This window comes from Rhea pennata, chromosome 1 (genome assembly GCF_028389875.1).
Source record: "Rhea pennata isolate bPtePen1 chromosome 1, bPtePen1.pri, whole genome shotgun sequence".
NCBI classification, from domain to species: domain Eukaryota; kingdom Metazoa; phylum Chordata; class Aves; order Rheiformes; family Rheidae; genus Rhea; species Rhea pennata.
The window spans coordinates 82,890,963-82,963,051 of NC_084663.1; the positions used below are offsets into that span (position 1 = coordinate 82,890,963).

A 72,089-nucleotide genomic window follows, 5' to 3' on the forward strand; every position below is an offset into this window, starting at 1 on the left:
AAGCAGATTATTTGCATGCAGTTTCAAGCAGAGAGTTTAGATAGAAACTGAAAGAAAGGTTTCCTCTTCAATTCTTCAGGAGAGTAAATGAGTTTGTGGGCTATGAACAGATGTCTGCCAAAAAGAAACTGGGAACTGCAACTGAACAGGCAGAGTGCTAGTCTGGTCATAGAGATCGTTTCTTTACAGAATAAGCAATAGCTGGGTAACAATAGCTGTGCCAATGCAGTCTATTAAGGATGGGTCTAGACCTACCTTCAATGCTGAGACATCTGCATAATCTAGCCAGAGACTATAAAATCGCAGAGCATTGTAGATGAAGAGAAGCCACAGAAGTTTCCACACACGCTTCAAACTGTATCTCTGATATACACCAGCTACACTACGAGCACATGAATAGTACAGCAAAAGAGGACTGGCCCTATGTAGTGATATTGCAAATCCATCTTTAAGACTTCTAGTGCTAGATCAAAAATGCCTTGGCCACATAACACAAAGCATATAAACTCACAATGCCCTTTCAAATGAACCCTGAAATGTAACAGATTGATTTGATCCAGCAAGCCTTATGTCAGTGTAGCCTGGTCCTGTAACCACCATAAGGAGTTGCGTGTGCTGTGAGTAGTTCAACAAAAACATGAATACTCATACTTGTTCTAGACGCAGCTGATCCCACTGAATGATCCATTACTGCACCAGTCTGGTAGCAGTGATCCTTAATTGTGCAACCACAGCCTGGGGGGAAAAAAGGCAAACAGAGGCGCTATATGAGTCATATCACTTAAAAGATATGTTCATCAAATGTCACAGTGATAAGAACAGATCTTCAGCAAGGTACATTTCATTATCTAAATCTTTTCTGCTTCCCATTGGGCAGATAACACTGATGTGTCCTCCAAGTCTGAGAAAATAAATTTAACTTGAAGAAAATCTAGTGGCTTAAAATCATCCTGAGCCAGTTTGATTTGGGGACCAATAGTGCAAGCTGTCAAGTAATTACTGAAAGCATACATCACCTCCCTTTCTTTTATCTAGATAACTTACTACTACCACCCCTACTTCTCTTATCTACTCCTTCTTTATGCTTATTGAACTCCAGCAGTTTTACCCCTAAATACATCAGCATGCAAATAGACCAGCATGACTCAGAGGTGGTGCCATAGTTTTTGTGTTCTTTTAGGTTTTTGCTTTGTTTATTTTTTCGTATAGCAAGAATGTTTAAAGATAAAAATTAATGCAGATACTCCAAGATAAAGAAAGAAGCCAAGAATCTGTCAGCTCACATCCCATTACCTGCTGGTATCTTTGCTGATTCATCACTGGCTCTGATACAGGATCCTTCACCTCTGTTCCAGGACCTTGTGGAGATGCTTAGCTGTTACAAAAAGATGCTTTACAGGAAACTTTGAAAATTTTTATGTTGCTTTTTGCTCAGCCATCTTCATTGCAACATCAGTTTCTAATATAATATTGTTTCTCAGGAAAATAGAAGAATAATTATTCTTATTTATCCTCCTCCAACCCTTTGATTTCCATCAGACTTTGAGCCTCCCACAATCCACTACTTCAGAAAGCACTATAAATTCCTGATTCCTAGTTTGCAGTGCAAGTCCAGCTGGGATCTAGGACTGCTGGATGGATACAGGTCATGAAAGATATCTGAAAGTATGTCCAAGGTGAAAGCTCGGCACTGTTTCAACTCTGTTCTATTACGAATGGAGCAGGTTCACCCGTTCATCAAAGACCTCCACTGCTCAGTAGCACAGATGGAGCCTGCTGAGCTGGTACTGACTCTGGGGTAAAGCAGCACAGAAGAGTAGATGTGTGACAGACAGGCTGTTTCCTTCACTCCTCAGTGACCATGTATCACTAAGACCATGTAACACAGAACACTAAGATGTTACTGTGCAGATGTGGGTAGGTGTGTCAGTGTGCTGTCGATTCCAATTTTCTTCAGAGAAAAGACAGCCTGGTTTACGCATAGCTCTGAATGAATTTCTTGTTAACCTCATAGCCATCTGGTATGGCAGCTGTACCTTCAAATCTAGCCAGCCAACTCAGCGGCCAAGAGGATTTGCCAGGATCAGTGGCTTCTATGAGAATTTGGTGGAGGGTGTGGAAGGCTGGAGCTGAAATAATTCAAAGGAGAGCACAACCACAGATTTACATAACATGTTAGGCAGCACTGCTGGATGGCTTTCAAATAATTATTCCTTTTCCAGTGGAATTATAAAAAGAATTCTGTAAAGCATCTTTAATGAAATCCAAACCTAAGCAAAACTCATCTGGTTTAGTTACAGGTCTAAGTCTCATGTTAAGTTCACAAAAGTTCACAAGTTTCCTGGTAAACTTGAGATGGGCATTTCATGAACGAAGAATTTAAAGCCTTCAAGCAATCCAGAGAAGTCAAGTTATGAGGGAGGAGATTAAACAACAAATAAAACAGCAGATTCAAACAAGAAGAGGTAATTCTTCACACAGGGATGGCTGAGCCATGGAACACCTTGCTGCAGGATGTTGTGGATGGCAATAATTTACAAGGGTTCAGTAGGCAGCTGGACAAATTAATGGAAGAGGAAATCCACTGGAAGTTAAAAACTAAAATGAATACTAACAGTTCATGATGCTCCTTAACGGCTGGTGTTTTGGGAACAGGCCACAGAACTACACAGATTATGCAACTAGTAGAGCCATTCTTAGATAGCATACATTCTTTCTTTGTCCTGCATCCATAGTAAATACCAAGGCTCAGATGTGTAAGAGTATTTATGACCTCAAATGTTATTAAAGCAAGAAAAAATGGCCTTCTAAAAGCCCTTGTGATTCTGGAAAAGGCTGGCTCATTACTTCCTTCAGAGACATTCCCTTGGACTTCCTATGTCATTCACATAAGAAATTGACGCAGGAGATACTCTGTATTTCAAATTCATCCAATCAAGCCTGTAAACTGAGGGCTCAAATGCACAGCTGAGGGATTACAGCTCAAGAAAAAAAAAAACAACATGAAGTGGAGAGCAGCAAATGTCCACTTGGGCAGTATTAGTCTGTGGCAGGTAATATAGAAGATGTATTGGCTTAAGCATTCATGAAAGAGATTTAACATAGACATTGCCTCACTCATTTGTTAAGAGTTTAGAGAGTGACATGGGAAGATATTGTATTCAGCTGGTAAGTAGTCGCTTATGTAGCCATGAAAACTCACTTGTAAATCTGCGCCCAGCTTCCCTTGCAGACAAATGCTCCCTCATGTCAGCTAATTTGACTGACATCAGTGGAGCAGTGCTGACTTATACCAGCAGTACATCCTGTGATACTCCCACATCTTTATGTAACTGTTCCTGAATTTTTCCTTTTTTCTCACAGGGAAAAAAGTCATTTTGATTATCCTGGATCTAGCTGAGAGTAACACAAAAATGATATCATGAAGACTATTACTAATGTTTACCACTCCATATATTTTATCTCCTTTGACTTCTTCCTTACAGAGCTTTCAGAGACAGGCTTTTTAACCATTACTGATTATAAAAGACAAGAACAAGAGTTTTATAAAAATATTAAACATGCTGCAACACTTCGACCAAATCTGATTTACAGTCATTCTAGATGATCTAATAACGTGCAGATCAGGTTCATGCAGCTGTGAGCAATCTGAGGGTCAAACCAATGTTTGTTTCACAAAAGGGGAAAGTCACGAGACAATCAAAAGGATGCTTTGTGGAAATAAAGTACTTCACCTTGGAGTTGTATTTTCAAAAGCATCTTTCACATTTAGTAATGTTTTGCTACTTTAAAGCAATACCCATTTCAAATGCTGGACATGTTTAATACAGGCACCATGTTGATCAGCCCTAGAGAAAGCAACAATGGTTTGGCAGCCTGTAAAGTCTTTTCAAAAATAGACTGTGGAGCCCCTGAGAAAACAGCAAGCTCTAAAAATAGGACTAGAGCTGAGGAAAAAAAAGAAATGCCTTCCTTATGGTACTGCTCTGGGTCAGCTACAAAACCTGGGGTTCATTCAAGGACACACAAGGAACTGTAGTGTTCTACAATGAATAACAGCTTGAGTTCTGTTTTTCTCCTGTGCTGCAACAGTCCCTCAATGAGAAGAAAGAAAATGAGATGGTCCTTCAATGAGAAGAGAGAAAATAGCAGAATCTTGACATGGAAAGGTTGATGCAATTTGAAAGTTACTTCCCTTCCTACCCACCTCCCATGCCTTGATGAGAGCATCTCTCAGAAGTGATGTGGTTTTACCTTTGCTTCTCCCATTGTTCTCACCTTCCCACCCACAAACACACCTCTGTTCTCCAGTGCCAAAATTCCTTCACACAAAAAGGGATTTTATGAGCACATCCATGTAATATTAGCATAGATACAGCTCTCAGGGGGCTGATAAATCATAGAAATGCCCCAGATTCTTGATTGTTTGTGATGCAACAAGCTGGACATTAAGCCCACTCTCATCTTGGGTGTCCAAGCTTTAGGAAAAGGCACGAGGCTTTCTCAGGATTGTCAATCCCTTTTGACCAACTACAATTCTAATTTCTTTGTATCATTCTGTCAAATTTGTGAAATAATACCGGAGCCCTCTGGTGGCCAAACCATACCAGTAACTTTGTTCTTGAGTTAGCTGACCTGCTTTCTTTGGCAGCAGCCAAAGAACAGTGTGGAAAGGGCTCAAAAACTGAAGCCTGTGGAATATACTTTGGGTAGGGAGCAGTCAGTACAGACATACATGTGGTGCATAGATTGTGAGAGGGTAACATTCAGCCAGTCATTGCTATTTGCCCATAGATTTCCCCTGGCCCAGGTTTTACCATCATCACTACATAAGAAAACCAGTAGAAAACACCAACATAAAAGAGGGAACATTTTCAAATGGCCATGGTCACTTATTAGAAATAACCTGATCCACCTCCCACTTAGAGAGTCACAGCAGAGGAACAATCTAGTCTGACGTCTTGGCAGGAGTGCAATAGAAGGGCAACTGCCTGTACAAATGAAGTCTGACATCGCCAGAAATGCCATCCCATCACCTCAGAGGATAATTATGAGCCTTCTGGGAATTATCTTCCTTTAAGATAGTCACAAAATTCAACTAAAAGAGGTTGGGCCTCCTTTTTGGCAGCTGCTTTACAAACAGCTCTTCAGCACAGACATGTTTCCTTGTTCCCAAGAAATGGCAGGCAGGGTGGTCGCTCTCCAGTAGGTCCACATTCATTTGCAGTTCACCATATATTTCTTTCCCACCTTTTTCCTGATCATCAGTATGTGCCAGTCTCGAAAGAGTACTCCATTTGGAGTACTCCATGACTGGTAGAGCTTCCAGTCATGAGGATGATATTTCCAGAAAGCACAGTGGACTGGCACTTTTGAATTCCAAGGAGAGGATAAACTATGTTGAAGCCTTTCAAATCAGACTGAATGCATAAATACAAGAACCAAACATAAAATTTGTGAGCTAAATTATTTCTCAAGAACCTCATTATAATTAAAAATTACACATAACCAAGAAGAAAACAATGGTTCAAGACATGGAGAGAAGTCAGAAGATATCTTAATTCTGCAAGTTGAAGAGGAACTGTTTTCCTAATGTTGCAAAAAAAAGAGTGAAAGGACTACTCTTTTTAATGTTAAGTGATCTATAAAAGCCTGCAGCTCCAAGAACTTTAGAAACTCTATGCATTGAGCAGAACAAAGTTATTTCCTTGTGTTTGTTTTTGTTTTTGTTTTCCCCAAACAACCATAGCCATGAATAGGTTTACAATTATTCCTGTCATTCAGGGAGGGTCAACATTCCCTCAAGGAATGTTGGACAAGAGAAAAACATTCTTTCACTCTATTCAGAGCAAAAAAGAAGAATGAAAGTGGAATCTGCATTTGGCGGAACTCAAGGAAGCGTTCGGCACAGTTTGTAAGAACAAAGGAAACGATCAAGTTGTTCATAGAATCATAGAATCACTAAGGTTGGAAGGGACCTCTGGAGATCATCTAGTCCAACACCCCTGCTCAGCAGGGTCACCTAGAGCATGTTAGACAGGGTTGCGTCCAGGCAGGCCTTGAAGATCTCCTGAGAAGTAGACTCCACAACCTCTCTGGGCAACCTGTACCAGTTCTCCATCACTCTCACAAGGAAGAAATTCCCCGTCACATTCAGGCAGAACTTCCTGTGGTTCAGTTTGTGTTCATTGCCTCTTGTCCTGTCACACGGGACAACTCAAAAGAGTTTGTCCCCATGCTCTTGACACCCTCCCTTCACACACTTGTACACATTGATAAGATCCCCCCTCAGTCTTCTCTTCCCCAGACTAAACAGGCCTAGCTCTTGCAGCCGTTAATCATAGGACAGATGCTCCAGCCCTCTGATCATCTTTGTAGCCCTATGCTGGACTCTCTCCAGGAACTCCATGTCTCTCTTGGACTGGGGAGCCCAGAACTGGATACAGTACTCCAGATGAGGCCTCAGCAGGGCTGAGTAGAGGGGCAGGATCACCTCCCTCGACCTGCTGGCAAAATTCTTCCCAATGCACCCCATGAGACCATTGGCCTTCCTGGCCACAACGGCACATTGCTGGCTCATGATCAACTTGTCATCCACCAGCACTCCCAGGTCTTTCTCTGCAGAGCTGCTCTCCAGATGGTGAGCCCCCAGCTTGTACTGGTGCTGGTTATTTTTCCCTAGGTGCAGGACTCCACACTTGCCCTTGTTGAACCTCAGGAGGTTCCTCTCCGCCCAACTCTCCAGCCTGTCCAGGTCTCTCTGAATGGCAGCACAGCCCTCAGGTGTGTCAGCCACTCCTCCCAGATTGGTATCATTCGCAAACTTGCTGAGGAGGCACTCTGTCCCCTCATCCACATCACTGATGAAAAAGTTGAACAGGGTGGGACCCAGTACTGAGCCCTGGGGGGCGCCGCCACAGGCCTCTAGCTAGACTCCACGCCACTGCTGACGACCCTCTGAGCTCTGCTTTCAGCTAGTTCTCAGTCCACCTCACTGTCTACTCATCTAACCCACAGCTATGTAGCTTATGTAGGAGGATGTTATGGGAGACAGTGTCAAAAGCCTTGCTCAAGTCAAGGTACACAACGTCCACTGCTCTCCCCTCATCTGCCCAGCCAGTCATTCCATCACAGAAGGCTATCAGGTTGGTTAAGCAGGATTTCTCCTTGCTGAATCCACGCTGACTACTCCTGATCACCTTCTTTTCCTCCACATGCCTGGATATGACATCCAGGAGGAGCTGTTCCAGCACCTTTCCAGGGATGGAGGTGAGGCTGACTAGTCTGGAGTTGCCTGGGTCCTCCTTCTTGTCCTTTTTGAAGACTGGAGTGACACTGACTTTCTTCCAGTCATCAGGCACCTCTCCTGTTCTCCAGGACCTCTCAAAGATGATGGAAAGTGGCTTGGCAGGAATATCCGCCAGCTCCCTCAGTACCCACAGGTGCATCCCATCCAGGCCCATGGATTTTTGGATGTCTAGACTGCCCAGAAGATCTCTAATCCTATCCTCCTCAGCCAAAGGAAAGTCTCCCCTTCTCCAGACTTTCTCCCTCACGTCCAGGCTACAGGATTCATTAGGGCTGCCCTTAGCAGTGAAGACTGAAGCAAAGAACGCATTCAGTAATTCTGCCTGCCTTCTCTGTATCCCTTGTCACCAGGGCTCCTGCCCCATTTAGTAGCAGGCCCATATTTTCCCTAGTCCTCCTCTTGCTGCTGATGTATTTGAAGAAGCCCTTCCTATTGTCCTTATCATCCCTTTCAAGACCCAATTCCAGCTGGGCCTTAGCCTTCCTCACAGCATCTCTACATACTCTGACTGCATTCCTATAATTCTCCAAAGTAGCCTGTGCCCTCTTCCATATTCTGTGTATTTTTTTCTTCTGTCTGAATTTGGCCAAGAGGTCCTTGCTCACCCATGCAGGTCTCCTGCCCCCTTTGCTTTTTTGCATTATCCTGTAACTTTTAACAAAACAGTACCCCTGCTATTGAATTTGACAGGAGGTTTCATATAATTTTAAATAAGACTCGTTGTCTAGAAAATACATCTGTTATCAGTTTTAAAGTCAATATGGATTGCTATGATCATGGAATCTAATTAGATAAAAGGAAGAGAACTATTGAAACTCTATCTGCTGGCAAAGCAGTCCCATAATGCAACTAGATCTTCTCTTACTGTTGTCTTCACATCTCTACTGCCCTCATAGTATCTTACTCTGAAAAGATCATCTCAGCAGGCGGAGATCTTGCTCTTCAATCATCAAAGGCTTGGTACTTGTCCTAGTGAGACAGAGGACCTGTCTTTTAGTACTGAAAATTAGTTAAAAGAGAAGGGAATTCAGCCAAGACCAAAGTCACCAGCACTGCTACTCCAACTTACTTATCCAGCTTGAGAACTTCTACAAAAGCTGTGCACCATAAAGAAAGATGCCTACACAGCTACATAGACACCTCCTAATTCATGAGCCATAGCGAAAAAGCAAACAGCTACTTAGGTTATGCCAAAAAAAATGGGAGAAAGAAAAGTCTGGGGAACATCCTATAGGCAGAATCTGTAGGGAAAAGTATTTATAGATCTGAAATAGTGCTGGGAAACACACACACATTTTCTCAGACATGCAAACTTTCTTTAGTTCATATCTAAACATATCCTACGCCCTCTCCTGGACAACTCCCATTCCAGCCAGGCTAGAGGAGCTGAGAAGGGGTGGTGTGAAATGAAAAAGATTAGAGCTAAGAAAAGGTAGGGGCTATTTAGAGAGGAGAAAGTCTGAGTGACATAATGATGAGAGAAAAATGAAGCACTATGCAGCAGCTGAACTAGTTAAACTCACTACCAACAGGATGCATATAGGGGAAAGACAGGACAAAGGATACTGGGGCTATCTTAGCTTGCCTCAGCAAAATTAAAGAAACAGGCTGCAAAATCAGGATATTATTGTGGAGTAGGAAAGAAGGAGAAGTTCTGAACTGCAAAGGTACTAATAAATTCGAGCAGAAGTCTCAGGCATCAACCAGAATTGTGCCAATCGATTTTCCAAGCACAAGTCAAATCAGCTGTACCACAAAAACCTGTGAAGGGAAAAAACTGCTCAACTGGCTCCTCAGATACACTTCATGCACCTGCAGTGATTTGCTCAGACATATGCAGGAGGAAGCAGCAAGGTAAAAAGGAAGAGACAGAATCCCCTCTCAGTACCTCTTAAAAGGCAAGGCATAAATCTCAGTTGTGCTAGGCTTAAATGTGATCCAGCTGCACAGAGCTCTGCCTGGGAACAGGTAAAGTGTTAGCTAATCCTGGTCAGGATTAGGCGGCAGAGCAACAAGAGTGACATTGTAACGGGTGCTGCTATAGATCACCTGATCAGGAAGAAGCAGACCAAAATTCCTTCAGAGAACTGGAAGAAGCCTCATGTTCACAGGCCCTCGTCCTCATGAGGGACTTGAACCACCCTGAAGGGACAACACAGCAGGGCACAAGCAATCCAGGAGGTTTATGGAGTGCATAGATGACAACTTCCTAACACGCATTATCAAGGACCCAATGAGGAGAGGTGCTCTGCTACATCTCATACTCACAAACAACGAAGAGCTGAACAGAGCTGTGAAAGCTAGGGGCAGATTTGGCTGCAATTATCACAAGAGGATTAGTTCAGGATTCTGCAAGGAAGGAGCAGGGCAAAAAAAGCAGGATCATAGCACTGGACTTCAGGAGAGGTGTCTTTGGCCTGTTCAAGAACCTGCTTGGAACAATTGCGTGGGGTAGGATCCTAGAGGGAAGAGGGGGTCCAAGAGAGCTGGCTGATATTTAAGCTCCTTAAAGCTCAAAAATGATCCAGCCCACTAGCAAGAAATCATGAAAAGACAGAAGGCCGTTATGAAGCAACAAGGAGCTCCTGGACTTGACCTGGTCCAGAGGAACCTGCTTTAGCAGGGGGGTTAGACCAGATGATTTCTAAAGATCCCTTTCTGCTTTAACAATTTCATATTTCTGTATGATTCTGTGATTTCATTCAACCATTTCTACAGTCTCAAAGGAGCTACCCTCACCCAAAGCACTTGGCATGCTGAAGATTAGCTAGTGCACTACATGTGCTTGCACATTTTCTCCTCTCCCCTTCCAAGCTAGACGGGGAATGCAGAACAAGTTCTGTGCCACCACAGTTCTCCTTTGTGTTCAATGAATGCCTGAGTTTACATGTGAGAGCACTTCTGGAGTACCTGAGATGAGAACACATACCCTGACACACAGAGCCCACTTTACCTTTCAGTCTTGGTGCAAACATAAAGAGACAGGGATGTACTGTCATCAGCAGAGAGTCAGGGAATCACACCAGAGAAGAAGAAAGAGTTGACTCTCAGAAATAAACATCAAGAGGAAGATACGGTAGTTTACACCAAAATATATAGACTTAGATTCATCATTTACTCCCTTAATGTAATTCAGGATTGAATTTACTAGGACTCACACCCAAGTGCTGCTGTTCTTTTTTTTCCGCTTAAGAATAAAAGGGACTTTAAGACTCAGATAAAAAAAAAAAATGTTGTGAAGGGAGAGAAGCAGAAGACCTACCCAATTTTGTGAGAATAACCAGAGAGATAGGAGGTGTTAGGTTGTGACTGGTCACAAACATAAAGTTGAAACAAAAAGAAAAGGAGTCTGTGGGCCGACCATCTGCCCAGACACTCAATGGCAGCAGGAAATATTAATTTATTTCAGATGAACAGAGACACATAATGGCAGTGAAATCTTGATGCTCCTGATATCCTCAGTATGGCCTTCTCCCAGACTTTCTCCAGTGTGACGCAAGATGTCACTACAGGCAGCATGTGAGTGTCTAAGCACCACATTCTTTGTTGCAAAACTGACTCATCCATCCTGTCAGTGTTCATTGCTCAGGCTCTGTTCTTATCATCCTTGTTTACCTAACTAGCCCTTTATTTCGGTGAGACTATTCATGTTATCAGAGGAGCAGGAAAAATTCCTCAGATGACAAGTTTTAACCTAGGCTTTCTCCTGCTTACATGAGCGGGCATCTGTTATCAGACTAACCAGAGGTAATTTCCTGAGAAAGAAGCGTTAAACTCCCTTAAAGTCCTTGGGAAAAGAATCAGATCAAGACTTCCTCTTAGTTCTTTATTCTTCCAAAATAATTTACTTTTTGACCATTGACACCGAGTGGACCCATAACAAGTGCCTAGGATCTCTGATTTCATTGCTCCCCAGATTTAAACCCAGAGCAGGTGAACTGAGAGGCTGCTGAAGGAGCTACACAACACCACAACCTCTCCCAGTCATTTTATAAGGCATACGTATCAGCCTAGGTGGTGGTAAGAGGCATGGAGATTTTTCCCAACTAATCACATCTGAGGTTACACTTTTACTTGCTATTCAAGAATGGTAATATAATGCTCCATGTACTCTTTCACAGGGAAGAGTGTATTGTTTCCTCTTCCTTGTTGCTCTCCAGGTGGCAGCAATTTTAATTTATTCAGGGCCAAAAAAATAGCTGGCATTCGTCACCATCCTGATGCCAGCACATCAGCTAGCCTCTGAGGAGCCTGAGAAGTCTCCCCTCACTCCAGAAACTTGCTACTAGGTTCCAAGGACTCCTCCAGTGTCCCAACAGTAGCAAGGTATAACAGGCATGAGGCAAGCTAACCAGTTCCTTTCAGATTTCTACAGGTCATTGACCTCATGAAGGCTCAAAGGAGGAGAATAAAGACAAGATCAGTAACTCAAAATGCACATTCCTGGTGTGTTCCTTCCTACAACTCATTTGTAAGTGTGTAGGGCACTGAGCAGCTGGGGTTGCCTGGGAAATAATAATGCTACACGTGTCACACTAGCCTTTTTCCTTGTAGGCTTGCTGTACATTTCAAATGGCCTTGGAGGACACTTGTGATTAATGTGTACTAAGCATTTGGAAACATGGAATTTCTAATGCTTCCTGTTGCATCACCTACAAGCTAATCATATTTTTAGCCTTTCTTTCGAAGGATGGCAACAGGACAATCTTCCTTGGAAATCATGCTTCTCTCTGAAGGATTCTTCTGAATGAAATTCAAGATAGTAAGTCCCAAAGACATAGGTTTACTGCAAGATGTTCTTACTGAGTTTTATGAAGCCTCAAGTGCCATTACATTTTAGCTGGTTGGTATACATTTACTTCTGAAATATCACAAAAAATAATGTGGTTTATGCTATGAAGGTATGTGTCCTAAAATGTGTCAAAACAAAGCAGCCTGATGCAAACTGACTGATGGGCATCATCACTGCCCAGCCTAACTTCCAAAATTATTAGGGGGAATGCTAGCTATTACTTGCCAAATGCTCATGAGGGACTATGGAGACGAATTAGTTCCAGTGTGCAGGACTAGTTTAACCCAGTAGCACAAACATCACCTAAGAATCTTGTGGAAATGAGCCTCAGAACTCACTTTTAAGAGGTAGCTTATAGACAATGAAGACAATTGGAATGCTGAACAACACACAGAATCACATAATCACAGAATTGGTAAGGTTGGAAGGGACCTCTGGAGATCAGCTAGTCCAAACCCCCTGTTCAAACAGGGTCACCTAGAGCATGTTAGACAGGGTTGATCCAGGTGGGCTTTGAATATCTCCAGAGAAGATATTCCTGGAGATATTCAAACCTCCCTGGACAACCTGTTCCAGTGCTCTGTCGTTCTCACAGTAAAGAAATTCCTCCTCATATTCAGGCAGAACTTCCTGTGGTTCAGTTTGTGCTTGTTGCCTCTTGTCCTCTTGCATGACACTACTGAAAAGAGTTTGTTCCTGTCCCCTTGACACCCTCCCTTCAGGTACTTATACACATTGATCCTCCTTCAGTCTTCTCTTCTCCAAGCTAAACAGGCCCAGCTCTCACAGCCGTTCCTCATAGGACAGATGCTCCAGTCCCCTGATCATCTTTGTAGCCCTATGCTGGACTCTCTCCGGTAGCTTCATGTCTCTCTTGGACTGGGGAGCCCAGAACTGGATGCGGTACTCGAGTACACCGTGAAAGTGTCTCCTCATGTCTCATAAGGAACAATGCAGAGCAGATGAAGCTTTGTCAGAGCCATATATCCAGTCCCAAAGTTGAGCCTTTGCTGTTTTGTGCTTTGAACAGTCATTAATGCTGGTGCAGAGAGGGGGAAGGATTCCTGATGCAGTCATCTCTCCAGAAAAGAGAAATTAAACAGGAATCAAAAGAGCAGAAAATTAAACTGAGCCAGGCCTCAGTAGACACAGCCAAGGAAAGGTAAGAAGGTATCAGCTCATTCCCTTCCCTTTGAAACACTGCTCTTGTCAGTGTGAAAGATTCAAATGAAGTCAGCAGTGTTTCTCCAGCTACACGCACCAGTATAGTCACAAGCAAAACCTGTATGTACGTATTATCTTTCTCCTCCTGACATGTATTGCATTCTGCTGCAGCTTCCCTTCTCCATCCTATCAGTGTTTAAACTAGACTAGACTAGTCAGTCTGGAATCCAATGTATTCTGGAGTACAGTATGTAACAGTACATATAGTACATACTCTCATACCAGCAACCTGACCTCTCACACTGCTATTCTAAAGACTTATCATCATTAGCCTAAAAAGTTCATCAGAACTGGTAGATGATGTGTAGAGCATTTCCCTCATTGTCTGTGACAATAAAATGTTTCTTGGAAGGCTGAGTGCTTACCTAAGCTTCCTTTCCTCATCTGGGCCACAGATCAGTGCTTTGGGCTGAATGACTATCACCACACCTCAGCCGAAGAAAATGTGTTTTAATAGTTTGATGATCTTTCCCTCCTTCAAATGCAGTTGAGATCAATAAAATCCCCCTCCCCTAAATAAATGAGTCACAGTAGAGCTCATGATGAGCAACATCACATCTTAGGTAAGTTTCTCCAGTGATATAAACCAGAGTAAACTACTGCTGTCAGTGAAACCAAATCCATTTACAGCTAGTGAGGATTTGGCCCTCAGGGTCCACTAGGGTAATGTTCTCAAAGGAGAACTGTTTTCATTTTAAGCAGTTACTTACTGCACAAATGTGACCTGAGTCCAGAAATGTTCCCTAGGGAGAAGTCCCTCATAATTTAAGAGATGATGGACCTAGTGCTGTTGAATTACCTAAACTGTGTTGTAGTTTTACAGCAGAGATTTTTCCTTTCATATTCTAGAAACTGACTTAAAAATCCACATTCTCCAATAATCTCTCTAAATCCTCAAGCTATTTCTCTTAAACCATGTTAGTATCAATTCTATTAAGTGTTATTTTCTACAAAAGGATGGTGAGTATCTCTCTATGCATCTCTGCCAGACAGGTACGTGAAGCCCTGTTCAGTCTATGCCGGAAGCACTATATCACTAAAGCCAAACACAAAGACACCCATTATTTTTACCTGCGGCTGGTTTCCAATGAGTTTCTCATTAGAAGCAGCCATCCAAAAGTCCATGGATGGATTATTTATTACGTTTCCTGAGCCTTGTTCCCAAATAGCGAAAAGGCAGAGTTGTTCAACAGTGATAAGTCAGTGAGGTCCTCATCCATGCGGAAAACACAGCTGAAGGATTTATGCTTCCCCATTTATACTCTAAGGTGCTTTGAGATATCTGACTACGTATTTAAAGGTTGTGATGCATCTCGATGTCATCGGTTTGAGCTATGGTCATGGATGATACTGTCTGGATCTGTCACAACACGGATACCAAATAGTTTCATGGCACCACCAAGTTTCAGGAAGAGTGATATGTCTCTCTCTCTCTCATCACCTATCCACTGCTCTGTGCCAGTCTCACTTCAAAGGTAGGGAGGTACCCTGAAGACAGGGAAAAGTCATCCCTAATTTGGGGGCACTCTACGCATAGTGAAAGATGGCTCACTCCATTTATTCCTGCGGCGTATGAGATACAAGTTACTATCACAGAGCATTGTCACAGAGCATTCAGGTGCAACTGTAAAGGCCTGTTTTGCGCTACTGACCACTTAGGCCTGGGTTTGGACTGTCTCGACGGTGCTTCCTATAAACCACTGTGGAATATCTCCTGCTGTTCATAGGACCCTATAGTTGCATGCTAAGGAAGAAAGACCAAATGTTCACAGCAAAGTAAGACTTTCCTGAACAGGTGCTTCTCCCACAGGGCTGGCTGAACTTGCTGACCCTAGGAACACAGTGCTGTGCTAACAGTCCACTCCTGGTGTATTGACTTCATGCATAATGGAGATGGTGTTTATGTGACACATTTTTGACCGTTACAAGGTAGCTGGAAATGGTTCTTTTCTGGTCAGTATCAAAGCTTACTATAAAAGGTGATTTTTTTTTATATTAATAAATAAAAAAATGATTCTCCTGTGAGCATGCAAATCACTACTCAGGAAATGACCTGGGCTATTAAGAGATACTAATGTATGCAAAATGAATTCACAAGTAGACTGCCTGCTCCATTCAGAGGCTAATATTGCAGTCACACTGGCTTACCTGCATCTACGGGATGGAATATGATTTCTTCTCTTTTAAAAGAGCAAGTAAATGCTACACAGACCTTCTGTTAGCTGATGAAGTCACTGGGAACACCGCCATTTCAATTCAGTTATTTGAACTTGATCATTAATGATGACAAATTTGGATAAGTCACAAAGACAATTAGCCACAGAGCTCCAATCTTTCTTTTGGGAGCATTCCTAATCTCCCTTCCTGATATTAATGGTACTGACTCTTGTTCAAGGATCTCTGACTAGTTCTGAGAATTGCACAGTCTGCAGAGTAGTTCTGAGAAGTCCACAAAGTTCACTAAGAAACTGGCCTGTTGTCAATAAGCTGATATTTACTGCGCTGCTATTCTTACCTCCCCAGATAATATTTAGAAGATATGCAAATACAAAAATTTTGAAAAAGAGTTATCAACTATACCCAAATTTGTGAAAGTTCAAATCTAGATCTCTCCAAAGAGTCAAAGCTATAGAATCTCATTTAAATATCATTGACTCTTGAAGGTGATCTGACTTTAGTCTAGATCTGGATTTTGTGATTGTGCCCATCTTTTGCATAAATATTAGCACCTCTGAAGGGTAAGTAGTTTGTATTAAATATTAGAGAGGTGTGACTGATTCTCACTTTATCTGTTCTCAGGTCCACTGCTTGCTGACGCTAGAAACACAGTGCTGTGCTAATAGTCCACTCCTGGTGTTTTGACTTCATGCATAATGGAGATGGTGTGACCAGTAGGTCACATTTTTGACCTACTGGATGCAGTACTCGAGACGAGGTCTCAGCAGGGCTGAGTAGAGGGGCAGGATCACCTCCCTTGACCTCCCTGCAACAGTCTTCCCAATGCACCCCATGAGACCATTAGCCTTCCTGGCCACAACGGCACATTGCTGGCTCATGATCAACTTGTCATCCACCAGCACTCCCAGGTCTTTCTCTGCAGAGCTGCTTTCCAGATGGTGAGCCCCCAGCTTGTACTGGTGCTTAGGGTTATTTTTCCCTAGGTGCAGGACTCCACACTTGCCCTTGTTGAACCTCGGGAGGTTCCTCTCTGCCCAGCTCTCCAGCCTGTCCAGGTCTCTCTGAATGGCAGCACAGCCATCAGGTATATTAACCACTCCTCCCAGCTTGGTGTCATTCGCAGACTTGCTGAGGAGGCACTCTGTCCCCTCATGCATGCCGGATCTTCTTTTAGCTCACAGCTGTATAATTCCCTCTAAAATCTTCTGGAAATTTAACCTCACCTAATCTAATCACTCTTATCACTGTGCTTTTTTATCCCTTCAAAGAAATGGGATTTTTTGAGGCAAATCCTCCCTTAATAGAAACCATGTTGACTTTTACCAAGGAAATTTTTTCACATGCACCAGGTATTATTTGATTCAATTCCTTATTTTACTGTATATTCATTTACCTTATTCAGATGTCAGACTTACCAGACCACAGTTCCTTGGATGCCTTTGTGGAAACTGTTTTAAAGAGAGGCACCACATTTGCTACCCTGCAGACATTAGACACCATGGAAATTTAAGTGAATTACACCAGTCGTAAGTAATTCCACTATTTCTCATGAAACTCGTGAGAATACCTCTCATTTCTGCTTCTTTGTTGGCATTCATTCTTTATGTCTGGAACACAATCTCTGCCACAGTTATTTAACAGCAGAGATGATAGTCTTTCTTTGATTTCATTTCTTCTGGTTCAGTGACTCTCCAAATTGCCATCTGTACTTGGAAAACCTTCTAGAAAAATCATTATAATAGGCCAATTAAAATTGCAAATATAAATGCTGTATTCAAAATTAATAAATTTATACTTCTTATCACTGCTCCTTCTTATGGCAGATGTAGCTCAGAAGATCAGATCCTGAATTAGTATAACTCATCCCTTTAATATATGAAAGACAGATTAAATAATCTTCAAAATTCTATGTATTTTGAAAGCTATTTAGCTACATGCTAATAATATAAATTAAAAAGCAGAGTAAAATAAAAAATTTAATTAGATACTCATTTACTCAAAATATTATCGACTGAATTTAGACTGTCCAGAAGACCTGTCTTTACTGAAGTGTGGATTATAAAAGCCTAGAAACAATAGTTCCTATCTGCAGTTCTGAAGCAAGCAAAATACTCATTGACTTGACTCAGTAAATCTTGTATGCTTCTGCTACATGGACTTAAATAGAAAATTCATACGATTTCTAGGTTTTCAGATTTGATCCTTCTTCCAATATAAACTCTCAAATATACTGTAAACCTAACCTGAATCCAAAGACTCTTTGGTTCTTCAGTCACACAATAGTTACATTCCAGAAAGTCAGACTATGAGGAAGTTTATCAGGCATGTCACACTTACCATTATGTCTGAGAAAACATATAAGGGAAGATTTCTAGACCCAGTCCTGGAGTAATTATGTCTTCTGCCAGAAGTTCTCGAGTCCCAGATTTCAGGATGAAGCCATATAATATTTTTTTTCCTTGATACTGCTGAAAATTAAAATCTGTCTTTCCCTTTTCTTGCTTTTGCACAACTAGTCTGTCAGCTTGCATTTATGGCTCCATTCCTCACCAGAGTAGCCAAAATCATGTTGCATCCATGAGCATGGTTCCATTTCCTTATATCCTGTTAAAAAAAGGCACCTTTCACACACAGATAAGACTATAGAACTAGGCATGGTGTTGTTATGTAGGGGTAAAATAGGTAAGGGTCACATAGGCATGTATGTGAATTGTGCATACCTTTGTGTTTGATGATATTACAGCATCATCACACATCAGTGTATTACGGTTCTGTGTAAAATTGTGTTTCTGTGAGGTGACATTTTTATTCTGTAAGTATATATAGCATGGGAGAAGGTCAGAGCTGAGCTTACCATCTGTTTGGAAATGCTTTTATCTTCATGCTCATCTACAGTTTTCATGAGTGATCATCTATATGCATCCTGAGAATGACTGTCCTCCTTGGTAGTACTTGGATCTCTTCCATTTATAGAATCTCTGATTCTGTAATGGCTCTCTGATGGATAAGATGAACATTTGCATGGAGAAAAGATTTTTTTTTTCTAGGACCATTTTTAATTTTAGTTAGGAAACAAAAATGGAAGAGAAGTGGTATATGAGGGTGGGGGAGATAATGCTTTTGTCATCATCAGACATGATTAGATCCATTATAATCATAAACTGATTAATTTTAATCCAAATTTTTGGCAGAAAGAAAGCTCATTTACTTGCCAGTGTTGCTTATAATCTACCTGGACATTATACACCCCCATGCAAAATGCTTTGACGGTTGGGAGCCATCTTGTTTCTATATGTTGAATCAGGTTTCAATCACTGATGATGCAGAGTTTACAATGACAGTATCCATAATGATGGTAACTAACAGTGATACTCTGGTTCCTCAAAGGCATTTGTGCTGCTCACTTTAAAATGGATATTTTGGCATGGGTAAGTTTGTAATACCCTTGCTTTCCTCCAAAAAAGAAAGTATGTAAGGATCATCTAGACTGTAAGAAGAAGGGAGAGAGAGGAAGCAAGCAGACAAGCATGCTCAGAATAAACCTGTAATTTAAAATAAGAAGCTGAGAGAGCTAAAGCTTTATAAGAAAAACAAAAGACGGGCATGAACCCAAATATGAAAGTGAGAAACAGTGGTCAGAGTTCTATCGACTACAGAGACAGCCAAGGACCTTACATAGTGATATGTGACTCCTAGATTAGAGACACTTAGATCTTTGGATGAGAGATGGGAATGTAGGAGCAGACAAGCACCTGCACTCACTGCCACAGTGTCAAGCCAGAAGAAAACAAATCCTATGTATGCGTTAAATCATTGCCCTTGTTTCATTCAGCAAGATAAAAAATCATTGCATCTGGTGAGAGCAAGAGGGACTTTTTGCTGACTGTTGGCTCATCGCTCTCTTTCAATGAGATTGTAAAGCAGACAGAATATCTCCTCAGTGAAAAAATTCTGCATACAGAGGCTTTCCTTTTCAGCTGCCAAGTCAAGGAGCAAGAGATATGAGGAGCAATTTGGAGCTTAGCATACAGCATCTGCAGCTGCAGCGAGCTTGATGAAGCATGCTAGCTCTCCTAGAGGGCAGTATTACTCAGAGGAGTGTCTAACTCAGCTTCAGGTTTGCCTAGGTTTCCAGTAAGACACAGAATCTCTGAGATGCAAAGACATCTTACAGGTACCTTTAAAAATGTCTTCTCATGAACTTCTTAGGAGAGGACTCGAATGGAGTGAGACACTGAACAGAAAAGGAGAAAATCCCTTAAAATGCATCCATCCTTTGGTATCTGTAGAATCATGAGGTGAGAAGGGTAGGAAAACATGCTATAGCAGAAGGTGTGATCAGACACCTTCCCTTTCTCTTCCCATCACTATACTGATTTCTATTACTGATTTCACTTTGGTTTGGTGTAAGTTTGAGTGGCCTTTGGCTGCTCTGTCACAGAACAAAGTCCCTGTAGACTAGGAGGAGGAAGTGCATAGTTACCTTCACCTCTTCTTCGTGGCAGGCGTTCAGTGCAGTATTGCAGCAATGACCTCGGAAGAAGAAAAAATGCTCTCCTGCAGGTGGCTGTGAACTGTCTTAAGAAAGCTGTAGAGTTGCATTAATTTCATGTCAGATATTACATATAGACATAATTAAGTCCAGGAGTGCAACCAGCCTTTTGACAAAGGAAAAAATAAACACATCACACTTTAAAAAATGTTGGTTTTATTCATATGTCTGGCCTACTTAAAAGTGGACCACGGTAGTACAAACAACCACAAATATCAAGTTGCATGGGTTCTTCAGAGTCTGGCCTGTGCAAAGTTCCATTTGAGCAAAGTTTGAGTCAAGCGTGTATTATGGCATCACCAATAAGGACAATTACCGCTGTTCAAAGCTCAGCTGAGTCCCATCTCCTTGGTTAACTAGTCTAAAATGCTCTTCTCCCATTACATGTGGGACTTTCTACAAAAACTCACATTCCTAAAGTTTTAATCCAGAATACAGCCTGAAGTTGTGCATTTTCAATGGTCTATGTACAAATCTGGTTTACCTCACACATTATATTTAAAAGGCTTTTGCTTTTCAAATGCAACAAATAAACAAACAAAAAGCTCTGTCATCCACAATTTCTCAGAAACGTTGGGCCAGACTTGTGGAAATCAACCTATCACTAATGAAGGAGTTGGAATTAGTTATATCATCACGTGATCTGGCCTGGAATTCCCAACTATTTTCCTTGAAATAATACATACAAGCAAAGTTTCACCTCAAGCAAAGCTTCACCTCAAAAACAAAGGGCTCTTGTAACTAACATCCCTGCTGTTTGTACTGGCACAAAGCACAGACTGGCCTGTGTCCTGTGTCTGAAGGGAACCCATAGACTGTTGCAGAATTTTCATGCCTATCTAAAGGCAGCCTGTGCTTAGATTGATTAGCTTTGAATACCATCCACCCTTACAAAAGGGGTCCATGGTAGCTCTGACTGCCCCATGTCAGCCATGGCCTTGCCACACAGATCAGGACACAGAGAGTTAAGAAGAGTCAGATCAAAAGCGCATCAGACCCTCCTCAGCCAGCAGCCGTGGAGAAGTATTACAGCCCTAGACTCTTACAGGTGTCAAGAGTTATCACATTAAAGTAAGCTATCTTCTGCCTCTTTTCCCACACATATCAACAATGTTGATTGCTAGAGAGGCTAAAATGTGGAGGGTGTTATTGATAAAGAGTCTTTGCAGAATAAGATGACCAGAATCCATCAGAGCTGGATTGATACCAGAGCTGAAGATACCAGTCATAATGCCCAGAATCCCCTTTACTCAGCTATTCCCCCTAGTCTCTTCCCTCCCACAATCAATATTCCCTTATCCATTCCCACTCAGCTATGTGAAGAGCTGATAACATACTCAGTGTAGATCCACCTTTGGTCAATAATCTTTGCATGCACAGATGACTTTTGCCATTGCCAAGGAAGGGGATTCCAGGCCAGAGGATCAGTTCCTACTCCTCACTGTTCAGTAATAACTGAGTTTGCTATCAGATTCAGCACAGCATAGCACAGACTCATGGAGCTTGAGGAATGATAAAGGTTTTTATCACAATGGGAGAAGACTTTAGAGCATTTCCCATGAATAATGCATAAAATTATATTACACTTTCAGAACTATCTGGGTAACACGCCTTCTAAATCACACAAAAGGCAATGAATGGTGCTATTTCAGTGAAATTCTCTGCAGCTAGTGAAACTAGATTGTTATAGCCTTTAAAATAGGCAATGGGTTCACATGTTCAGAACAAGAATTGGCTATATATATATGCTAAAGCAACACACTTCACAGGGAAAAGAGAAATATCTCCAGTTTTGGCTCTTCTCTTAGATATTACAAATATTGAGGATGAATAGAATGTTTATTACTTGTACTCCTACCATTTATCTGAGTTATAAGAACACAGTTTATAAAGCACAGTAATCTAGAGCACAGAGATAGGAAGATAGATGGACAGACTTTGGTCAATTGTTCAGCTCTTTAGAGAAAGTTATTTGCTCTTCTAAGGGCTGATGTTATGCATTTGCCAGGCCTGGATCTTCCACCTGAAAGATGGTTTAAAATAGGTGCCACTAATAACATCTTTTGGAAGCACCTTGTGTTCATTTGCAGCTTCCCATAGTACTCCAGGCTTGTCTGGATCTTTTTCTGAACAGCTCTAAATTGCTGCTGGAAACTATTTAGTTTGATTTTCTCAGACATCATATACATTTAAATCTTGTAAGGGATTCTCCCTCCATCCTCCTGATCCTTGTTCACATCTAGTTTGAGTTTCCTGGAACTAAGAGTGTTAGCCCATTTAAAAACAGCAGTAAAAAAACCACTAAGCAAGGAAAATAGTTTCCTGTCCATAACTGCTGCGTTCTCTGCACAGAGGGTAACTTCAACAACTCTGCAACACAACAATGAAACAATGTCTTTTGCAGCATCCCAACATGACAGCCTTGAAGCATCCAGAGTCCAGCCTAGGGAGAAAAAAACAATGGTTAAAAAAATACCAAGAAAAATGTCTTATTTTGCATGGACCATAGATATGCCAACCTAAGAGTTATTTTTTTAATGAGAATGTTTGAAAGGCATGGATTTGGGATATCTCCTTAATATAACCACAGGTGGATACACTGGAAAGTGCTAGCTTTCTTTTTTCATCTTGACGCCTAATGGGATTAGGTTTGGGAGGATGGGGAAAGATCTTCCTTTATAGCTGCTGAGAATTATGCACACCTCTTCTTGTGAGACATGTATTATATATGTCTGAAAGCTACACAGTACTGTAGGATGCTTTTCAGTGTTGTGCAATTCCAAGGAAGAAGACCCAAATCTGACCACTACCATAACTAGAGGTTTACTATCTATCCATAGCCATTTTCTTGGTGTCTGAATTTAAGTCCTCTTAAGGTAGCTTTATTTTTAGTAAGGTGGCTTATAAGCCTCTTCCCTTGTCAAGATCAGGAAATTCTATCAGAGCACGAGAGATATTTATTTTTTTTTAATCAGAACTGAAACCATTTATTGAGGCAAAGAAAACAAAATGTGTTTGGCCTGCAAGGTCCTTTCTTCATTTACAGATTTTTCCATTGTTATACTTTGATGTAGTTGCTTCTACCTGCACAGACCCAGGTGCCCTGGTGACACAGGAAACCTAAAGGGCTATTCATAAGGTATTAAAAATTTATGCAGTCTTCCATAGTGAGAGAGAGAGAAAGGTAAGATAGAAAAGTTACTAGAATAAACAAGACATTTGAACCTTCCCAAGTTAGTCAAAGTCAATTACAATCTTAGAAGTCACATTAAAGTTTCTCATAAAGCAAAACTCTGTTTGGTTTCTTTCCACATGTCTATAGTGCAAAGCCTCAACATGCTAGTCTAATGTGCATCTAAAAGTCAACTTACTGTGCTTTTCCTGATTCCTTGTTTTGCAAAAATTCAGAGTAACAGTAACTGGATACAAGTGATTTCCTGGGGTTTGACAAGTCAGAGACCTTATCAGACAGTTCAAAGGAAGAGACAGATATCTACATGAGCTGCAGTAAGTGAACCTACAACAAATCACTGTACTTTATTGTGCAGGAAGCAATCACAGTGGAGTTTGTTGGTCTGATTCTTCCCTTAGCTTTATACTGATGTATATTATGTGGTTCTTCTTCAGCAGGGATACTCCACTGGAAAAATGTGGAAAATATGTCTATATATTTGATACCTATATCAAATAGGTACATTAATATCAAATCAAAATATAAAATCAAATAGGTGCAAATTAATAATCAAAAAAATACTTAGAAACTGTAAAATATACTTCATTATAACCCTATAATCTACAAGAAAAAAGTGTGCTCTTCTAGGGATTCTATACTTATTTAGTAAGTCTCAATGGTAAAGGAATTGCACTGACTGTATTGCATGGTTAAAGCATATAACATAACCTGCATATCCAAGTAACGATTATGCAAAATTTAAAATTGATAGCAACAGACATGGTTCCATTAATTAAAAGAAAACTTATCATAAACAGGTTTTTGAATTTATCATGAAACATTTTCCTGAGATATTCTCAAACCAAAAAGCTCAAATGTAACATTTCTGACCCATCTTTTATCAAATGCTCTCTATATAAAGCACTACGGCATTAGCAAATGTGTGAAAATAGCTCATAAAGTATAACTGATTACTGCATAGTCCTTTAACACCGAACATACTGTGAAAACCCCCAAAAGTATGACCACAGAAAATCAAAACAGTCATTTTAAGCCTTTCAAATAAGTAAGAGATTAGCTGGTATAATACAGCAGTGAAGGACTGACATGAAATCAAGGGTCAGATGTAATGGTGTTTAAAAGCAACATCTAAAAAATTATTACTATCACTCCCACAGAGAAAGCAAGAGAAAAAAATTTTGACTGTACAAGGATAATGACAACGGACCTAAGAGTCCTAAGAGTTCAATGTCTCTAAATCTGAAAAAAGGGGAAAAAAAAAAGAAAGAAAGAAATTATCAAAAAGGAGCTGACATATGAGAAGCTAATTCCTGAAACGTAAGACACATGAAATATTAAAGTACTCCTTATCAGATACGGGTTGCTCTTTATTTAGTTATTATTTATTTTTAAATGCTATTTTAATATAAAGTAGAAAACTAGACAAGAATTTCCAAAGTGGTCAGTGACACTGAATGTTCAGATTCACATTCTAAAGGGACTGAACTTCAGAAGGCAGAAAGCAGGTCTTGTAATGGGCATACAGAAACAAGAATTACCATGTCCGTGTCATTTCTGAAAAGGTGGCCTACAATTAAAATAAAAATGGTGATAATTTCTCAATTATGGCTAAACTATGTATCCAAGAGTCTATATCAGGTAAAGAATAATGATGTTCTGGATGTATAACCTTTTCTCATCAAGGAATTAAAAAGCAAGATCATCCCACACCATAACTCTAATGTTAGATGATGTATTTCAAAACTAAATTGCGTAATGTTATAGAGCTATACCTGTATTCAGAGTCGTAATGTTCAGGAAGGAGAAGAAAGAGAAATGTGGCTCCACATCAGAACTGGTCAGAACATGCTCATTGAAGATGAGTGTGGGCTGTTGGAAGAGCACATGTGGGTGTTGTGGAGGGAGGCAAATGGTTAATTTGAGGGAGCTATTTCTCTATCTGTTGTTACCGTTAATTTTAGGAATCTAATACTGACACCTTAGCTCATAATAATTAGCTGCTAACTCCTTAGTTAAATTTTCTGAAAACAGTAACATAAAAAAAAAAATAGATCATGTTCTGGAATTGTATCCAAGCTGTACTGTGCAATTATGTGACCACAGTTCAGATGCTTCCTACATTTAGGTTTTGAAAGGATAAAATATTCCTTGGAGTTTAAAAAAACTGCAGCTTCCTGCCACCATGAAAGACCCCTGAATTCTTCTGACTGATGATGGAGGTCAGTCTCATTCAAACTGTGTGTACAAGTAAGAGGGAGTTCTATACATATGAACAACTACTTGGAAGTTAAGTGGGAAGAATTTAATGCCTTGTGTTGTTCTGTCACAGCTGAAAGCCTTGACAATAGTAAAAACATTGAGAAGCTATTTTGAGTGGATGTAACTTTGCTGAAGAAAATCTTACTGGCTCCTGTTATGCTAAAGAGAGAGAATGTGACAGCCAACCTACTATACCATGCAAAGATAAGGGAAATGTAATTAAAAAAATCAGATTCAATATACTTACATTGCCCATTTCAAAACAGGACTGATCAATGAAACCTTCTAAAGCAAAAAAAGAACAATGGAATTGCAAAGTGATCAACTCTATTTCTAATGAGAGGATGAAGCTACAAAATCCTTCCAGTGTTTTGCTATAACAAAGGAAAACAAAGGCAACAGAAATGTATAATCAGTTGAGGTTACAGTTCAAGTGAAAAGATGCAGTATTGTCTCCAAGAGATTGGTAGCTTTTGCCTGACTGAATAAAAATAATCAGGTAACGTCCTCTTGCTCTATCTTCCTCCCTCCAGTTAAATTCTCAGTTTAACCCCAGGCAGCACTGACAGGATGTAACTCATACTTCTCTCCATGGGAGCCGTGTGGAATTCCCATAAGGAATCTCAACCTTCAAGCAAATGTTCTGCTTAATTCTGACATTAACAGTTACAATAACAGTGTTGGATTCAATGTCCTTTTATGAATTCCAAGATTATATTGATCTGCTCTGGAAAACAGTTCATGTAGCCAAGTCCCACTTCCATTCCCTTTTACATATCAAAATCCAATACAGGTAGCCAAAATGCTTGTCTTTTTGTCCATCAAACCCTGGAGACACTCAAAAGGCAGAATATACCAAATTCCTCTGCAGTTCTGTGGCAAATTATAGTGCCACTCATACTATCTTATGTTTCAGGCCTTCCCAGAACATAATAGTAATCTCTAGCTCACTATGTGTACTGCTTAAAACTTTCAGCAAGAAGCACAGCCCTGAATATGTCTGACAGGCCTATTTCATACCTGACTTGCTGGCCACTGCTATTGTCTTTCAATTCACACTAGAAGAAGAGTTGTGGAGGCCAGCTGCCGCCTTTTATAAAACATCACAGAGGTGAGAGCATTCATCCAGAACATTGGATACCTTGACTCTGTCGTCTTCTATTGCAACTGCCTCCCAAGATAGCTACAAAACTCCAGGCATTAGCAATCTGGGCACAAGGAGCTCTCAGAGCTTACCTTTTCTTTGCAAAATGTTACAATTTCAAGATCCACTGGTAGGATGACTAAAATAAGTCAGATTCTCCAGGTTGGTGGCAGAAAAGCTCATTGTGAAAAGGAAAAAAAAGACTTGCCTGAGGGCTGCAAGAAAATAAATGTTACTCATCTTCAAAAAAGGGCAAGAAGAAAGGCTACAGGCTAGTCAACCTCACCTTGATCCCTGGAAAGATGGTGGAGCAACTCATCCTGGATATCATTTCCAAGCATCTGAAGGACAGAAAAGTGATCAGGAGCAGTAAGCATGGATTCACAAAGGGGAAATTGTGCTTAACCAATGCAATAGCCTTCTATGGTGGAATGACTGGTTGAGTAGATGAGAGCAGAGCAGTGGATGTGGTCAACCTTGACTTCAGGAAGGCTTTTGACACTGTCTCCCGTAATATCCTCATAGGCAAGATGATGCAGTATAGGCTAGATGAGCAGACAGTGAGGCAGACTGAAAACTGCCTGAATGGTAGAGCTCAGAGGGTGGTTATTAGTGGCACAAAGCCGAGTTGGAGGCCTATGGCTAGTGGCGTCCCCCAGCAGTTAATACTGGGTCCAGGACTGTTCAACTTATTCAGCAATGGCCTGGATGAAGGGACAAAGTGCACCCTCAAACCTGGGAATAGTGGCTGATATACCAGAAGGCTGTGCTGTCTTTCAGAGAGACCTTGACATGGCGCTCTGCTTCTATGCGGGATGCCTTTCTGTGCTGGATGGGCAAGACCTCTGGTTGTCCTTGCAGTTTGCTAGAAATACACTGGTTGAAGACTGCTGGATGCCTTTCTGGACAACAGAACAGAGAACTTTTGAGAAAATGATCACATTCCTTTTAAACATGCAGTTGCATGAACATATACCTTTCACTTCTGAGATGAATGGCATGTCAATGGTTAGTATCTAATAACAGTGATAATACTGCTAGATGCTGCAGAAGGTTCAGAGCAATAGACAAAGAAATGACTTAGGTGGCTCAGAGTTCTGTCAGAGAAATACTGTTATTTCAGTAGTAGAGTTTGGAATACAACTTCACATTTCAGATTTACCTTTATTATCTTCTCCCTGAAATAAATCTGGTTTACCTATCAATATGTGTGATATGGATCTATCTATACTTTTTTTCTGCAATGATCCATTAGCCATGCAGTCTTACACACATTAATAACAGCACATTGGTTACAGGTCAGCATTCATTTCAATAATGATACATTAGCTGTTTTGTTGATTTTAGCTGGCTGACAGAATGAGTCTGTTTGTCATTTTTGGCCAGTTCTTATTCTGTGAACAAATATAGAGAAAAAAATTAAAATTCAATTTTTATAGGAAAGAAAATGAGAGAAAATATCTGTCAAATATAGTTAAATAAGTACACATTCTGAATGAATATTGCCCATATGGCAATGCCATAATGTGGTAATGCCACATTATAAATGTGCATAAGTATCTAAAGGGAGGGTATAAAGAAGATGAGGCCAGACTCCTCTCAGTGGTGCCCAGTAATAGGACAAGTAGCAACAGGCACAAACTGAAACACAGGCAGTTCCATCTGAACATAAGGAAAAAACTCTTTACTGTGAGTGTGCCTGAGCACGGGCACAGGTTGCCCAGAGAGGCTGCAGAGTCTCTGTCCTTGGAGATATTCAACAGCTATCTGGACAGGGTCTTGTGCAATGTGTTGTAGGTGACCCTGCCTGAGCAGGAGGATTGGACAAAGTGATTTCCAAAGCTCCCTTCCAACCTCAACCATTCTGTGATTCTATCATCCTGTGACAGAAAAGTGGCAAAGAGTGGGAGGTCACATTCCCTGCTCCAAGGACTGCTCCCGAGTTATATGCTCTTCTGCATTATTAATCATTTTTCCCATGAAACTCCAGCAGGTAACAGAACATCCTTCTGCACTCCTAAACCAACTGGTTCTGTCATGTGGCTTAGAAGTATGGATCCTCTTCTCTGCATGAAAAGAAGCTACCCTCTCTTTCTCATCTTGAATGAGTTTGTCCCTGCTCTGTTTGGAAAAAAGGGCTATGTTTCTGTCATTCTCCTTATCAGTCCTTCATGGAAGACATACTTCTGCACAGCTAGAGTAAAAAGCTTAGCAAAAACTGTGCCTCACATACCTCAGCATTGACTGCTCTAGAAACCTCTCCAACAGCAAAGGAAACTGCTTAAAGAAACATAAATGCCAATGCAGACAGCTGTACTCATGCAAATAGAGCCTACATAACCAAATTCACCTCTGCCACAAGCTCCCTACAACCCTTCTAAATGCGTATCACATATTGAAGAGTTTTCTGCTAAATACTTCCATGGCCCACAGGATGGCACTCTGCCACCCCATAAACTAGTAACAGAGTATTGGTGGAATTTCCCTACTGCAACAGTCAGTATAAGACAAACTTTGTTGTATCACAGATTTTCCTCTGAATTTCCAGGTTTTACAAAATTCAGCTTTATTCTACAAATTCTTCCATAGAGACCCATCTGCCGAGCATTCATATTCAGAAAAGTCACCAGCTGCTCTCTGTGGGCATTTTTGTGTATAAATAATAGTACGCTTTACCCTAAAAGGGTTAATTAGCCTAGCAGCACCTCAGCAGCCTCCAGAATAACTATTTCTTTTTGCTGCTGAGAAATTGTATTTGGGAGGCCTGAAACTACTTTATAGTTATTCCTTCCAACATACTTCGTATGTCCAAAGTAATGTACAAAACCAAATTCAGTTAATAGTCTTGCTAATTACCACATCATTTTCATTCTATTTAAGATCACTACAAAAATTTGGGGTACATATAGCGTACAACTATCAAGCCTGGGTTGAAGAGGGCTCTAGGCTTCACATGAACATGCATAGACACACCAGGCATACCTACTTCAGCTCAGCTAATGCAGCTGACATGCATGTGACACGATCCACTCCCATTTACAGTTCAAAGGTGGAGCTAACACAGAGATATTTAAATCTGGACTGTTTGCTAGATTTCAAAACCTTTTCAAATGTTTGAGGATCCAGGGATGTGGGGCTGAGATTTCTCCCCTAACTCACAAAACACTCCTTAAAGAAAATATTCCCAGAGCATTGCAGAGTCAATGACATTTAAACTAAAATTCAACAAGATACACCTATCTCCACTACAATCTTTAAAAATGATCATTTGAATCAATTCTTGTAGCTTAAAGAAGCAGAGAAGATGAAGTATCTTGAGTTTTACTTGGATTAGCAATTTGAGTCTAATCTTCCTTAAAAGCTTTAACTTCAATTGCTAGCCTCTATTAAAGTTGTATTTGTTTTATCTTCATTGCAGTTTTAAATGTTTTTTTTGCAGTATGACGATGCCCAGGGAACCATCACACAAAAACACAATAAAATAGTAGAACTAGCTTTATGGCAAAGGTAGAGACAAGAGCTGCTAAGGGCAATAGACTACTGGGGACAGCAAAATAGCCATGGTCCTGCTGTCTGCTTTGCTTTTTTTCCTGGGAAGCCAGGCTGTGGCTGCTAATGAGAAAGACGGAAAGGAACATGGAGAAGAGGAAACAGTTGCCATATTAGTGGCAGCAGTGGTACCAGTCTCTGCTCCTTATTTCTCCTCTCTTCCTAAGCAACAGCAAGCAAGGCTCTCCAGGCCAAGGCCCCCTGGCTTGGCTCTCCTTTCTTTCTCACTTTTTCTCCCAAAGGCTTAACTCTGGTCCCATATACGCAGCAATATTTAATTTTCTCTCTACAGGCTGGCACAATAAAACATTAATACACTGAAAACAACCACATTAATTCATAGGAAAGTTGTCATGCCTTGATGAAGTCATGGAATTAAAAGAAAGCACCTGTAACGAAGGCATTGCTGTTACAGACTCCGTCTGTGGAGATGTGGAAATTAGAATGCTATAGGCTCTAAAAGCCATACACTCAAGGGATGTCAGAGCACCATTCACTTGGAGATGAGGAATGTGATCAAAAAGAACAATAAATATTAAGATAAATAGCAAGTTTATTTAGAGCTCACATCCCCAAAGTGGGTGATTTTGGATCAAAGGTACCTTTTCTCCTGTTGCTCTTTCAATGTCAAGTAATAACCCCGCTCAGAGCAAGAGGTGGGATTTCTCAAACATGTTTGATGCTGCTCTGACTCTGTCTCACTAACGTCAGTGGAAATATTCCCATTGAACAGAGTGGCAGTGATAGAGTTAGGCTTTAACTCTTTATTTTTTAACCTCATATTTCACAAATCCACACCAAACTCCTGGGGGTGAGATTTATGGTGAATGTATTTTCATCATGTCTGATTGGTTAACTTATCTATGCTCCCACCATAGCTGCCTCACAACCCTGTAGCCAGATTTATGAATGCTGATGAGAAGCATGGAGAAGGGTATGTTGGTGCAGGGAAATACCAGCTAAGGAAATGAGGAGTAGAGAAGTTGCAAACATGCAAAATCAGAAACAGGCCTATAGAGAGATCAACTGATCACCCCATGGTAACCAGTTGCCAGAGCAGCAAACCTAAGTCCTGCCTCCCAGCCTCACACTTCTCTTCTTGTGATTTACTACAGCAAAAAGGTATTTTGAATTATCTGGAGAAAAATGAACTTACACATCCATTGTTCCTATAGATCCTTTTTAGTGATAAACAACCAAGTGCACGCTGAGGAGAGAAAGAAATTATTTCTATTCTAAAGTTGGGAAAACTGAGGAATAAAAAAAACAAATAGAAATTAGTGGTCAGACCCATAATATCTCACAGAATACACTTGTGATCCTCCATCTACCCACAGACAGGTTGATATTGCAACATTCAAACACATGCTAAAGAGAACTTAAGTTATGCTTCAGAACACAAGATTTCAAGACAGCAAGTCTCATTTCCCTACTGTTTGTAAAACTGATCAGTTGAAAAACTAGAGATTTCAAAAACAGCATTGTACCACCCTGTGGAGCTGGCATCAGAAAAAATACACTGTTGTACAAATACCACCTGAGAATCTGGCTCCACTTGCCTGGAACCAATTGTCTGCTCTCAATGGATCACAATGGGCACAAAAAGATCTGCCACTGGCTCACACCAAAAATACCTTGTGATCATATTTCAATCAAAGAGATTACCAAAAAATAAAAGAAAATAAAAAAAAGAAAAAAGAAAGATATTGCTTAAATTTACTTCTTCTGGACTACCTGTGAAGAGTTAATCTCATTTTCTTGTCTCCATGGTGTCAACTGGCTTTCAATTTACCTTGCAATAAGTCAGCTCTGGTCTTTGCTTGAAATATTTTGCAGGATTTGAATCATACAAGAGCCTCCAAAGGAACAGAAAATCATGAATAAGGACAGCTGGCTTGAATATTTTGTACTGGAGCCTGAAAAACAGAAATCAGATCAGCATGGCCAAAGCACTGGCCCATAGCCAACATCAAGCTTGCTAGCAGCAGCACTGGTTAGCATTTGGATACTCCACGGGTCTCCTGCACAAGGCCAAATGTTTCTCCGTGTTTGTTTGATCTTCTCTGTTCCTATGTTAATTATTACTGTTAAAACAGTAATAAACACAGTACTTTAGGGAGTAGGGGTCTTCAGCTGTGCCTTACATTATAAAGGTATAAGATAAGAGCTGGATGGAGCTTACTTAAAAAGATCTTACTGTCTAGATGGTTTGGGGAAAAGGAGCAACTAAATGTGGTAGTACTGTCCCACTTTATACCTGTGAAACTGAAAAATGTGGGACTTCCAAGAGCCATATGATAGAGCTGGGAACTATATCCATGGCTCAAAGACAAGTATTTAACAACAAGACGTTCATCCTTAAGTGGTCTCTTACCTTAATGAAACACCTTACACTAAATCTACTGATGTAACTTCCTAAAGAGCAAAAATGCCAGGTGTGAGGGTATTTTTCTGCTGCTTGGGGTATATGAGTGGGGGAAGTAGAATAGAGAGAAAAACTGCATTAGTCTCCAAAACCCACCTCATCTACATCACAGCTGCAGCTGGATTGATCAACATAATCAGGCATCTTCCATGGAAATGTTGATTAATGGTTACTATGCAAAGAAAGTTCACTATTCATCTTCTCTGAAATCCACTTATCTAAGTGTCATTGAGAGTGCAGAAACCTGTCCAGATTTTTTTCTAAAGAATCAAAGAAAAAACTTAAAGGGTAAATAATAAGGCAAGTATAAGCACTCTGCAGACAGCAGCTTCTGCTAATGTCATTCTTCCTCCCACTGCAGCCAAAAGAATTACCAGGATTGTATTCTGTTTTTCTGGACTTTGTTTGCTTGTTTGTTTGTTTATGTTTTTCTTTTTTCCTATGGCATAACATGCCTAAAAAAATTCTAAAAGATTACTTGCTGAGTGGAAGCAGGGAGAGCTCAGAACTCATAAGAATGATATGTTCCACTAAGTCATACTGTGATGCAAAAACAGTCTGGGCCCATTAAACACCTGTGCTTTTAACTGTGCTTTTCTTATAGTTGCAGAAAGGAACAGTTGGCTTGTCTCAGCAACAGCCACAGCACTGGAACATCCCTTTTGTCACTATGAATACACATTCCAGTATACATGTCATTTTGGCCTGTCATTTTGTTTGGTTTGGAGCATCTGCATATCATCTAATTGAATGGAAAGAAGTACTGGAGCTAACACTGGAGCCACACTGCTCCAATGACTGCCACTATACCTGTTGGAAAAAAAGATTTTTAAAAAAAGAAGTCCTAAATCAAGGATAATTTCAATAAAAGCCCAACAAATAAAAACTCATTATATCTTTCATTATAGGTCAAAGTAAAAACATCATAAATTCAAAATTTTCCATTTTATCTTGTTTTACACATATTTCCTTAAAAATCATTTTTAAAAAATAAAAAATCAAAACATTACAAAAACAATGATATATGTTAAAGACTTTTCCAAATATTAGTTCTAAAAAGAATACCAAAATGAATCAAACTAAGTTGTCTCTGCAAACATTGCTGATTTTGAAGAAGATACATACTTTGATGGAAATATGTACTACAGAAATGTTGCCAGTCCACTGTAGAAAACTCTAATAGATGATGAGATAACAGATTAATGGCAGAGCAGTAGTGAATAACCTCCACAGTGTGATTGAAAGTCACTGTGCCATCTCCAAGGTCAGACTACAAAAATCTATTCCTTTGTGTTATCATCCATAAGCATGAAAATCCATAGTTCCTCTTAGGAAGAATATACTTGACAATACTATCTCTGATGCATTAAAATTGCAGCATAACTCATACCTTGAGAAACATACGTGAGATTTAGCTAAAGAAGAAGACTGATAAAGTAGCTTTGGTCATCCATAACCACACCCAAAAAGGATCCGGTAGGTAAATATGTACTGACAATAAAGTGGGAATTAAATGCAGATTATCCTGCCATCACTGATAGGGAAGCTTTTTCATGGAACTCCTTAAACATATAACCCTGTTGATGAGAATACAGCTGTCGACTGAGGAATGTTTACAACAGAAGTCATGATGGAAAGGGCAAATGAGCAAGACATTAGTCCCAAATTCAGAGCACGCCAAAGAAGAGTATGGGTAAATACTCTTTACCAGGACGCATAAATAAATCAGGCTTGCATAAAGAATTACCATAAATGCATCACCCATGCCTCCTACATATCCTCATGAATCAACATCATATCTCCGTAGTATTTGCTCCTGTGCTCTCTACCTGTACGCCCTTGCAAATTCAACACCTGCTTGCTAGAAGACATGGCTGCAAGGGTCAAGCAGACAAAGATTTCTTCTATAGCACCAAACTGAGAGTCATGGGTTTTGCTCATTTTAACTTCTGCTTTTCCACCACTCTCCATAGCTCTTCGAGCTTCATTCTTTCCCTACTGTAAAATTGGAACATAAAAATGCTCCCTCACCATTGAAAAGTTACTTGAGCTCCGAAAAGCTGCATACAATGTCAGCCATACAAGCAGTTTGACCAGCTTTTTGCTCTCTTTTTGCATAGTACTGACTGATGTAGGATCTTGACCATCAATATGTTGCTTTCAAAAGACTGGGCCTCCTATGCATCCGCAATGCAACAACAGTAAATTAAGTAGTACATAAATATTTAATGAAGGTGTCTGTTTCCATCAATGTCAAAGTGAGGCTAGCGCAGAAACAGAAACACTCAGTTCATGGTAGAAAAAGCATTTTGTTAGCTGCCTCCATAACAGTTACAGCATAATTCCTTTTTAAGTTTGCTTACTGCCCTGACTCAAGAAATTATGCCTATTTTAGAAAACATTAGGGACAAGATCTTAAGACAACATATATCTGGATTTATGTGCACCATCCTGCTAATGTCATTAGTCAAGTTCAAATGGTGTTCACATTCTCCTGCTTTCATAACATGCAAGGTTATTGGTAAGTTTTTGTTTCGATTTTTCTTTTTTATTTTGATTTCTTATTTTTTTGTTTTTTTTCCTGGTTTTGATATCTTATCGATGTCTGTAAGTATCTGAAGGGAAGGTGTCAAGGAGATGGGGACAAACTCTTTTCAGCTGTCCCATGCGAAAGGACAAGAGGCAACGGGCACAAACTGAACCACAAGAAGTTCTGCCTGAATATGTGGAGGAATTTCTTCACTGTGAGAGTGACAGAGCACTGGAACAGGTTGCGCAGAGAGGTTGTAGAATCTTCTCTGGAGATATCCAAAACCCACCTGGATGCAATCCTGTCTAACACGCTCTAGGTGACCCTGCTTGAGCAGGGGGGTTGGACCAGATGACCTCCAGAGGTCCCTTCCAATCTTACCCATTCTGTGATTCTGTGGTTTTGATTTTTTTCTTTTTTCCCTACGGAAGAAAAAATAAGGATCTATTTGAAAGTTTAAAAAGAGAATACGCTGGCCAAAACATAGAAACAAATCACGAGATGATAATGATTTCATAATGTAAGTGAACAAAAAGCAGCAATAAGCTAGAAGGCTCAAGGACAAAATATAAGGACTAGATTCTTCTTGGTGCTTCTATGGCGCACACAGCTGGTTGGATGGGTGAAGAAGCTTCCACCTTGGTCAATCTCTGAACTAGTTTCTGAGCTCAAAGGGATACTTCGTCACTTGTCTACAGGATGAAATGAAGTTAAAGAGGCGAGAGAAGAAACAGATGGTAACAGCTTTACTCTCTTTCTGCCAGAACAGCACCTAGAATAGGAAATTATTCTCCTAACCTCTTCAGGCCATATTGACCATCATTATCACCTGCTATGATCTTCAGTTCACAAACTGTTGTTGAAGATTATTCACCACTGCTGGTTTCTGCATCCAAACTAGAAATCCTGTTGAGTTGCAGCAGAACTGGCTTAAGGCTTTTCTCAAAAACAAGCAAAATTCACTATTCCAGTGACTTCAAAGAGCTCACTAGCGAAGGGGCAGGTCCTGGGGAAGGAGAGCAGATATTCTAGGTTGAGGGAAAAAGCAATAGACAGAGATAGGTGGGTTTTAGAGGGCAATAGATAAGAAATATTACACAGAATCACAGAATGGTTGAGGTTCGAAGGGACCTCTGGAGATCATTCAGTCCAACACACCTGCTCAAGCAGGGTTACCTAGAACACATTGCACAGGATCACGTCCAGGCAGGTTTTGAAGATCTCCAGAGAAAGAGAATCCATAACCTCTCTGGGCAACCTGGTCCAGTGCTCTATCATTCTCACAGTAAAGAAATTCTTCCTCATATTCAGGGGGAACTTCCTATGGTTCAGTTTGCGTCTGTTGCATGGCTGAAAAGAGTTCGGCCCCATCTTCTAGACATCCTCCCTTCAGGTACTTGAAAAAAATGATAAGATACCCTCTCTCAGTCTTCTCTTCCCCAGGCAAAGCAGGCCCAGCTCTTGCAACTGTTCCTCACAGGGCAGATGCTCCAGCCCTCGGATCATCCTCATAGCCCTATGTTGGACTCTCCCCAGGAACTCCATGTCTCTCTTGTCCTGGGAAGTCCAGAACTGGATGCAGTACTCCAGATGAGGCCTCAGCAGGGCTGAGTAGAGGGGCAGGATCACCTCCCTTGACCTCCCTGCAACAGTCTTCCCAATGCACCCCACGAGACCATTAGCCTTCCTGGCCACAACGGCACATTGCTGGCTCATAGTCAACTTGTCATCCACCAGCACTCCCAGGTCCTTCTCTGCAGAGCTGCTCTCCAGAAGGTCAGCTCCCAGCTTGTACTGGTGCATGGGGTTATTCCTTCCTAAGCACAGGACCCTGCACTTGCCCTTGTTGAACTTCATGAGATTGCTCTCTGCCCAACTCTATAGCCTGTCTAGGACTCTCTGAATGGCAGCACAGCCCTCAGGTGGATCAGCCACTCTTCCCACCTTGGCATTGTCAGCAAACTTGCTGAGGAGGCACTTTGTCCCCTCATCCAGGTCATTGATGAAAAGGTTGAACAAGATTGGACCCGGTACTGATCTCTGGGGGACTCCACTAACCACAGGCCTCTAACTAGATTCCACACCACTTATGATGACCCTCTGAGCTCTGCCATTCAGCCAGTTCTTAATCCACCTCACTGTCCACTCGTCTAACCCACACTTCCTGAGCTTCTCTAGGAGAATGTTATGGGAGACAGTGTCAAAAGCCTTGCTCAAGTCAAGGTACACAACGTCCACTGCTCTCCCCTCATCTACCCAGCCACTCATTCCATCACAGAAGGCTATCAGGTTGGTTAAGCATGATTTCCCCTTGGTGAGTCCATGCTGATTACTCCTGATCACATTCTTTTCCTCCACATGTCTGGAGATGACATCCAGGAGGAGCTGTTCCATCACCTTTCCAGGGATGGAGGTGAGGATGACTGGCCTGGAGTTGCCTGGGTCCTCCTTCTTGTCCTTTTTGAAGACTGGAGTGACACTGGCTTTCTTCCAGTCCTCAGGCACCTCTCCTGTTCTCCGTGACCTTTCCAAGATGATGGAGAGTGGCCTAGCAATAACATTCACCAGCTCCCTTAGCACTTGTGAATGCATCCCATCAGGACCTGTGGATTTGTGGGTGTCAAGTTTGCCCAAAAGATCTCTAACCTGATGCTCCTCAACCAACGGAAATTCTTCTTTTCTCCGGACTTTTTCTCTTGTCTCCAGACTCTGGGATTCCTGAGGGCTGCTCTTAGCAGTAAAGACTGAAGCAAAAAAAGGCATTCAGAAACTCTGCTTTCTCTGGATCCTTTGTACCAGGACCCCCACCCAGTTCAGCTCTGGGCCCACATTTTCCCTAGTCTTCCTCTTGCTAGTGACGTATTTGAAGAAGTCCTTCTTGTTATCCTTGATATCTCTTGCCAGATTTAATTCCAACTGGACCTTAGCCTTCCTCGTCACATCCCTGCATACTCTAACAACATTCTTATATTTCTCCCAAGTGGCCTGTCCCCTCTTCTACATTCTGTGCACTTTCTTCTTTTCTTTGAATTTAAGTTATTTAAGGTATGGATACTCTCTCTGCCTCCACACTAACTACCAGAACAATTGAGATTCATCTGGTAACCCCTGCCCCATCCTACCCCCCTCTTAGGACCCCTTTCTCTTCCCTCAATCACATGGACACTGAAAGTGCTCCTTCTGAGACTTTCAAGGATTGCATCTGCAACTTTTATAGCTGCTTGACTTCAGTGGCTCAGGATGTGACGCTTGCACTCTGGCTGATCTTAGTATTACCAGTCTTTCTTGTTGTCCGTCTTCCCCAAGTGACAAGCTTGCCAAATTTCCTACGATGATCTTAACCTTTTTTAGCTGTTTAATATCATCTCATTTTTTAAGTCCAGTGTTCAAACTCATCCAGTTCTGTGTCTTAATCTACAGCCTTTGATGATGATGCTTGGGTCGCATCATTGGTACGTTTTGTAAGTTCAGCTGTACTAATAATATTTTAAACAAATCCAGAATTAATCCTTAAGGAACACCCTTAAGAATCTCTCTCTAGTTTCACACTGCTTATTTCAACAGCACTTAGTGGTATTGTTCTTTCTTCTGCTCTTTATTGACTCTATATGAATGAATGCTTGTGCTTTAGGAATGCAAAACCCACACTGATCATGATTATGTGTTTCCCAAAGTTTTAAACTACTCTGTAATATTCAATGTGACTTTACAGTTCTTCTGTTAATGCTCATCTGTCCCATTTCAACTAGTATTTTTCCACACAGCATTCTAAAGGCTTTTATATTAAGCTTTTTTGTCTAGTTTCAGGGAAGATGTTATTTAAATTAGCAGAGTCAGAGCAGGAAAGAAGTGGACCAGGATGTATAATCTTGGTATTCCCTGAAAATGGAGACTCTAGAGTCAGGATCTTTAGCCAGCTTTCAGGACTACAAAAATTTTCAAAGATAGCGATAACAACCAAAACTGTAGGTGAGGTAGAGTTTGTCTCCATGGCTATCTCTGCTACCGTTCTATTATTTCAAGACTTCCAATCATATTTCCTTTGCTTAAAAACCTTCTTCTCCTTGGAAATAATACCAAAGCAAGAGAAAGTTTGTGGAAATCAGAATGAGAAAGAGGTCAAGAATCTAGGCCTGGTGTCTGCTCTATTCTACAACAGAAAAGAGCAGGTAATCTGATGACCCCATACACTCCACCCAGCCTGAATTCTGCTCCAGTCAGGTCCATGTCTGTGATGTTAAGGACACAAGACAGCCGAACATGACTCAGCCAACAGGTGCTCACTTTCTCCTTACAGTATAGTGATGGTACACCTTCCTGAGAGCACCATAGCACATAAGCACACAAAAAGATTGTGATCCAATTCTGCTTTCACCAGGGATAAACTTGGAATCACTTCACTGACGTTTGTAGTTATTCCAGAATTACACCAATGTAAAGGAGGGCAGCATCTGCTTCCTGAAAATGGATGCCATCAAGCTAATTGAAAACAACAGATGCATCAACAAGCAAGAGGAGACAGTAATGTTCCAGTTTTCTTGCAAAATGTTCTTTCATTTTGCTCCAGAGAATATAAGAGAATAAACCAATCTGTACTCTAAAAGCTAAATATTTTGTTGGTGTAAAATGGCATACAATCTTTTAAGAGAGGGGACCTGTACACCTCAAGAGATCTATTCTAGGTAACTGCATTTACAGCCCTCTTCACATATACAGTGAGTCTACAGTGACTTTGGGCTTGATTCTTCTTTCACACTAGAAGCAACAACATTCATACCCCTGAGGATACATTTTTCTAACCTCAGGCAAAGATCAGAATCTGGACTCCAGTTTTCTTTAAATACACAATAGCTATAATACCAGTTAAGTACTTTGTGATTTATAGAACTTTTGATTAATGGTCCTCCAAAACTTTATACCCCTGAGTAAATACCTTTCCCCTGAGTAAATACCTTTATACTCATTTAGTGAAAATAAAGCCAAAGAAGGAATTGCTCAGCTTTCACTGATACTTCGTGCTAAGATAAAGATTTCCCATGAGTCTTATCTTCTAATGAGTAAGCAATACAGCATCAGTGTTCAGGGTGACCACGGAAATTATTGAGCAAACACTTTCCTCAAAATTTTCCTCCTGCAAGTCTTTTCCTTTCTTTCACTAAGAAAAAGATGTATACTGAAAAGTTTAATCTATTGCTTCAGCCCCTTTAAATCTATATGAGAGACAACATGGAATTTTCCTGCAATGAATTTTTATCAATGAACGCTTGTACTTCAGGAATGCAAAACCCACACTGATCATGGTTATGTGTTTCCTAAAGCTAAAAAGCACCCTACAATATTCAAGCCCTTGTGCCAGACAACAAGCCTCAGGCAGACTTCCCTAGAACAAGTGAAAACACAGCCAGCCAAGCAAGGTGTACATCATTGACATGCATACTAACAATATAAGTTACCCTATTACTGCAGTCCCTGTCTGCTTTCCCTCACCAGTATTTTTCTGGTTTTATCTCCCTGACCAGGGCTTGCCTTATCTGGGACCTGATCCTTCAAATCACTGATCTCCTTCTTGCAGTTAGCAAGCAATTTCATCAATAACTGTCTTATGCTAAGGACACTCAGAATTCACTGGCAACTCTTCATTTTATAAGAGAATTAAGTCTTTACAACTTGCAAACACCTGCTCCCCTCCTTAACTTTATATAGCAGATGACTGCAAGTCAGATATTTCACTATGTGCCTGCTAGTGAGTAAGGATACAGGCATCTTCAAAACAAAGTTTCTCTGGAGGGCCAGCTCCACAGAGTTCAGATGAGCTCAGACTGTGATCTCAGTCGTAACAGTGTAAAGAGAGATTTCAATACTTACATGGCTGCAGTTGAGGGCAGAATCTCATTTAGTCTTCTCTACAAATTCTCTTTAGTCTCCTCTGTGAATTGGTCTGCCCATTTCCAGGACTGCATAAAGATGCTGATGCTCTTATTCTTGCCAATATAAACCTAAACAGAAACCTAACTCTATTCAGTAGACTTACTTGGATTCAGCTCAGATGATAGCTTTTGGGAAAGCTGTGGTTAACTCTTGCTGTAATCTGCAAATCTTTCCCTGATGTAAACAGGATCTGAAGAGAAGAACAAACAAAAATAAGCATTCTAACAAACAGCACATACGTTTTGACTTGATGCATATGACTGAAGTTGGGCGCCAGTATAAACCAAAGTGGCTTTACTAAACGGAGTTTTGGTAATTTATATCCTCCCCAGCAGATGGGGAGGATCTGGCCCATATTGCATTTCTGTAGTTTATAATTATCTTTCTCTCCTTCTTCACCTAGAACCACATTCTCCCTCCAGGCTGCAAATCTTAATTAGGAAATTCTTTCCTATTAATTGAAAGAAATCATTAGTTGTTAGCTTCACAGATGAAAAAGAAACCTTACCTACTTCTGCTACAACAGCAGATACTGGAGCTGTTTGTTCCTTTGCTTTGAGGAATGATGCTGCTCTTTCCACCACAGTATGGAAGACACTCAAATCCTTATCCTGCCTCTTGCTGCCCTGAATTTCCTTTATACTCACTCTTCTTTATCTCCACAGGGGTATTTGTACACTGAATGGATGGGCCTCGCAGAGAACATTAAGTCCAGTCACCTTCATCTCCACAGCTGACATAACAGTGAATCTTTATTCATGGAAGCTGGAGCAAAAGGAGTAGAGCCAAAACAGAAAATTGCTCAAAAATCCCAAATTTAAAAATTTTCCACACAGGAACAGACTAGAAATTTCATAGGAACCAACAGTAATGTGTATTTTGAAGGACCACAAAAAACCTCTTCATGCCTTTCACACTTACAATCTCCTATGTGGGTGATGAGCTGTGGATAAAAAAGTTGTCCTCAATAAAATTCTTCTCTTCCTTCCTTCCCCACCTCCAGCAAGATGGTTTCTGCCCTGCCCTGATTTGGTGCATAACCTCCTGTGGGGAAATGACTGATTTAGGGAACTGATGGTCACAGAACAACAGCAAAGGGTACAGGAAACAACCCTCTTTCACAGCAAGTCTTTATTTCCTAACAAGATTATTGAAAGAGGAGTTTCTGTGTTTTGTTTGTTGTTGTTTGGTTTTTTTATGAGATGCTTTAGCTCATGTTCCTTGTCACTGGGTACCCAGATGACTCCAAATCTGGAGGCCTGGTGTCCCCCCAACTCCTTGACTGTGAGGGCTCAGAAATCCTTTACACACTCTCCACCTTTCTTTGTGCAAAGATACACAAATAAAAGTCCTTTCCCTTCTTCTCATTTGCATGTCTGTTTTCCAGTGCTGGTAATAGTCTGTCAGTTTTGAGCTGGACAGAGCAGTTGTACATGATATAAGGTGATCGGATCTTCTTCAGTAAGCAAAGAAAACAGCTATAAAGATGGGGTACTCAGATCTGAGCACTGAAAATATTCAGTGAGTGCTTTTGCTTTTAGCCAAAGTCACAAGGTACAGAGAAACAGTCTGGGAGGTTGTTATGGAAACAAGTTCCAAGAGATGCCTGCTTTGCTTCACAAAGATTTGTTCTGCCTTAAGAAGAAAATAACTTGAAAGATAGACAGTTCTGTATTTCAAACATCCAGAAGTGAGTTCTACGGGCTGACAATCTGAGGTGAGATTTTGGAAAGCACCTATGTGATTTGGTGACACCATCTCTATATAAAGTCAATGACATATGTGCTCTTAGATCACCTCAGCCATTAAAAAAAAAAAAAAAAGTCTCCGTAATAAAAATGCCAAATTCTAGAAATGCAGTAGTCCCCAGTATTATTGAAGCCAATGGGACTTCACTCTACTACTTCTCAGGAAATTTTTAGAGAGGGATCTACATGTCTAAATGGAAGCCCCTAGGTTAGGTTAGCATTTCTGGGCTTCTGTTTGTTTTTTGTATTTCTCTTAGCTCTAACACTGAATACCCAAGGAACAAACTTTATTCCCGTTTTATACATTTTCAGTTACATGTTCTTTTCAGTGCTGAAAATGTGAATTGCAAAAACTGCACAAAGTTGCCTGTTTGGTTCCTTCATACTAGCATTGTATGTGGGCACGTGTGTGTCTTTGGAGACTCTTAAAAGCCACAAACACTCCAGCTAGAATCTCAGAGCTGAGAGCAAGAGATCTCTTTACAAGAGCATCTTTGCAAGAGATGCTGTGATTATGCTATCAGTAATTTGTCTCACATCTTTTTTTGTTGTTTGTCATGCTGGTCAGGAGAACAATCTTTTCTTAGAAGGGAAGGAGCCTGCCTGGCAAGGGTAATGGGGTCAGGCCCAAGGGAAAAAACAGGCACAGCAGTTTTCTGACGTAGGTTCAGTGTGCTTCATGCCTTCTCCTGAACTTGTGCTTAACCTCATTTTTTTATATTTTACTTTGAGGAAACTTTTATCAGCTGATATGCTCAAGAATAAAACCACCCAAACATGAGCTTTCTGCTAGGAGATAGCAGGAGTCTTGATATACCCTTAGGAAGGGAGTATCCTAAACAGCAAGTTCTTTTGCTAGAATCACATAAAATTTGAAGAAAACTCATTCTCTTGTGCACAAAAAGATTTCATTATCATGAACTTGAAACACAGCTAAAAACAATAGCTTTTCACTGAAATAATTGAGAGACCATGACAACTTTTTACATAAAATCACCAAATTCACCTTGCAAATCCTTCCTGAGACCCACTGATTTACCAGGATTACTTATCCAGAGGTTGGTTACATGCTTTAAGGGATGCAGAATGAGTCTCAAGGTTCAGATCCTTCTAGACATTTGCCTCAGTCCCAGTGAACCACAGAATAATTAGGTTCTTATCTATCTCTGCGGAGGTGGCCCTAGAAGTTGCATTCTGCTGTGTTTATTCAGGCAAACTCCTGCCACACACAACATCCCACTAATGGGTCTCCCAGACTGTCCTGCAGTAACCAAGACAAGTGGCATTTTGCTACTGACTTCAGCGAGACAGAAAGCAAAGGTTTCAAAATTACAGTTATGCATTGACCCCAAGGGAAATCCCCATGCATCCAAAAGCCTTTGAGAAGACAAGGGGACTCTGGAGAAATGCAGCGCTTCGGATCTGCACAAACAACTTTACCATGTGATCAGGGCCCAGATGAGGAAAGCCACAATAAAAGCACTCTAGGCTTGCAGCCAGATCTCAAGGCAACAAAAATAAGCTGGGTAAGAAATATGCAAATAGATCCCATTTCATAACCCTGCTAGTTCTGACTATATGAAAGGATATGCCTTTAGCATTCTTAGCCTTATGGTTGTAAAGCATAATATATACATATACATAAAATGCATTCTTTATATTTTGCATCTTGACTTTATGTCTATTTTATGTATTATGTTTCACTTGCAATATGTAATGCACTCTAATACACGTATACAGTGCGAAGTCATTAATGGCTGCCTTTGCTTTTATACTCATGCACATATGTGAATGCAGAATATACATTTAGATAAAGGAGACAAAAAGACATTTCCCTCCTGTAAAATTTACCAGTGGAATCAGAAAGCATCCATTTCCCCTTCTCACCCACTGGCAGCATCGGAGACATTTTAAATTCAGGTATAAGGCAGAGTTGATTAAAAAATGAAATGATCTAGAACATCATTTAAGATGCATTTAAGATGCATAACTGTGGCCCCTTGACAAATCCCACATGCGAGGCCAAGGTATGCATTTTGTGTTGCTAGCATAAGTTGCTCTCATAAAGACCTAGTGCATGCAAAAGACTTTGCTGTGCCTTTTGTCTAAGAAATACATAAAACTGGCTAGATCAAACAAAAGCATCTCATCAAGGTTAGCTCTTTTCTCACTTGAAAGATCTGAGATACGCTGTTGGGCTTGTGCAGATGGCTTTGGAAAAATTGTTCATTGCTGATCTATATCTCTAATGCTGACATGCTTATCATGGGGCAATTTATGCCTGCAGCCAGTTAAACCAGTGCAATCTTCAGTTAGCACAGGTGCAACTGTCTGCAGCTGAGGTGTCTCAACAACAGAATTATACCAACATGCAAACTTCCCTCAGCTATACAAAACTTTCAGTAAAAACCCAGTGGAGTCAATTGCTCTCACATGTCTGAATACAGAACTAGATACTTGAAGCACAAAGTACATCTCATTAGACACTATTGTGTGGAGAAAAACTGTGGAGATAACGAATGATTTTTCTCAGATGTGTCTTATATCAGAAGCCACTTACCACTATGAAGATTAAGTTGGTATTATAAATGCCAATTAACTGACATAAATAAGACTGAAATAAGCTTAAAACACAGAGAATCATCATCAAGCCTGTTGATTTTAAAATCTGCTTTCGAAATACGATATCTGGTCACAGGCAACTAAGAGATTTTAGATCTATGCACTTTTTTTCAAAACACAAAACCACAGGATTTTTAGAGTGCTAAGGGTTGCAAAGGAAGAAGGCATCTGCTGACTTTCCCCTACAGCTGCAGAACTCACTGTGATGCTGGCTACAGCATTTCCATTATTCAAAGGCAATGGCATGGCAGGCATGACTGATCCTGCAGCCAAGGTCACTGTGCTGGCACAGAAACTAAGGGCAGAGCTTGAGCCAGATGTTTGTAGACCCTTAAACTGTTTATTCCATGCCTAATCCTTCAGCTGAAGCGGTGGCAAGGGCTACTTTTTTGCCAGTAGACTAGAAAGGTTAACCTTCAGAATTAATATTGGATTAAAGCAGTCTTCAGAAAAACAAAAAGAGAAATCATGAGGAAGTGGAGGATGATAGCTAGCACTCCACAGAATAAAATAAGAACATTTCCGATGGCACAAAGTAATGAGAAACAGCAAATTAGGACAGGAGAGCCCATTATCACAATCATTCTGTTTACAGTATCACAGTCCACAGTGTGGCATGTAAATGCTGAATAGATCCAGCTGCTAGTGGGAAGACGGCTGCGCAGCAGCTTGCAGCTCTATGTCTGGATTCAGGATAACAAAACTGATTAAACCTCTGTCAGCATTTTCTTCTCTTTATAAGCCTGGTTGTTCGGAGAAATGAAATTGGAATATTTCATGGACTCCAGGTCTTCTGCTTCCAGGAATTCAGATTTGCTGAGAGACGGATTACTGTCTCCCTTCTTAGGCTCAGAGAAGGGGGACTGCTGCTGGCCACAGGTGACATGTGTGTACTGGCACTGCTCTTCATGATCAGTCTCTCGGTGGTAGAAGTAGTTGAAGTTGGACACGATGACAGGGACGGGTAGGGCAATAGTGAGCACGCCTGCAATGGCACACAAGGAGCCCACAATCTTACCACCAATTGTCATGGGATACATGTCCCCATAGCCCACAGTGGTCATGGACACCACCGCCCACCAAAAAGCATCAGGTATGCTGGTAAACAGGGAGTCAGGGTCATCAGTCTCCGCAAAGTAGACAGCACTGGAGAAGAGGATCACCCCAATGAAGAGGAAGAAAATGAGCAGGCCCAGCTCTCTCATGCTGGCCTGGAGAGTCTTACCCAAGATCTGCAGCCCCTTGGAGTGCCTGGAGAGCTTGAAGATCCTGAAGACCCTAACCAGGCGAATGACTCGGAGGATGGCCAAGGACATGGCTTGCTGCTGGCCCCCATTGTTGCTGCTGCTTCCGGACTGCTGCTTCTGCTGCTGTTGCTGGGCCAGCTCAGTGCCCAGGGTGATGAAGTACGGGATGATGGCCACAATGTCAATGATGTTCATGATGTTGCGGGAGAACTCGGGCTTGCTGGGGCAAGCAAAGAAGCGGACGAGGAGCTCAAAAGAGAACCAAATGATGCACAGGGTCTCAATGAGGAAGAAGGGGTCAGTGAAGAAGGGGCCAGTGCCAGCAGCAGGGCGCAGGGGCGATGGGGTCCCGCTTGGTGGTGGCAGTGGCAGCAGAAGCAGCATATCATCACTAGGCAGTGCCGCCTCTCCAAAGCTAGGCTGGACCCCCTTGGGTTCCTGGCGAAACTCAGGCAGGGTCTCCAGGCAGAAGATGACAATGGAAATGAGAATCACCAGCACAGAGACAATAGCAATGGCCCGGGCTGGCCCCGAGCTCTCAGGGTACTCAAAGAGCAGCCAGACCTGGCGCTGGAAGTGATGCTGCGGCAAGGGCTTCTCCTCCTCTTGTATGAAGCCCTCATCCTCCCGGAAGGTCTCAATGGCTTCCTGGCCCAGCTGGTAGAAGCGGATCTCCTCCAGGAAGATGTCCAGGGGCACATGGACTGGCCGGCGGAGCCGCCCCCCAGACTGGTAGTAGTAGAGGATGGCATCAAAGCTGGGCCGGTTCCGGTCAAAGAAGTACTCATTGCGGAGTGGGTCAAAGTAGCGCACCCGGCGGTTGGGGTCACCCAGCAACGTGTCAGGGAAGATGGAGAGGGTCCGCAGCTGGGTCTCAAACCGCAGTCCTGAGATGTTGATCACCAGCCGCTCGCTGCTGCAGCAGCTGCCGCTGCTACGCTCCTCTCCCATTGTGTCCGTCTCCCTCTCGCAGCCGTCGCCCACCCGCGGACCCGCCAGCGCCAGAGTCTCCTCTGCCCGCATGCCGCCCCACTGTCCGCCGCCCGCGGGGAAGCCCAGCCCGGCGCGCCTCTACCTCAGGAGGCAGCAAGGCCGTGTGCGGCCATCCGACCGGCAGCCGCCACCGAGCCTCCCCGCGCCCTGCACTCCGCGCCCGGCGCCCTGCGCCCTGCCTGTTGCGTCCGCGCCGGCCCGACGGCTCCTCGCTGCTGCCGGCCCCGGGCGGTTCCCGCTCGGCTCCGGCTTGGCTCTGGCTCCGGCTCGCTCTGCCTCGCGCTAGGGCAGCGCGCTGCTGCTCGGCGCGTCTGGCTCTGCCGTCCCAGCCGCACACACACGCGCACACACAAGAAGGAGGCGGAGGAAGAGAGAGGGAGAGATACAAGCGCGGGCGCGCACACAAGCGCGCACACACAGACACACACACACGGCTACGCAGAGGCAGATGGAGAGGCACACAGACACACACAGACACTCGCACGCGTGAGCACAGACACCCTCAGCTACAGACAGATACACGCACCCACACACACCTGTCGACATGCGCTGAGACTAGTGCTCCTCCCCGCTCCGGCCCCCGGGCGGGCTGCAGCTCGCCGGCCAGAAGCCTTGCAACAGCTCGTCCAGGAGGTGGCCCCCCTCAGGCCCTTCTCCGCTCCCCATTCCTCCCTTTCAGCCAACCCCCGATACAGTGTTTCAAACGGCACCAGCTCCGGTCAGTACTCTCCACTAAAATGTTGGACCCATGATACCTCGCTAATGTTCCTGTCCCTGCTGTGGGCTCTAGTTGACCTTGTGCAAGTCATTCCGTGCCTGAGGCTCACACGCCTCCATTTATAAGTGCTATTGCCATACTCTGAGGTTGTCAGTGGTGTCTGACCATCCAGTTGGAGACAGCTTATCTCACAGTAAATAATGCAGCTGGGGAAAGACACAGGTAAATACCGTTTCTCTCTTCTCATTTCGGTGGATAGAGTTTGCCACTGCTGCTAGGTACCAAACAGGTGAATTTACCCATTTTTTTGTTTACCAGCACACAATCAGCATTCAGTCTTCCTGGAATGCAACACTGCGTTTCACAGACAATCAGACTTCCAGACCTTTTGCCTTGGGAAACCTGTAACTTGCTCCTTCTCCATCATACCAGGCATCTGAAAGCATTCTAAACTCAGTGTAGTTCACTTTCTCCCTCTGCAAATGGGGCTAATAGGTGATGCTGCTTCCCTCCTTCCCAGGAGAAAAATGCATCTTTCTCTTGAAAGTCCTGTGTCAATGCTAATTATTATTGACTAGACTTTTATTATCATAGCGTCTGATGCCTTTGCTAGCTGCAAGCTGTATGCTTTGCCCACACCATCTCTTAGCTGCACAGATCTAGAAGCAAAACATTCTCCTCTCTATCCCTTGTCCTGATTCCTGTCTAACTAAGCTGGCAATATTCTTTTACTTCAGGTTTAGGACATTTTGACCAGCTCATTAGGGCTGTCTTCAGGGAAGACGTGAATATAATTCATATGGTGCTTGGTACTTAGCTCAAAGTCTTCCTCAATCATTAGCATTGAAGGTAGCTGTTGTACAAGGAAATACATTTTTCATTTATGTGAAGATAGCTCTTGCACAGGGAAACATGTTTTTCTTTTCTATTATACATAATTATAGAATGGTAACCACATGAAAAAGACTCTTTATGGAGAATATACCTTTTCATTAAAATAAAAACAGTATTTGTCTTTGTAATAGTAAAACGTTTTTTACCAAGATTCCTTTTTCAGTTATTATGATGAACTATTCATTCTCAAGATTCTTTGAATCATTATTATGTTTTATTCATTCACATGGTTAACTATTGAGAAAATCTTTAAAAAACAGCTTTTGAGAGAGATGGAAAGATTCAGGAGATTTATAAGAGGATACAGGGCTTGTCTACATTGCAATCACTGCTGTGATTCAGCTCATCCTGCACTACGTTTGAATTAGCAAGATCCAAGCGCTGCTAACAGCACGGCAGAGGCAGTGGGGAGCTCTGTAAGGGCTCACAAAATGATTTTGTGGCCCACGCAAAAGTTCCACACTACCACAGCTCTGCTGTTCACAGGACCTGAGCTGGCAGTGTTGAAGCTAGCTTAGCTGCCTTACACAAGCTGCAGCCCCATCCAGCCATGCCTGCCCTTTCTGCTCAGCTGCTATTGCAGGCCATCTCACCGTTGGCACCCAGGCTGCTATATGCTCTCTGCATTTGCTCTTGAAAGACCTTAGTAAGTTTCTGTATTTCCATCTGTGTACTTATGCTGCACCTCAGGCACGGCATCAATCCCACAAGCCTTTGCAACATGTAGCTAAAACCTTTTTTGCACACAGCCTCTTCCCAAATCCATCCACATCATACTCCCCGTGCAGCCACACCCCTCACTTCTATATTAAGAGGCTATGCCAGCTGCCACCATTCAGTCTCCATGCTGATCCGGCTGGGTTAGCATCTTACAATGGTACATAACTAGCAAAATTGGAGAAGAAAGATGAGAAGGATCCAGAGATGCTAGGGAGGGACAAGGAATGAATCCCGAAGCAGTATTCCAGTAAGCAATGCCTCAATATAACAATATTCTCTGCAGAGTGACTTGGTTGCTACATCTGAGACCAAAACCCCGTGACCAGTGCCAGCTAAAGGTGCTGCTTAGCCTGTCTCTGAAGTGGTGGCTTTGTTTACACCTTCAAGCTCAAGTCTGACATATTGCTGTAGTTCAAGAGTTAAGGATGACCCCATTCTCCCCCAGACCGTATTGGTCACTAATTCCAAGATGCATAAAACCACCTTGATAGCTCTATGGCAAAAGTTGTTGCTGGGTCTAACACAGCAGGACACCTGATTCTGGGCTCGTATCCTGGTCCAAAAGCTCAAGGGGTAATACACCTGGTAATAAGCCAGGTCTTACCAATCTGTGGCACAGCAGTTCCCTGGATGTGTTACGTACAATGGAGTACAAGATCTAGTACCTCTGAATGTGTGTGTGCCTTTCAGGTATGCCTCTGGTTTCCCTCTAGCTCTCTTTTGCTGGTTTTGATGTGTTCAGCAGTGCAGTTGCAGCAAAATCACAGATATGCATCATTTTCTCAGAAAATCCAAACTAAGGGTATCTCAAGATAAGTATGCCAAAATTGAACTACCCCAAAATGGTCTCTAGATTTGTGTCTACCATATGCAGAACTTCTTACCATTTCCTGACTTTCTGGATTTCCTGATCACTCCATCTTATCCTGAACTTTCCAATTCTCTGCCCTGTGACTCCTATGTTACCCCCATCCCCTCCTTCCTATCTTTCAAGGGTGATGTCTCTTCCCACATTCAGATAATTTTCCAAATTATGAAGCATCTCCCTCTTTCTGACCCTCTTCCAATTATCACAGGATGAAAAATATTCTGGCCTGTCATCAAATCACAATTTTTAGGCTGACAGCACAACCCTATGCCATGTGAGCTCATTCATTTGAATAAATGAGACTGAAGATAACAGCAGTATGCAGACCCATCGCCAGAGGAAGGTGGAGGTATACACCTTGCCAGAGAATTTCAAAGCTATTTGCTAGAGAATTCAAAATTATTGAGACTTACAAATATTAGGTTCAAATGCAGGTTCTTAGAGATGTAGCTTCCTAGAGATCGTTGTCCACCCTGCAGCTCAACTTTCTACACTTCTGATTCTATTCAACCTCTTTTGCTTCTGCACTCCATAATTCCATTTCTATCTCTTAATTTATTTCTATCCTACAATCCCAAATCCCAAAGACCAAAGGATTATGTTTATTCTACCATCCGATGCCTTGGCTTCTGCTCATATCTCCTTCTCCTATTCCCACCTTTTATCCCCTTCTAGCCTTTTCAGTTCAGTGCTCTCATCTTACTTCATTTTCTACTTTCTTCTGTTCCTAATCCTTTTATCTTAGTATTGACTCAGTCGCTCATATTCAAAATGTGTCAACAGAGACCCCTTCCATGCAAAAGAATGAAATTATGCCCAAAATGACAAGCACTTCTTTAAAATCATGCTGTGTCATTTGGTTTCTGTCATGTAGTTGTGTGCAAGTGACTTTTTCAGCAGTGCTGGTTCTTCCAAATGTATAGTGAGGAAGATGATTTTGGTCTGGGCTACAGAATCTGTCACTAGAAGTCCCAGCTGCACTCAGATTGCATATGCTGCCAATGGTAGCTCTAATACTTTCTAGCTGGTATTATCATCCTCCTATCCATATAAATACTGTATCCCTCAACCTCATACTTGGCTGCCCTGACCGGTAGCTCTTCACTATCCTTTGCATTGCTTCTCTTCTCTTATCTCAGGCTCTTTATTCCTTCATCCCACTCCATTGTCTACATTTGAAACAAGCAGCCTCCTACTGCTGTGTCCTGCCTGCAGGTATTTAGAGTTTCAGAGAGACTCAGTTCTAGCATCTGCTACCATATTATTCCTAGAAAGGCAGGAGCACCAAGGTCTTGGTTAGTCACTACTGCTCCTGTCATTGAAACAGAAACAATTGGTGTTCTCAGAGTGAGGAATTCCTCAGGGATTTTAGCAGCAAATCTCTGACAAATCTCTAAAAGTTGTAGGGAAATACATTTGAGTAGATTTCTTCAAGAATGGCAAAAAGCACATCATTACCACAGAACAATCTCCATGACAAATTTTTCATCTTTACTCAAAAAGTAGTAGCACTTTACAACAAAATGAGTGTAATAATTTATGACATGCAAAACAAAACATTTTCCCCAAAATCTATTTCAGAGGCAGTCAGATAAAGTCTTTGTTTGCTTTTGCAGAAGCTTTCCAAAGAAAAACAAAAGAACAAATCAACTCTGAGGTAGACAGTCAGCATTAAAATGCAATCTGAACAGTCTTAAGATCATCAAGAAGCCCTCTAGCAGGAACAGGGAGGAACAGACTCTTTTAAGATAGGAGTAGCATGGTCATGGTATTTAGTGACAATATTGCATGACTTTTTTCATTGACTTTAAACTAAACAGACACTAAATCCAATTAAACCCCAGCAGAGGAACTGAATATACAAAGAATAGTACACACACTGTGTACTCCCATCTGAATTGCTATAAAGAAATCACTTCCCCTCCTCTTGACTATTGGAACAACAAGATGATCTTTGCATATGAAGCAAATAATAAGAAACAGATGTAAGCACCAACCTTGCAGCATGAACCATCTCTTTCCTTGGATGAAAACTGCTGAAAGTCAGTGGGACATTGCAGAGGAGCTCGATAAAAAAAACTGCAGAGGACTATTGGTAAAGTGAGGGTAACACGTCTGGTAGCAATTATCCATTCAAAATAAACATCTCCATTCACTCTTGGGTATTTTGAAACTACTGGAGAACCACAAGCTTCCAGTCTATTTCAGATCTCAGGGCAATAGAAATTGGTTCTATAAGTACATTGTCAGCAAAAGGAAGGCTAACAAATATATGATCCCATCGCTAAATGAGACGGGGCAAATGTCAAGAATAAGACAGGTACTCATTGTTTTTGGAGGATTTTTTTTTTCTTCCTGCCTTGGTTGCTACTGGTAAAGCTTGACCTCAGGTCTTTCAGGACACTGAACCTAGTTTCAGAATCTGTAGGAATGAAGCATTACCCACATTAGAGGAAGATGGATGGAGTACAGGAGCACTTAAACCAACTAGATATACACAAGGCCGTGAGACAGACAGGATGCATCTGATGGTATTGACAAAGGCAGCCAGTGTCACTAAAAGGCCACTTTATATCACCTTCAGAGGTCATGGGGACCAGGAAGAGGTTCCTGATGACTGAAAGGCAGACATATCACGCATTTTCAAGAATGGAGATTCAGGTAACTGCAGGCCAGTCAGTTTTATCTCAGTCCCTGGGAAAGTTATGGAGCAAATCCTGCTTGAAGCCATTTCTAGCCACATGAAGGACAAAGTGATTAGTAGCAGCCAAAGACAAATCGTATCTGACCAATCTTATTGCCTTTTGTCATGAAAAGACTCACTGGAGAAGAGGACAGTGGATATCATTTACCTTGGTTTTACCAGCAATACTGTCTTCCCTGATCCCCTTACAGACAAACTAGCGAGATAAGGACTGGATGATAAGACTGGTCAAAACCTGACTGGATCATCAGACTTAGGCAGTGGTCATCAGAAGTACAAAATACAGCTGACAGCCAACTGGCAGTGTTCCACATGTATCCATATTTGGACCAATAAATGTTTAGCATCTTTATTCATAACCTATATGATGGGAAGGATTGTGTCCTCAGGAAGGCTGTGAATGATAACCATTTGGAGAAAGCAGCTGAGATGTTGAAAGGAAGGGCTGCTACTCAGAGAGACCCTGACAGTCTGTAGAAATGAGCCAGCAGGAATCTTGTTAAGTTAATTAATTAGTTATTAAGAAGGCAAAGTGCAGAGTCCTACTCTGGAATGGAATGAACCTATACAACAGTGTAGCTTTGGTATGAACTGGAGAGAAAGCAACTTTTTGCAGAAAAGAACCTGCAGTTCTCATGGGACAAAAATTAAACGCTACATAGCAGTGTGCCCTTGCAGCAAAGAAGACCAGCCACATCCCAAAATGTATTAGCAAAAGAGTAGTGATCAGGGTGAGGAGAGTAGTTTTCCCCCTCCCTTTGACAATTATAAAACCACAGCCAGAGTATTGCATCCAGTTTAGTGTTCTCCAGTACAAGAAGTACACTGACACATTGAGTTCAAAGAATGGCCACTAAGATGGTGAGAGGACTGGAGCACATAATGTAGAAGGGGAGGCTGAGGGAGTGGAGTTTGTTCAACCTGGAGAGGAGAAGACTCGAGATCTTATTGATGACTCCAACTAGTGGAAAAGTACAAAGAGGAAGAAGACAACCTCTTTTTGGACATGCGCTGCGGAAGGCCAAGAAGTAATGGATGTAAGTAAGAACATGGGAAATTTCAAATTGGTATCAGGAAAAAAAAATCACTGTGAGGATGATCAAACAGTGGAACACATGCCCAGAGAGGCTGTGGAATCTCTGTCCCTGGAGATTTTAGCTTTGACTGGACAAGGCTACTTGATGTAACTGGACTATCTTTCAACAAGAAATTGGACTACATGACCCCTGGAGGTCAATTCCAAACTACATGAACCTATCATTCAACAATTTAGCAATAAATAAATAAATATATACAGAAAAAGAAATGTATCCATCTCCACAATAAAAGTCCACAGTAACCCCATCTCATAAGCAGCCACTCGTGCTTAAATGTGCAGTACAAAGAAAACGAAACTGTCACCCTTTCCTCACGCTGTATAACACTATTTTCCTACAGTATATTGAATCTTGAAAATTATGTTACACAGCAATGGAAGTAGAGAGCTACACTACAAATCTTTCTGATATATGTCTTCCAATATTAGGGATTTTCAAGACTTGGAGGTTGGCAGAATCACAAGTTTAAGCATTAGGAATAGTAAAGCCATATCAGTAATCTGTGAAGCTGATCTGAGATAACTTTATTATGAAACTTCCTAGAGAAAAAGGAGTTCCAAGGGAAGGGTATATTTTCTAAGCTCCAAGATCTTGCAGACCATGTCTACCGGACAGTACCCAATTATCTGACTGGAATATGATCAGTTAGAGGCATTCAGCAAAGGTTGTTTAAAAGGGGAGGAAGTGTTTCAGGATAAACAAGAGTAAAGGGAAAAAACAACCTCTACTAATTCTGGTGCCAAACTGTAGAGATGTACCTAGTGTTTGAGCTCTGTAATGCTTAAAGCAATGAATCATACACTTTCCCATGACAGCTCTCATAGTAGAGCTGTCCTATTCACTTACATCCAACAGTTTCCTAATGTCTGCCAAACCAAGACTCAGCTCCCCAGATACATTCTGAAGTGAGGAGGAATAGCAGCAGCACCACACTTTAAAAGAAAAAAAGAAAAGAAAAGAAAAGAAAGAAAGAAAGAAAGAAAAAAGAAAAAATCTTGAACAGACAAAAGCTGTCTGCAAATAAAAAATAGACTTTCTTATATCATCCTTCAAAGTTTGATGAGATATACATGCAGATGAAGTTGTATGTCCTTGCTAGATCAGAGCTCACTATGAACATGTCAACATCCAATGGATGATTGCTGCAACAGGCAAATATTACACAGTCTTGTACTCATGAGAAGCCATATATAGTAACCTGGGTATTATCCCTAGGGATAGCCATGTAAGCAACTTTAATTGGCTTACGGAATCCTGCTAACCTCTTTGGGATTATTCAAAGGGAGTAAAGCTATCTCAGCATGTCAGTGACCAAGGAGTTGGGCCCTAACTTTCATGAAGCTTTTTCTGATGAGCTATCTTGAAAAGTGCTATTCTAGCACAAGGAATGTGTTCATAAAAGTGTCAAACAAAACCTTTTCTTATAATGCTGATTCTTGTTTCTTTAAAAGACAGGGGAAAGAAAGGAGGGCAAATCTTCTTACAACACCTATTCTCTCTCCCAAGACTGAATAGATTTTAATTTTTGCAGTCTAATAACCAGAACTACAAAAGTCCTTTTTCCTCTAGAAAATATCAAACATCTTTTTAATAACAAGTAACGAAGAGGCTGTGGCTAAGTAATGCTGTTCTTTTGCCTCAGTTCTGATTTTTTTATAATATTCATCTAAGACACTAAAAGGAATAAATATTTTATTACTTTCTATGAAAAATGTATAAAGTCTCTCCCATAGCTTTTCAGCAAGATTCCTGCTCAGAATAGAATTTCTTCCATTCCAGATTTTGCTCTTACTGGAGTCAAAAGGTCACTGTGGAAAAATCCTTAAATTATTTGATAAAAAAATTAAGAGGAGTCTTAAATTTGTCATGGAAGTTGCTTTTAACTTGTATCATGGAGAGCTGCTGTATTTCAATTACACTACCCTGAAAAATGCACATTTCAATTTCGTTTGCTCACATCGTGATACATTGACTTTTTCTAAAACTCTGGATTCAGTAGCCCCTGATTTTTAGGAAGTAGAGTTTCTTTACAAAAATATAATCTCCTAAACTTTTTCTGTTACATCCTATTTGTACAGTAGATCAGCCAAACCCTGAGAAATAAGTATTTCCAAATGTGACTCCAATTAAGCCAGTGCCAATTAAGCAAACTGCTTAACTGTCAGGTCTGTGTGATCAAAACTATTGTGACATCTTGATATTGGATGAAAAACAAGCAACCTCACTTGATTGTACAGAAAGCTTAAATATCCCTAAAGCAGCTAGATAAATTGCCAGACATCTGAAAATAAATCAAGTATTTCAGGCTTTTAAAAACAAACAAAATCCCCCTCATTTCCAGTAGTTTCCGAGGAGTAGATTCTCTAGGATTTTTCCCAAGGGAACCATTCCACATAATAGTGATCCTGATCCTGCAGTTTTTACTCAGCTGAGAAGCTCTCCTTTAGCATAAATGGCACCTAATTTGAGGAACGCTTTGACTAAATGGCTGGTGGATGTGGAATTCTGAATTTCAGATCTTTTGTAGAGACATTGCTATTAATATTTAAGAATAGAAAAAAAAAACAAATCAGCTCAGGACAGAAATAGCTTTAACTGTGTTTCATTTTGTAAAGCATTTTGAGCTGTCATCAGAGCTGATTATTGGAATGGAGTCTTAAGAATCCAGTCTATTTTTGTGAGCCCAAAGTGAACAATAAATCTGTGGACAAAGATACTGAGATAATTGCAACACCTGATGCCAAGGCCACAAGGACCCTTGTAGTCTAGTAGAATGCTCAGTGGAGGCACCTCAAACCATGTGAGAGGAAGGTTAAACAAGAAAAAGATCCCCACAGCCTTCTAAGGAGGGCTCCTGCACAGTCTTTTTATAGTCAACCACTGCTTTCTACCAAGCAGGTATATCCACATCCCAAATGAACATGGTATAGATCAGACTGTTTTCTACTCAGGAGGGGTCCCTTAGCAGACATTTGTACAAGGTAATGCATTTACACATTCTGAAACAGGACTGCTTTCTCTCCAGTCTCCTTGACATCTACTATGAGCAATACTGACCTGAGATTCATTCCTCTGCCTGTTTTATTAGGACAGCAGTGCTTTGAAAACCCATTAAAATGATTTGCTTCCAATGTTATTTCAATCATGTGTAAGGCTATCCAGTTTATACTAATAGAGATATCAGTTGCCGTGCCTTACAGTGCTATAAGGAGATGTCTCATCTGCTGTTTCTTCCTGAGTTATGCAGAAAATCGTAGATGGTACTAGCTGAGGAAGAGCACTGCAGCAACAGGCAAAGTCAAGCTGCACAAGACTACTCCTGCCTCATGTCAGATGAACCCATCTGATCTTTTAGATCCAGCCAAATCATAACTCCAGAAACACCATGAGCCTGGCCTCTGCTTTTTCTTAGTTCTCTGCTTCAGAAATGCACTGGGGAAAATTTTGCATAACTGCATGTCAATAAGGAGTTTATGTCCTTTTCTCTTTTCTTCTTCCCCCATTTTCCATGGCTGCTTCTAGAGAAAAGAGAATTTCGCAGGAGTTCTTTTGACGTATATGTTTGAAACCTTGCACTGGCCTCTGTGCCTCTCTTCTTCTTCTCCTTCCCGGTCCCTGGCTGCCAGAATGAAGGGCTACAAAGATGATCAGAGGACTGGAGCATCTCTCTTAAGAGGAAAGGCTGAGAACTGGACCTGTTTAACCTGGAGAAGAGAAGACTGAGAGGAGATCTTAATGTCTACAAATACCTGAATGGAGGGTGTCAAGAGGATGAGGCTGGACTCTTTGCAGTGGTGCCAAGCGACAAAACAAGAGGCAATGGGCACAAACTGAACCACAGGAAGTTCCACCTGAATATGAGGAAGAACTTCTTTATTGTGAAAGTGACAGAGCAGTGGACCACTCCCACCAGGGAGGCTGTGGATTCTCCTTCCCTGGAGATACTCAAACCCACCTGGATATGATCCTGTGCAATGTGTTCCAGGTGACCTTGCTTGAGCATGGGGGTTAGACTAAATGATCTTCAGAGGTCCTTACCAACCTCAACTATTCTGTGATTCTGTGAATGGCTACTAAAAAGAGCAGGTGGAGAGGTTGGTGTTATGCCACCAGCCACTTGAGAAGTGATTTTGAATTTCACTGTTCCACTGAAGCTGGAACTTTCTGAGCAGGCAGCCAAGGATTCTTTACTTCACTCATCCTATAGGAAGGTGGGAGGAAATAAAAAAGCTTTCTGCCTATAAAACTTCAGCCTTTGGCAAAATGCATTTGTCATTGTAAAACTGCTCTAACAGAAGATTCCCAATAAACCCTGTTTAAAATGTAATTCCCAGCCCTCAAGGGTGTCTTATCACCGTTTTTGATGCTCAGGAAGACAAGTAAAGGAGGGTCCAGTACAGAATCATTCAGGTTCTTAATAAGTGATATTGATTATCCTTGGGTAAACAAGCAGAAATTCAGTGTAACCATCAGTATTATTGTGAGTCAACATTAGGATAACTGAGATCAAACTGGCCCACAGAGCACTGGGAAGATTCTGTTCAGCCACTGTCAAGATGATAACCTATCTGTGCAGATTTTGATCCTGGATCAGAGCTAATGGACTAGGCTCTTTTATCAGACACAAATTTGAACAAAAAATATAACCTAGATGCACAGTTATTTAAAGCCCCCTGACCAGTCGGGGCTTTCTCCAGAGCTCAGCCACAGCAGCCTTTGTTTTCAAGGGTGTTATGAAAGGGAGCATTCATAATAAGGTCTTATTGAAGACCTAAACACTTCTGAGGAACAGAATTAGTGTGCTGCAAGATCATAATGATGAGTGTATTGCACATAAAAGAGGCAGAGACTAATACTGCAGTTCAGATAAATGGGTGAAGAAGAAAAGGTAGGAATCATCACAAAGTGCATTTCTTTCTCTGCTGTTCCCAAGTGGTTGCCATTAACTGCAAAAGCAGAACCACATTAGGGAATTCCTTAAGGGCTTCCAAGCACTATATCTCATTGATTTTTCAAGAATCATACAAATGCCTACTCAGGAAAAACAAAGGAACTTACGTTTTCCTTCTATACTTACTACAGACCTACAACACTCAAGAGTCTCAAGTTCAAGTTCTTATCCCAGACATAAAGAACCTTATTTCCCAAAGTAACTGAAGAACTTATGCAGGAGCTCATTAGTACATCTCCAAAAACAACTGTTGCCTTTGTTTACTTTGCTTTTTTGGTACACATTGGAAAAGAAGGTCAAATTTTCAAAACAGGTTTTTTCATTTCTAAAGACCACACTCTTTAAGGCCTCTTACTTTCAACATTCAAAATGAATACATTTCTGAATCATTAATCATTTTTTGAAACTGAAATGCACAAATCCTCCAAAACTGATTGACATTAAAGAGAACATTCTTCTAAGTACAAGGATTCTCTGACAGAGTTCTAAAGGAGGGAAACATTTTACTAGTAAAGTGACAGGAGATGAGTATGTCAGGATTCATGTAAAATAAAAGTTTTTATTGAGTTTGAATATTTCATATGAAAGGATTCTTTCATTCCAGCATAGTTCAAGTACAAATTAAGTGAGTAGGCTCTTTTTCAGAACATAACCATCTTCTCTTCCTATGTTAAACTCAGTCAACTCAGATTTAGCACTGAAAGTTTGCTAGAACTGTCTGCAAGTCCCTATTTCTGAAGGGTCTTTTAAGAATTATCCCATGTGTCAGTAATGTCTTTCACCCAAAATTTTGGTATTACCTTTAGAAATATTGTTAGATTCAGCTCTACACTGTCCAGATAATCAGGCCAAATTATTGTAGGATTTGTTATTAAGACCAAATAATTATAGGATTTGTACAAGTCTCTAAGTATATGCATGCATGTTTGCATGCACGTATTTGGTTGTAGGCCTGCGTTTATTTATAGGATTATTCTCTGGTCATAGAAATAGGCATCCTTGTAAATTTATGTGTGAAAATATTTTTGAACCATTTAAGGAGCCTGTGCACAAGGTACTTGAAAATGCATGTTAAAAAGTAATATATTTTCTGTTCTTTCTTCATTAATTATTTTCCTGCTTTAGTAGCTTCAGATACTGGAGAGCAAAAACAGTCCCACGTGACAAACACTCAGTAAAAACAATGAAGGGTGCATGGCTTGCCTTAAAGCAAGCAGCTCGCAGGTCTTTCGAATAATGTGAGTTCACATCCGCTATTCAGTGCAAGGTTTCAAACATATACGTCAGAAGAAACCAGAACTGAATGGCTCCAGAGCCTGAGATATATATTTTTTTTCTAAAATTTCCTCAAAAAGACCAGATCAGTGAGAGGGATACTAGTATTATCTGTAAGTCAGCCCACTGTTATCTTCTTCAGACAAACTACCAAAAATATATATTCCCCCTAAAATCACACAGCTTTAGAACAGGCCAGCCTTAGTGAAGATCCCCATTTTATAGATGAAGAAAAGATCTAGCAAGCTGAGCTACTTCCCAAGGACTCACAGCAAGTCAGTGAGCACCAGAGCTGAAGTTGTCTTTGTCTCAGTTCAGTGCTCTAAATAAGCCTACAGTCACGTGCAGTAGCGTGGCTTCACTCTGTATCATGTAGCAGACACCTGCTCAGCTGGCAGTTCTCAAAAGCAATGCTGAACAGGGAGACCTCTAGCTGGAGAGCAGAAAAGGGATAGGGAGCTGTATCTTCAAAATGGATTTGTTTCAGACAAGAGCCTATCAAAAAGTCTGCCCCAAATCCCCCAAAGACTGCCACATTCTCCTCTTGGAGATTCTAACTTACATGTGTCTTTCAGGCAGGGAGAATGGTAAAATACCATAAACACCCTCCCCTAAAACTATAGAGCTCATTCTCATCCATTAACACAATCAGAGGAAAAGTCAAACAGTTAAACATTAGAAGCAAGGTCCTGCTTTCAGAGAAAAAGGCAATTTTTCACATCCAACAAAGGACAGCTGGACTCCATCCTGCTCACACTTATGCCAGCATCAGTCAGATGTAATTCACCTGAAGTAAATAGAGCAACATAAGTGCTGAACTGGGTGAAAATAGGATTAGGCCCACAAGCTACTTTTAAAAGACAAAAGGCAACAATATATTTTGAGACTCAGCTCCCATTTCACAACAGCTGAATAGAAGGAAAGTGAAGCCTCCAAGTCTGTCACCCTTCTCAGAATTTCAGATACAAAAAAGAGAGTGTGAGAGTACCAAATATAGGTTTGTAATTTAATTTATGTTTATTTTTGTCCAAGGTTAAGGTCAATGCACAATAAGGAGGTTATCAGATGACTCATGTTAGCCAGAGCACTGTGCTGGGATAAAGTTAGTATTGTGCCTACTGGGAAGATACAAGATTGTCAGACGGCCAACATACAGCCTTATATAATTTATTTCTATTCCTGACATAACTTTCTTGACCAAGTCTGAGAAGGGAAGGAACACTGTGTTGTAATGGTGGTGAGGGGAAAAATAGGTTTTATATATAACATACCCAGTTGAAGTGACAGTAAAGCTCATATAAATGCATTATTAATGTATTAGCCTAAATTGTTTAATACTTGCCATGATATCACATACATAGCAATATCCAGATTATTTTTCTACCTGACAAAATACAAATGTAGATTTCTAAGCAGCAGTTTAACTTTGTATTTTCTTCATAGGAACAGAATAAGACTCCTGGCTGTCATGAGGAAGGTACAAAAATAAGAAGATAACCCAAATGGGATGTTAAAGAAATCTGAACCTGATGTTATCCTCATACGTTAAGCATATCCTATAGGAAATCCACTCACAATAGTTTAGTCATGAGTATCCATTCTTTTAGATAAAACACACAAACACACACACACTCGCACTTAGTGAGGAATAACCCCATGTACCAGTACAGGCTGGGGCTGACCTTCTGGAGAGCAGCTCTGCAGAGAAAGACCTGGGAGTGCTGGTGGATGACAAGTTGACTACGAGCCAGCAATATGCCCCTGTAGACAAGAAGGCCAATGGTCTCCTGGGGTGCATTACTAACAGTGTCGTCAGCAGGTCAAGGGAGGTGATCCTGCTGCTCTACTCAGCCCTGCTGCAGCCACATCTGGAGTACTGGATCCAGTTCTGGGCTCTCCAGGACAAGAGGGACATGAAACTACTGGAGAGAGTTCAACGCATGGCTACAAAGATGATCAGAGGGCTGGAGCATCTCTCCTATTAGGAACAGCTGCAAGAACTGGGCCTGTTTAACCTGGAGAAGAGAAGACTGAGAGGGATCTTACCAATGTCTATAAATACCTGGAGGGAGGGTGTCAAGAGGGTGGGGCTGGACTCTTCAGTGGTGCCAAGTGACAGGACAAGAGGCAATGGGAAAAAACCAAACCACAGGAAGTTCCACCTGAATATAAGAAAAAACCTCTTTACCATGAGAATGACGGAGCACTGGAAGAGGTTGCCCAGAGAGACTGTTGAGTCTCCTTCTCTGAAGATATTCAAAGCCCGCCTGGCCGTGATCCTGTCTAACATGCTCTAGGTAACCCTGCTTGAGCAGGGGGCTTGGACTAGATGAACTCCAGAGGTCCCTTCCAGCCTCAACCATTCTGTGATTCTGTGATCTGTCACAGGTATAGAACAAAAGTTTGGGCTAGGTGGGTCTTGAATGATCTGAAAACAGGGAGACCCTCCTGCATCCTACCTGCAGTAAACATTGATAGCACAGTAGTCCCTGCAGATTTAAAATGTGTCAAAAACATGATTTCACCAAGTCCTTGAGGGTATAGGATGAAATGGAAAAGAAATGCCAGCTAGTAGACTGTTTTGCACTGTGGGAGTGAAAGTATTTCTATATCCTAGTCACTGCCTCCATTTGCCTTGTGGAAGAAGATGCAGCTTACCCACCTCTTGCCTAAGAGGCTCAAATTCCCCACCCTTTTTGGTCTTATAAAGATGGATTTAACCCTTCCATCACAATGACACTGATCAAAACATGGACAATATAACACTAAGAATTCTTGAGTAAGAAAGGAAAACATGGCTATGGACAGCATCCATTATCTAGGCAGTATACTGCTCAATATTTGAGAGGGCAGACAATGTTTTTGAGCTGCCTTCTCCAATATTCTCTGACTACACCCACAGAGAGCTTTTCTATATTTGCAGATACTTCCTGCTTTAGCAGTATACCTGAGTCTACCATGTAAATGATTTTTGTGTTTAGTATGTTGCCTTACAAGCTTACACAGGTGAGTGCAGAATGCTGCAAGTAACAGTATCAGTATAGAGTGGTATTGCACCCAGCCAATTCTCACAAGACTTACTGTGCTCATGGGAATGCACCAAAATGCAGCTGGAGGAAGCACCTCCTTTCATTGCTTTTCTTGACTGTTTCTTATAATCAGCCTTCACAATTCTTTTCTCTTCTGTGCCAACAAGAGCTTCCTGAAACTTCTATTATGCTGTATGTTCTCCCAATCATTTGATTTTATCTAGCCGCACCTCCTGGCCATGTGCTATATGAATGGTATCTCAAAGTCTATCACAGGTATGATGGGCAAAAACTGCAAGTAAGTTTAATCTAGGTAGAGTGAGAGCTCTTTGTCAGAGGCATTAAATATAAGTAAATGCTCAAGGTTTCTTCTATTTTGGAAAAAAAAAAGAAAAGAACAGTGGAACTGCTTCTGCTCTTTGTCGATAATGCAAACACAATATAAACCTTTCTTTGAGTTACATGATTTAAGGCTCATTTCCATAAACACAAAGGAACACAGAGGAACAATGACAGGTGGGGAATCCCTAATCACCAATCTGAGCTTGTTGACCCAATTCCTCCATGTGATATTAGCCCTGCTGTCAAGATGTGAGATAATCAACATGAGTCAACTAGAGAAACTGTCTGCAGCTTACTGACTGAGAGGCCTACTGTCTACAGTCTTATTATAGGATGTCAAGGAGAGCATTTGGGGATTGTACAAGACTTATTCTGAGTAATTTAAGGAAAGATTCAAAGGTGGAAAAAGGGAGGGATCAAGGTGGTTTGGAGAGGAACACACAAGAGAAAACAGACAGAAAAGGGTATGAAAGGGGCCAATAGTATGTAAACAGGTTGCTGGTGAGTACTCTTGTCTGGCCATACTTTGCAGCTGATCACCACAGTCTGTTTTGTTTTTTAATGAGTCTGTCCTCATTAAAATTCATTTCTAACAGTTTTCCTGGATGAGAGGACTCTCTATTCTGTGTGCCTCTCTATTTATGGAGATTTAAGTGCCAGCCCCTGAAAAGGGGATCACAAGTCACAGGGGTCCATGAGGCTGAGGTGCCAGCAAACAGGGAGACTGGAGTGGGTGCCTACTGTGAGGGTGAGTATGTTAGTGTATAACAGCTAGTGAACATCAAGCCAGACTAGCCAGAGTGTGGCATAACAGGCCTGGGAGCCAAGTACTGTAGTAGCTATAATCTACGCGAGATAGTGGGAAGAACAGCAGGATCTGAAAGTCAGGTGAAAGGAAACAGGAGTCCAAGTCAGGTGTTGGAGAGACCAGGAGATCTGAGGGTCAGCTACTGGGAAGGTCATAAGTCTTGACCCACTACCAGAGAACCTTATTCGCATATAGGCATCTCTGTGCCTGAGGCAACTGGAAGACCAGTGGTAGGGCACTGGGTAGACTGAATGTCTACAATCAGGGATCTGTAATGAGTGTGTGTGTGTGTAGATCTGAATACCAGCAACCAGAGTGGGGCTGCAGTCCTCAGCAGTCTGCATGACCTGGTGCCAGCAGCCAAGAAGACCTGGGGATCCAGGGGCCAGCCAGTGTATACTGGATGTCTAAGACCAGTTACTAGAGGGAACCATATTGTATGTATGTACTTATATGCGTACATGTTTTCCTCTAGCAGCCTTTCAGCCTAAGCAGCCACAGAGAGGAACAGGACAAGACTGAGCTATTTGCATTTGCACAAGTGCTATGTGTTCTGTCTGTGTAGATTTATATAGATGGCCATGTATATACATATATATGTTTTATACGTATGTATGCTCGTGCACCTATTGGTAATACATGCTCAGCGTCACTACTGGCTGGACCTGAGGACATGGAGCTGTGTAGGCATCCTTTCCTCTGTCAAATTTGGCAACTCCTAACACCTTTAAGTAGACTACCATACCTTAAAGTGCTCTCAAACTTCTAAAGCAAAGGAGTTTAGGTACCCAGCTCCCATGGGGGATTTCCTGATGGAAATTAGCTGCCTAATTCTCCTTGTAGATAGGGCTCAGTGACGTGGAAGAATTCGTTGATGGAGTGAATCTGCAACAGAGACAGACTGCACCAGATCATCTGAGTCACAGCCCTAAGGTCAAGACAATTTTTTCTTGTAAGCTCAAATTTACCACTGCATATGCCTCACCCTGGATACTTAAAATTTCTCAGCTAACACTGGAGGTACTCCTTCCCCTCTACTCAGCCCTGGTGAGGCTGCATCTAGAGTGCTATGTTCATTTCTGGGCTCCCCAATACAAGACAGGCACGGAGCTAATGTAGCCAGTCCAACAGAAGGCTACCAAGCCTTCTTAGTAGAAGAAGGCTTCTTCTTTAAGAGCATCTCTTAAAGAAGGGAAGGCTGAGAGAGCTGAGACTCTTCAGCCTGGAGAAGAGAAGACTGTGGAGGGGAACTTATCAATGTGGATAAGTATCTGAAAGGAGGATGTAAAGAGGATGGGCCAGACTTTTCTCAGTGGTGCCTAGTAATAGGACAAGAAGCAACAGGCACAAACGGAAAGACAGGCAATTCTATCTGAATATAAGGAAAAAATTCTTTACTCTGAGGATGCCTGAGCACAGGAATAGGTTGCATTGTGGAGTCTTAGAGATATTCAACGGCTGTCTGGACAGGGTCCTGTGCAATGTGCTGTAGGTGGCCCTTTTTGAGCAGGGGGGTTGGACTAGATGATCCCCAGAGGTCCCTTCCAACCTCAACTGTTCTGTGTTTCTGTGACCTGTCTGCAGCTCCAAGTTAGGCTGACAACGTTCTCCTATCTCACACTGCTATACTTAATACACTGTACCAAACAGTATGTAATAGCAATGGAATTGCACTAGGGGTAGTAAGAATCTGAAATCTTAGGACAGCATACAACATTTGGATCATTTGCACTGCATTCATCTGGAAGTCCCAGATGAGACTGGCCATATGGCGACTCCTTAGAGGCCTTTGTTGCATTGAATGGCTTCATATTCTGTGCATACATATGGAAACAAATTAAAAAAAACAGTATAAGGCTCTTCCTACTCCACTTTATAGACATCCCACAAGCATCACATGGAGCTACAGACCACACAGTGGGAGAGTAAGGGCATGAAGTCTAGACAGGATGCACCCACAGGTACTGAGGGAGCTGGCGGATGCTGCTGCCATGCCGCTCTCCATCATCTTTGAAAGGTCATGGAGAACAGGAGAGGTGCCTGAGGACTGGAAGAAAGTCAATGTCACTCCAGTCTTCAAAAAGGACAAGAAGGAGGACCCAGGCAACTCCAGACTAGTCAGCCTCACCTCCATCCCTGGAAAGGTGATGGAACAGCTCCTCCTGGATGTCCCATCTTGTTCAGTTTTTTCATCAGTGATGTGGATGAGGGGACAAAGTGCCTCCTCAGCAAGTTTGCTGATGATACCAATCTGGGAGGAGTGGCTGATACATCTGAGGGCTGTGCTGCCATTCAGAGACCTGGACAGGCTGGAGAGTTGGGCGGAGAGGAACCTCCTGAGGTTCAACAAGGGCAAGTGCAGAGTCCTGCACCTAGAGAGGAATAACCCTAGGCACCAGTACAGGCTGGGGGCTGCACTGCTGGAAAACAGCTCTGCAGAGAAGGACCTGGGAGTGCTGGTGGACAACAAGTTGACTATGAGCCAGCAATGTGCCGTTGTGGCCAGGAAGGCTAATGGTATCCTGGGGTGCATTAGGACGAGTGTTGCCAGCAGGTCGAGGGAGGTGATCCTGTCCCTCTACTCAGCCCTGCTGAGGCCTCATCTGGAGTACTGTATCCAGTTCTGGGCTCCCCAGTCCAAGAGAGACATGGAGTTCCTGGAGAGAGTCCAGCGTAGGGCTGCAAAGATGATCAGAGGACTGGGGCACCTGCCGTATGAAGAAAGGCTGTGAGAGGTGGACCTGTTTAGCCTGGGGAAGAGAAGACTGAGGGGGGATCTTATCAATGTGTACAAGTGTGTGAAGGGAGGGTGTCAAGGGGACAGGGACAAACTCTTTTCAGTTGTCCCATGTGACAGGACAACAGACAATGGACAGAAACTGAACCACAGGAAGTTCCACCTGAATGTGACAGGGAATTTCTTTACTGTGAGAGTGATGGAGCACTGGAAGAGGTTGCCCAGAGAGGTTGTGGAGTCTCCTTCTCTGGAGATCTTCAAGGCCCGCCTGGATGCAACCCTGTCTACCGTGCGTCTAGGTTGGACTAGATGATCTGCAGAGGTCTCTTCCAACCTTACTGATTCTATGATTCTATGACTGCTCTTCTTCAGGAGGAATGCTGACTGCAGCATTTTATTCCTCTGAATAAAAATCCAGTAGCTCTCTGAAATTCTCCGCAAGTCAGTAATATTTTTCTCCTGTTATTAGAGGAGGGAGTGTCACCTTTTACATGAGAGTAGTTGCAATGCATGGTGCTCTGCCTGGGTGTGGTCAGTGGGCTAACTGAGCGCTTGTTGGTAAGCATTAAGGGGCAGACTAACTTGGCTGAGACTGTTGTGGGTGTTTGCTACAGGCTACCTGATCAGGAAGAAGCAGATGAGGCCTTCTACAGACAGCTGGAAATAGCCTCACATTCACAAGGCCCTGGTCCTTGTGGGGCACTGGAACTAACCTGGTATCTGCTGGAAGAGCAACACAGAAGTGCACAAGCAATCCAAGGTTCCTGTAGAGCATCGACGACAAATGATAGAGATGATAGAAGAGTCAATGAGGAGAGGTGCTCTGCAGGAACTCCCTTCCAACTTTACTGATTCTATGATTCTATAATATAATATAACCACATTGGCATATTTATATATTCGGCAAAATAGCTTAGCTTTTAGATTTGGGGCTTTCAAAAGACAGGAAATAATCTGAGCCAGTCATTAAACACTCTAACCAGTTCTCTATGTTCTGGTTTCTACTGATCTCCATTGAAGATCTGATTATCCTAAGGACTAATGGATCAAAAACCTTTTAATCTTTTTTAGAAGTACAGGTGCCAGATGTAGATCTGACTTAAACCATCAAAATATAGCATTGTGTACAGTTACAGAGGAATAATAATTCATTTTAAAAGCAAGTAAGCAATTCATCTTTATTTCTGTAATAGCAGGCACTTCTTCAGTCACAGATTCCTGCAAAGCTACCTCCTGCAGGACGAGTTAATATTAGATGATGATTTTCAAGAGTTTCTGCATCACAGGCTCCTTGGAGGTCTTCAATATTCAGAAAGGCAAAGTCATGACTGATCTAATCTAGTGTTGGTTGGTGGTTTGCCTTTGAGTAGTTCAAAGAGCAGAGACTTCCAGAGGTACATTCTAATAAATACATACATGATTCTATGTTTTATTTGCTCAAGCCTATAAGCTTAAGACTCTTGCAACTCACTGGATATATAGAAGTGGTCTTGCCATATTCAAAATTAAGAGCTTTTGGAAAGTCTGCAGTTTACTGTCCCAGTCACGGAAGTTCTTTTTTTCCAACAGATTTATTTTTCAATAGTAAGAAGAAGGAGGAAGGCTGCATGAACAAGAGTTAAATCTGGAGTCAAGAGACTGATATATCTTTTAAAGATTCAGACAGAAAAATTGCTGTGCATGTTGTCTTGCATGTTGAGGGGGGGAGAAAAAAAGTCTTTTTTTGATAAGCTTTCATGCCTTCAATGGAAACGAACCAAAATCCAAATAAAGAAAGTGTCATTTGAAAATTCTCCTGAGTACATCTACGTGAAACAGATTGTGCTTCTTTTTCATTAACTTATGATTAAAGCTCTCTGTTTTTAAGTAGGGAACCTAAGGGATCAGGTAGTGTAAATATCCTCTTCTCTCCAATTTCTTGTGCAAACAACCAAGTTTGAAGGCTGCCTAGACATGATTTAAAAGTTCTACTGAGCATAAAAATAAATCTGTATTTATATCTTAGTTCTCACATGTATGCCTTTGACCTTTCACAATATTTTTCAATGGGATAATCATATCTAACTAGAGATGGCCTGAATGACATTGATGCAGTCCTGTAGATCACTGCAAGGGACAGACTAAATAGGAGACAGAGGAAAAGGCTTGGGCAATCAGAACAGCTGTCATGATGCGATGTGCTGGAATGAGGGGAGTAAAGGGAGGAATGAGGGGAATAAAGCCTCATCCTTGCATATCCATACCTGCCTCCTCCTCCTCTGTGTAGTCACATGAATAATTCCCCATTAATTACAGCAGCATTCCTGATTCTACTTCACTATCTCTAGTTAATTGTGTTTTCTTCTACTTTCTGTTCTGTCTGCTCCTATGTTCCATGTTGTAGCAGAAATAGGAGATAGCCTGCTCTGCACATAAAGCTTTCCAGGGCTCACCAAATGCTTATAAATAATGTTAGAGAGGTTAGGAAATGCGCTGCCATTTTGTATTGATAACCTGATATGGCCAGCTCAAAGGGGCATATATTGGACTGTATGGCAGTGTTATCTCCTCATGTCCTTCCAGGAGATGGAGCCACAGCCTCTGCCAAAGCTCTGTGGAGACCTTGCAATTCCACATCTGTTCATGCTCTAAGCTATGTCTATAAGGCACTATCCTGTTCTAAGCTTTTTTAACTTCTTAGGTGCTTAGATACCCTACAAAGATTTATACTGGAAGAAACCTTTGGAAATCTCTGTTCCAAACCCCTGCCAACAGCAGACTCAGTTTCAAAACTAGATCTGGTTTCTCAGGCCCATGTACAAGTGAATTTAGAGTATCTCCAGGGATGGATATTTCACAGCTTCTCTGGGTACCTGTGCCAGTGTTGCACACTCTCAGGAGGCGTGCAGAATAGAGGTAAGCGTGTGGAGGAGGATCACAGAATCACAGAATCTATGTGGTTAGAAGGGACCTCTGGAGATCACCTAGTCCCACGCCCCTGCTCAAGCAGGGTCACCTAGAACATGTTAGACAGGATTGCATCCAGGCAGGCTTTGAATGTCTCCAGAGAAGGAGATTCCACAGTCTCTGTGGGCAACCTGATCATTCTCTCTGGTCAGGATTTTCCTCATTGCTGCTGGTGGCATTTACCTCTTTTCCTTTCACTTTGTACCTCTGCAAAGAGTCTGACTCTGTTTTCTCTATAACTCTCTTCCCTCAACATATAGTAGTGGGAAACTACAATTAGGTCTGAGCCTTCCTTTCTCCAGGCTGAACAAACATAGTAGCCTAAGCTTCTCCTTGTTTGTTATGTGCTCCATCCCCCAGTCATTTTAGTGGCCCTCCGCAGGACTCACTCTACTTTGCTGACCTCTCTCTTGTACAGGAAGGCCCAAAACTGGACACAGTATTCCAGATGTGACTTTGTGAGTTCTAACTAGAGGGAACTGATCATTTCCTTTTATCTGCTGACTATGCTTTTGCTGGCACTGTCCAGCATCCAGTTGGTTTTCTTCTCCACAGCTGTGGAGACTTGTTGACTCATGTTCGATTTGTTGTCCAGCAGGACCCCTGGGGTTTTTTGGAGGTTTGTTTTATTTTGTTTTGTTTTGTTTTGTTTTCTGAAGAGCTGCTCACTAGTTAGTCAGTGCTCAGCCTTACAGGTTTGTGATGTCGTTCCTTCCTATGTACCTAACTTGGTGTTTGTTGAATTTAATGAGGTTGTGTTTGACCCAGTCCATCAGGTTTTGAATGTTTAAATTATATTTATGGCACAACAAGTTCCTGAATATAATACAGGAATGACTATATGGACCATATTTGTAAAAATAAGATGAGTAGATACTTCAAGTACATATTAAAATATTGGCCAAAGATCCCAGATGACATATTCCTCTGCTATATACAGAGATAGAGCTTCTGCCAAAAGGAGTCATTCCAGGTTAAATCCCATAAGATTTGTCTCTGTCAAACTTCCATTTTGAGATTTTTATTTGCTGATGAGAATTATACAGCCAGTGGGGTTTTACTCCCATCATTTATATCAAAAATAAAAGTTTGATTATGAGATCAGACCAACATTTTTGTGCCAGCTATCTTCCTAACCAAGACAGAAAACCTTAAGGCCAAGGATTTATAGTAAGAATGCTATTATGAAACTTTATTCCACAAAAGCCTGGAGGTGTTCCTATGTGAAATAAAGGCACTATACAAGTGTTTGTTTACACTTAGTGCAACAATATTTGTGATAGTGATAAATCAGATAAATAAAAAGG

General features: G+C 41.6%; 1 protein-coding gene and 1 long non-coding RNA gene across 2 annotated transcripts; both read right to left on the bottom strand.

Moving 5' to 3' along the window:
- Window positions 1-20,210: 20,210 nt before the first annotated feature.
- On the bottom strand, window positions 20,211-43,133 carry LOC134149889 (uncharacterized). The gene is made up of 3 exons (XR_009960537.1): window positions 41,592-43,133; window positions 41,187-41,273; window positions 20,211-22,498 (listed from the first exon to the last, which is right to left on the bottom strand). It is a non-coding gene; the product is annotated as an uncharacterized LOC134149889 (long non-coding RNA).
- A 2,555-nt stretch (window positions 43,134-45,688) lies between these two features.
- On the bottom strand, window positions 45,689-47,723 carry LOC134149881 (potassium voltage-gated channel subfamily A member 6-like). Its single transcript, XM_062593157.1, has one exon. It carries the CDS (start codon window positions 47,721-47,723, stop codon window positions 46,161-46,163), a length of 1,563 nt encoding a protein of 520 aa, XP_062449141.1. The 3' UTR covers window positions 45,689-46,160.
- Window positions 47,724-72,089: the final 24,366 nt, after the last annotated feature.

Bases quoted from the DNA above. Each gene is read 5' to 3' on its own strand.
- LOC134149881 (XM_062593157.1), bottom strand. From the start codon at position 47,723: ATGCGGGCAGAGGAGACTCTGGCGCTGGCGGGTCCGCGGGTGGGCGAC.